This window comes from Saimiri boliviensis, chromosome 1 (assembly GCF_048565385.1).
Source record: "Saimiri boliviensis isolate mSaiBol1 chromosome 1, mSaiBol1.pri, whole genome shotgun sequence".
Lineage (NCBI taxonomy): Eukaryota > Metazoa > Chordata > Mammalia > Primates > Cebidae > Saimiri > Saimiri boliviensis.
The window spans coordinates 255,941,157-256,013,245 of record NC_133449.1 but is presented as its reverse complement, the minus strand read 5'-3'; the positions used below and the strand labels follow the sequence as shown (position 1 = coordinate 256,013,245).

At 39.8% G+C, this 72,089-nt stretch overlaps 1 protein-coding gene across 1 annotated transcript; it reads left to right on the top strand.

The window, feature by feature from the left end:
• Positions 1-51,569: 51,569 nt before the first annotated feature.
• ISL1 (ISL LIM homeobox 1) lies at positions 51,570-63,117 on the top strand. Its single transcript, XM_003925873.4, has 6 exons — positions 51,570-51,821; positions 52,680-52,869; positions 55,682-55,941; positions 57,995-58,281; positions 59,622-59,789; positions 61,870-63,117. The coding sequence occupies exons 1-6, from the start codon at positions 51,794-51,796 to the stop codon at positions 61,984-61,986; spliced, it is 1,050 nt and encodes a 349-aa protein (XP_003925922.1). The 5' UTR covers positions 51,570-51,793; the 3' UTR covers positions 61,987-63,117.
• Positions 63,118-72,089: the final 8,972 nt, after the last annotated feature.

Below are 72,089 nucleotides of genomic sequence, written 5' to 3'. Positions count from 1 at the left end.
TTGGGAGGCTGATAATGACCTATAGGCAGAAGAATTGCTTGAACCCAGGAGGTGGAGGTTGCAGTGAGCCAAGATCATGCCACCACATTCCACCCTGGGCAACAGAGCAAGACTCTGTCTTAAAAAAACAATGAAAATAGACAGTAGAAGGCCAGGATAGAAACTTCTATAATTGATATGTGGCTTCCATCAGGTCCAAGGGAATAATTCCACTTGTCATCTCCCAGTAAGTGGGAAGAGAAGGAAAATACATAGATGATTTGACTGTCATCCCACTGACCAGACATAGTCACATGGCAACACAAACTAATAAGGAGGCTGTGAAATATGCTTTCTAGCTAAGAAAACATATTACTAAATGAAAGTGTCATACTTTAAAATAATATGACCATTACATTACCAAAGAATAGGACAGTGGTTAGTATTATACAAAGTCACTGGCACACTAATTGGCAAAATGAATAGAGACTTTGGTCCAGAAGACAGTACCATAAGAGGCATTTTTGAAACAATATTACCTGTAAAGCTTTGATTCATATATTGACTGCAATGTTACATGATTATTTCTTGAGGTAAGCACAAGAAAGGCTTCACTTGGCTACTACCTCATGTACCACAAAAAGCATATAGAAAATATGTTCTCATCAATTTTGTAGATGACACAAATGTGAGCAGGGAAGTGACTTTACAAGAGAAGAGAAGTGAAATTCCGTAAAATCTGGGCAGACTAAAATCATGAGCTGAAATTAAAAAAACAGAAATTTAAAAATATTAATGGAAAGTGACTTTAAGCTGAAAAGTACTGTACAAGTATAAAATGACTTAGCAGTTCACATACTAAGGATATATATATTCCTTTAAGAATAAATCCAATAAGCATTAGCCCTGAGGCATAGCTCTCCCAAGAGCTAAATCCATTTAAATAAGGCAAGTCATCCTTCTACTAAAAGCTGCATCAGAATGAACACATCTGTGTGGTTGTCATTGGAATAAATGCCACATTTGAAGGGGGACTGCAACAATATGGAATACATAAATATAAGGGCAGTGATTTCGTACTTGGAATGATTGAAAGAACTATAAATATTTTTCTTGACAAAGACAAGTCTTATAAGGGACAATCAATGATGACAATCTTCACATATTTAAAGAATGGTCAACACAGTTTAAAGCCCTCTAGGGCCAAACTGGAACAATTGGGTTATACAGAGATCGATTTTAAACTTAGTATAGAAACGGCATTTCCAATAATTAGACTATTTTTTAAATGGTTTGTCTTTGAAAGGAGGACAGTTTCTAATATGTATTCTTTCATGATCTCTAAGGTTTCTTCCATCTCAGAGATTCTATAAAATCATTATGCATTTTTGAACAAAGTGTTTTTCCTTCAGTGTCACATATGCATAAACTCACAGGCACATATACCAATATGCATAAAAATAGTCCATTAGAAATAAGATAAATAGCACTGATATTGGTTGCCTAGTAGGGTATAGTGCCCAACTACTCCCACCACCAATCTTTCACCTTTGCCATGACTTTTTCTTCTCTAAGGGTGTGGTTAAAACATAATGACGGCTGTTCAAATGTATGCGTCTAACACAGCATAGAATATAAGAGGCCCTGGATAAAGGGAACTTTTCCTTTCATGAGGCTTTAGGTTTTTTTTTTTAACCATTTAGAACGCTTAAACAGTTGACATATTTATGTAGCATCAAGAAGAAGGTGGTATGCAGCTTTGAAAACTAAACTACCCACTGCAAGTCATTAGGAAGCCAGAATGCATTTTTTTCACTGCAATGTCAACATTATAGATATGATCACATGGTGCTTATTTCATCATTTGTGTGTTATGATATAAGCATGTCCTTGAAATCAGATGACTTGAGTTTAAGTAATTGTCCTTGGACACTTTTAGTTTTGTGAATTTTGATAAATCACTTAGTCCCTTTTATCCTTGATTTCTTCATTTTTAAATGAGAATAATGACTGTCTTACAGTATTATCCTAGATGTCAAATTATGTAACCATGCAAAACATTTTATAAATTATATATATTATTAATATTATTCCTGGAAATGGTTTCAAAGACTAAATTTTCTCTTATTTTAAAATTTCTTATTTATCCCTGTGGATTATCTGTATCCTCTTTTCAATCGCAGCCTGGCTTTTCTCTGCCACCTGTCATACATCTGGGCCAGTTTTTGCATTCCCACGTTTGTTCCTCCATCCATTTTCATCAATTGCTACTTTTTCAAATTAAAATTTGTTTTAAAAAGATGAAAGAAAAGTGGCTGTGAAATAGTATATAAGCAGAAGTCCAAATACAACTACTCTCTAAATTAATAGAAAGCATTGGACAAACCCAAATAGCACAAAGTTAGCTAGAGCTCAAAAATTCAGAAGGGTTTGGAGGATTCAGAAGATTATAACCCACTTAATATTTAGAAGAGCTGGCAATCCACCAGTAGGGAAGAAATGTCACTGCCATGCCCCACATATCTTTACTGTTGTCACCACTTCGTCTAACTTAGCTCCAGAAACTTTTGTGTTGGACATCAGATAATCACTCTCATCTTCTGGGGAGTACGTCTGTCCCAGGGACAGAAGCAGATGGAAAGGTGGAAATCTGAGGTAAAGAGAGTTGAGCAATTACTTCTTTTTTTTTTTTTTTTTGAGACGGAGTTTCGCTCTTGTTAGCCAGGCTGGAGTGCAATGGCACGATCTCGGCTCACTGCAACCTCCGCCTCCTGGGTTCAGGCAATTCTCCTGCCTCAGCCTCCCGAGTAGCTGGGATTACAGGCACGTGCCACCATGCCCAGCTAATTTTTTGTATCTTTAGTAAAGACGGGGTTTCACCATGTTGACCAGGATGGTCTCGATCTCTCGACCTCGTGATCCACCCGCCTCAGCCTCCCAAAGTGCTGGGATTACAGGCTTGAGCCACCGCGCCCGGCTTGAGCAATTACTTCTTACCAATGGTAGCAGTGACCACTGGAGTGACTAAGATGCCCATGTCCATTCCATTCCTGGCACAAAGAAAGATAACCAAGGAGAAAGATGCTCACCCTGTCCCACCTGAGGTTCAAGTTTAGTTAGCTGAAATGAAAGGTCCAAGCCACTTTAATGATAGTGAATAAACTTGCTGAGCTGCTATAAAGAAGAGGAGATTACTGAATGAACTAGTTAGCATTCTAGGCATCTTGTCTTTAAAATGAGAATTGTGATGAGTAAACTTTTGAACTTAAATTGTAGGCCCAGAAGAACAGCTATTTACAAAGAAGCTCTCTTTTCATATACCTGTTGGCCATTTGTATATCTTCTTTGGAAAAATGTCTATTCAGGTCCATTGTTCATTTTTTAATTGGACTATTTGTTTTTTGGTTGGTTTGAGGGTTTTTTGTTTGATTTTGTTATTGAATTGTATAAATTCTTTACATATTTTGGATAGCATATAATTTTTATTTTATAACTATACTTTAGTAAAACTGAAAAACATAGTAAAATAAAAATAAAAGCTACAAGAAGACTCTATTCTTCTCTAAGCATTTTTTTAATTCTCTCTGATTTAGAAAGGAAAACTGGAAACTGCCATCCACAGTTGCTTACATTAAAGTGTCGTCTCAGTATTCTTGAGGTCAAGTGAAGATTTGGTCCTTAGAGCTCATTACAAATGTAAATTGTGTACTGAAGTGGACAACCTTTTAAGTCAGCATATTCTGCATCTAAGGTGCAATGAGGGCCATAGTCCTTTAAATGCGAATGAAAATTTGCAAAATGAGAATGCATAAATTGAGATTGGCAAAGAAAGGTGACACTTCAAATATTGTTAAAACTGCAGATTTGGGTGGGTGTGGTGGCTTACACCTGTAATCCCAGCATTTGGGAATGTTGAGGCAGGCAGGTCATTTGAGGTCAGGAGTTCAAGACCAGCCTGGCCAACATGGTGAAACCACATCTCTACTAAGAATATAAAAAAATTAGCTGGCATGGTGGCACATGCTTGTAATCCCAGCTACTGGGAAGGCTGAAGCAGGAGAATCACTTGAACCCAGGAGAAAAAGGTTGCAGTGAGTCGAGACTGTGCCACTGCACTCCAGCCTGGACGACAGAGTGAGACTCCAGCTCAACAAATAGACAAACAAACAACAACAACAACAAAAAAAACCTGCGTATTTTTCTGATATTAGCCTCAAAAGCCATAGTTGACACATTAAGAAAATTTACCTTCCTTGAACTAGAAAGGAAATGCTGGGGTGATATTACATATCTCACTGGTATAGATAGCACTTATAATTTCTCAGAACAGAAATTCAGAAACATCTGAAGCGCCCCTCTATTGACTCCTCTAGACAAAGTTAATTAGTCCTACCTCCATGTTCCTAAATATCTTGCACATATGTTAATTATAGTTCTTATCACACTGAATTTAACAAAAAGTAAATGAGCATGTAGTTCGTCCATTATAGATGGCTTTTCATACTGAGTGTAAGGAAATTCCATTTCACTGAATGTGACCTACATTTAAATATCCCCTTTATCATTCAGTTCTTCCTTATTCAACAAATTGTGCCAAATACTGTTTGGGCTCACAGGAGATATCTGAAGGATAAACATCAAAATACATCTTTGCAATTCAAAGGGATACACACTATTTTAATAAATCAACTTTAAATTATTTGAGAATCAAAAGGATTACAGAGAGAAAGTACTAGTAGCATGCAAGATGAATCCGAGGGAAAGTCAGGGTTTTGCATGTACCGTGGAGGCATTATAGACACCCTGGACTGCAATTACATCGTTTCAGATTTACCCACTGGGTTTCACACTTCTCAGAGCCAAAAATAATGTCTTAATCTTGTGTTCATTTGCTAGGGCTACTGTAACAAGGTACTACAATTTCGGTGGCTGAAAACAATAGACATTAATTGTCTCAGAGTTCTCACAGCTAAGATTTCAAACTGAAGGTTTTGGCCAGGCCACACATTCTGTAAAAAAATCTAGAGGAGGATCATCACTGCTTCTTCCAGCTTCTGGCAGCCAAAGCTAGCTGCAGCATAACTCCAGTCTCTGACTCCAACTTCACATGCTGGCCTCCCTGTGGATGAGATGATGTCTCTTCATTTGCATCTCTGTGTCTGCACGTGGCATTCTCCTCTCTCTGTGCATCTGTGTCCACATTTCCCTTTTCTTATAAGGACACCATTCCTACTGGATAAGGGCTAACAATAATGATTTCATGTTAACTTGATGACATCCATAAAGACTCTGTTTGCAAATAAGGTCATATTCAAAGATACTCCAAATTAAGACTACAACATATCTTTTGGGGGGATAGAGTTTAACTCAAAAATTCATCATTATAACCCCAATATTTATCAGAGAATATACCAAATTCTAGGCATTCAATATATGTTAGCTAAACTTTAAAATGTTCATTTTTACATCCTACTATAACCCTCACATTGGTATTTAAAGTTGTATAATTTATTCTCGATTCAGGAAAATGGAGAAATAAATGATTACCATCATCTGAGAAATATTCAACCTACTTGAAAGTTGTTGTCATCTTTAACCATGCCTTTTTCCAATTAAATTATTCAAATACTTTTACCTTCTATATAAATCCTATTTTATGGTTTTTCAATCATCTTGTTACCACCCACTGTATCCTAAGGTGGAACTTGCAATTTATCCTTTCAGAAATACATTTTGGCTTACTTCAGACCTCTAAAATGTTTATATGCACAATATCACTTTTTCTAAACGCCTGTTTCCTTTGTAACTTATGTTTTCCATGTAGTTCTCATGGAGACAGTGAAGGCTTTATAATAAGTTTGGATTTGAATTTAACAATTTTTTCATGTGGAATTGTCAAAAACATGGCCAGAAAGTTTTTTTTTTTTTTATGAATTTGCCAACTTTTTCTCCTTTTTACTTTAAAATGAGAAAAGAGTCACACTGAAAACTGCAGAAGTTAAACTGGCATGTTTCACCTAGTCCCCCCAAGGTAACTTCAGCTGTGCTTTAGTAAATGCCGTGAGTCACAGTGCTCTCTCTCGGTTCAGAGCTCTTTGGTACCTATGGGTCTTATTTCACATCAGAAGCAGCTGGATTTCACACCTACATTTGTCACCCTTCTAGATCCTCCCTCCTGAGCTTATTAACACCATCCAGCAGCTACCTTGAAGATATACTGCCAGGAAAAATAAATGTTTTCTGCAAGGAGCAAAAAGGTTTTCTATTCCCATATGTCAGCACTTCAGTTCAGGCCCATTGCCAATAACTAATAGCATTTAAACAATAGTTCATTCAGGTGAGAGTTACGAAAATGCTCCTCTTCAGAGATGATTCACCAGATATTGTTATTCAAAAGTGAGAAGAAAATTCGTTGACTTTTTGCATCTAAAAACTACTGAAGCACATTGAAAATGAAGCTACAGATGCGGTTCCTATCCATGCTTCACACCAAACTTGCTATTTGACAATGAATTTTTCACATGACGTTTCAACATCTCCCTTTTCTCATATGTAAAATTAAGAGAATACCATCTTTTTACCTACTCACTGTGAGGCTAAGGAGATATTACATGGGAAATCACTCTAAAATTAGAAGGCACTGGGCATATTTCAGACGTTACTCATATTCCAACTTAGAAGTTTAAAGAAAATAAAATCTATAAATCAAGAAAGGTGACTAAAGAGAATCATTGCTGATTAATGATTACGTACCTGATTTCTTACTTTATTATTGCATTTTATGAAATCAGTTATTTATGTTCTACTTGAGTATTGTTGTATGTACAGAAAGACATAATCACCACCCAATCTTTAAGGCCAAACTTTGATGCTATCTTCAACATGAAGCCTTTACTAAGCCTTCAGTCAACAGGACTAGCATTCTCATTGAATCGTAATTGTGTTATATGTATCTTATTTCTCTTACAAACTCAGAAATTGCTTCCACAAATCAATTCAGTAAATATCAAGGTCTATATTGTGTTTATTTATATGCGTATACCCCAGTGTGCCCGCCACAGTGCCTTGTCACAAATAAATATTTATTGACTTTTTTTGATAGAGAAGTCATAATGAAAAAACAGTAAATCATTTATACTGACTACAACCATCTGGTATTATTTGACTGCAGAATAAGAAATCTAATATATTAGATGTGAGGTTTTTTTTTTTTTTAAAGCATTTGAAAATACATTTTGAAAGAGATGTTAAAAAGAGTGAACAGCCAGTGGAGTTTTTGAGTAGAGGACTGATGTTCTCTATGCATGAATTCAGTTTCAGATAAATACACATAATTGTCTGACGGAAAATGTCACCATAAAATATTACAACTCAGAGTGAATACAGACGTTCAAATTATTGAGAGATCAATGTGATGAGTACCCTTGCAAAGGTTAAGATTCTCAAAAAACTATTTGAAATTGTCATTAGTAATAGTATTCTGGAGGGAGAAATGTAATTGTGTGATATCTTGAGGTGATAAGTTGTCTTTTCAGGGGTCTGTTAGGGCAAAGGCAGAGTTCGTAAGAAAAACACACTTCTGATTGATGTCCCTTAACTTTGCAGGATTTGTTCCGGCATTTAAAAAAATATTAAAATACACGGCTATGGACAGGAGGCCTTTGTTCTCCAGTGATAACCTTGCTGCTTCTTCCACTTCTCCATGGGATATAAAGGTCATTTTCTAGAATAAAACTCACTCTCCTGTTCATGCTTCATCACACAGATTGCTGACAATTGGCAGTCTCTGCTCTCCAGCATGGGACATGGACCCCTGTATTCGACACTGTGAATTGGTTCTGGTAGGTAGAAGACACAAATCATGTTGTTGGGCTGTTAGCTAGCTTTGCTTTTTGGATATGTGACGTATAAGGGAATGCACTTCCTGGATCCTGGATAAAGTACCTGTCCCAGCTACTGAGAGTGCTGTCGGCCCACAGCCTGCATGTGTTTGCCCTTCAGAAGTCGCTTAAGCTTCAGAGAACCACCTTGGTCAAGTTCACACCCTTCAGACCAGGGGTCCATATTGACTGATAGATTGAAGCAAGATTATAAAGGTCAGGCCATTTCAGCCTAATTTAGGAAAATTGTGATGACTCATTTTAGCTCTAGAGTTCCCTGTGAGGTTAGGTGAAGCTGTTGTTGGGCCTGTTTTGCACCTTGACTTCTCCCTTGGCCCAATGCTGCTTCTTTAGCCTGCCTTCTACAAGTATTGATGACAGGAAATTCCATAATATACATCCTGCGCATTAAACTTCATGCTCAAATTGGCTTTGGAGAACCCTATGCGCAATAGGGTGAAACAGACAGACGCGTAGAGTGACTTTTCTCAAGTACACAACAAGGATTCAGAGCACATAATAATCCTGCTAGAGAGAATTCTGGGCAGTATAGTTTACAGCAGCGTCCTCAGCAGGACAGAGCATGGCATGGGTGAAGCTAGGAAAGGTACACTTGTCAAAGTGAGTAGGGCACAAAAGGAAGCAGGAGAAACAGGTGACTTTGAAGTTACAAAGACCACAGCTGACTGTAGCTGATCACTGGTGGTAGGAGGGTGTGACGACCACTAAGGACATTGAATGATAGCAAGAGAAAGGTGCATTTCATTTGGTCATCAAAGAAAAATTAGTGAAGCTAAAAAAAAAAAAAAAAAAGACATGAGAATTGTGTTTTAGGAAACTGAAGGAGTCCATATGTAAAGTGAATTTGAGAGAGAGGAAAGATGGAGAAGCCAAAGATGACATTAGAAAGCTGTTAAAATAATCCTGCCATGATGAAAGTCAGAATGTAAAATTTAAAAATTACATGTATGTGCGTGGATGTGTGTGTATAGAGACAGAAACAGAGAAAGTTCGAGAGAGGAGATCGTAGAAAGAACTGTATTACAAGAGGTGCTATATGGGAATAAAATTTAGCAACAATCCTAAAATCTAAATGCCAACAACCACTTAATGACTATCATTTACTGAACACCAAAATAAACCCAGAATTTTACCAAGAACGTTTAGGTGTGTTTCATTATTTTAGTACCTCCTTTGATGTAGCTATTTCTCTTTATAGTTTGTAAATAAAAAGACCAAATTTAGAATGTTTGAGATCCCAGTCTATTGTTATGCAGTTAATAAATATCAGAACTGGAATTTGAATGCAGGCCTATTTAAATTAATTTTCAGTACCCCTAACCAGTGTACTACCACAGTTCTAAAAATAAGCATTTTTTATTTTAAAAAAGTTTTCTTTTATTAATAAGTAATAAAAATTGCAGCTCATGCATGCATGGTTACCTATTGCTGCCAACATATTTTTGAACTAGTCTAACTCTAAGGCATGATACCACATGAATACAGGAGTCCAAGGAGAATGCATGATTTAAAACTAAACCTGCCAGGTAAATACAAGTTACCTCTTCTTCTACTGGCATCACCTGTTAACGTATCGTGTGTATTTGTTCATAAACGTATCTTTGTATTTAGGCAGGAGCAGAAGTTCTTCGTCCTCTACTTCAGCAGTTGCATTCTTCAAAGACTCATCGGTCTCTTCACTTTGAAGTTTCATGCCGCTGGAAGAAAACCCCTCATGTTCCCAAACTGCTTTGTATTATTTTCTCTGATATCCAGTCCCCAGTGGAAAAGCAACCTTGCAGCAGGTCAGTGATGAAAATGGACAAAACGTTTGCAGTCTGGAACCTGGAACTGACATTGGGCCAGCAACAGAGCTGCATAATCATTATAGTAAAGATTTACCAAAAAGGACATATAGAACATTATTCATATTACATTATCATTTGCATTATAAGTCCCCACTTATGTCTAGAAGAAGATATCAAGTCATACCTTTAAATATTACCTCATTCAGAATGACAGTGTATTTAGACAACAGAGAGATTTGTTGAATGACATAAAACCTACTTACACCTGTTGGGCAGCTGTGTCCCAACAAGCCTATTCAAATATCTTTATATATCCACGTTAATTTTATAATCTAGAATTAAGTTTATAAAAGGGACCTATTTACAAATTTCTTAAACTCAATTGTTGGTATATTGATGTATGCCACCTATTTTGCTTTTATAGAAGAGGTTAATGACAAATCCAGAACCTCTTTGTGACATCTGTAACAGGACGCGATCCAAACCCGGAAGAGAGCTATAAAGTCAGCATAGATTCATAGGAAGGCATCTTGGTCACCTTCCATGGACAAGCAGCTGCCCTGTCAGGTAATAAGGTGTGTTTTAGTACACCCTCTTTGTTTTCCATCTCTTAAGCCCCATAATCAACCTGGGGCCACAGACAGAACTGCTATTCAAGGCAACACCACATACAAATAATTCTTTAATACGCTGCAGGAAATCACAAATAGTGGGAGGGTGGTCCCACCAAGAACTATGGAACTGTATTCACTCCTGTGACTATCACCAGGACACTCTTCAGATAACGTGCTTCCAGTTGTTTAAAATAAAATATAAAATATATGCTAGTCAATAAGTCTCAACTGTCATTGTGGTGACAGGTCAATTGCATGGAATAATTATTTCCAGTAGAAAATCAAGCAGGTTAGAAACAATTGCATTTTATAATACATACATCCAGTATACCCTCACACACACAAGAAAAATGAGATTCCCCAAGGAAGCATTAGGCTTGTGTTTGAGTTTCTTGAGATCATGAGATGGATATACGTTGTCTGAGAAATAAGTATCTTGAAGTAGCATATAAATAACTAATATATGCTCATGAGGAACTTCCAGAAGTCTTTAAATTGTCCTTTGATGAACACACATGATTATAATGTAGCTAGCTCCTTCTTCTTACTCAGCTTTTGGCTTTACTATCACTCCTTTGGATATCATGCCTTCAGAAGGCCTTCCTTGACCACCCAGTCTAAAGTAACTTTCTTTCTCTTCAACACGTTATGTGCTTTAAAAATTGTCAGTAACCCATCACCTCTTGATATGTTCCGTCTGTGTGCTTATATAATTATTCTCCATACAATCTATCACTTGATTACACACTTGGTTTTGTTTCTAGCATTTGCTATATTTGGGGCTACATACCCAAGTGTACTTTAAGCTCCTTAATGATAGGGATAGTATCTTCTATTGGTTTTGTCTTCATTGTAGTGTCCATGACAGTTGTGAGCATGTAGATGTTGACAGATGGTTGAAGTGATTATGTAGGAAGATGGAAAATGCATCCCCATAACTGGGAGTGGAAGATGATCCTTCGTACAGGTCACAGAATCTCTCCTCATATCCTCCAGGGAATGGATCTCTAAGAACTGAGGATCAACTCACATATCTAGTCTGACTTAAAGAGAATCATGCAATTCTCTATTCCTTGATATTTCTTGAGGGGAGAAAAGCATGTATGGTTGCACTGTATCCCTACCTTTACATTTGCATATACTTCAAGAATTGTTCATATTTCATGCCTATCCTTGTCCCTACTCCCACTGATACCAAAATCTAAAATAAACATGCAGTTTCTCTCAAAAAGACTGGTGCAGGAGCTATCTCCTGGATGCAACATTTTGGTTATATTTCTTCGGGTTTTTTGTTTGTTTTGAGACAGAGTCTCACTCTGTTGCCCAGGCTGGAGTGCAGTGGCACAGACACAACTCACTGCAACCTCGACCTCCTGGGCTCAAGTGGTCTTCCCGCCACTTGTAGCTGCAACTATAGATGCATGCTGCCATGCCTGGCTAATTTTCCTTAGTTTTTGTTGAGATGGGGTCTTGCCATCCTGCCCAGGCTGGTTTCAAACTCTTGGGCTCAAGTTATCCTCATGCCTTGACCTCACAAAGTACTGGAATTACAGGCAGGAGCCACCATGCTAAGCCTTAAGCAAGGCTTACAAATACAGAAGTCTGGTCCTTCATCAGTAGAATGAAAAGTATTACTAATTTTAAGCCTGTGTTGACAATTCTGGCTTCCTTCCAGTAAACATGACAGAGAACAATGAAGGCTCCAGTCCCTTCTAAATCTAAGACAGTGTAGTGCACAAGGCTTGGGTGTAAATGTGATGCTAATAAAAAATAGTTATCATTTACTTAAGTATTGAGAATATATCAGACACTTTAGGGCACTGAGCTAATCACCCTCCCAAGTATTTTAATCTCTACATTTACAGTCTAGGAAACTGAGGAACAGAGAGGCTGAGTAACTTCTGTAATGTCATGTAGTCAGTTAATGGCTGATGCAAAATTTTGGCAGGAGATACTGTAATTGCAATGCCTAAAATCAAGATAGGAGCAAGTTCTACTGGGTGTATCTTCCATCTCCAAAATAAATTCAGAATAGGTAGATCATATGAATGCAATAAATTTCTTCACATTTAAACTTGGTCTACATGTGCTTTCTAGCAAATTATGATGAATTAAACATGCTATTACATGCACTTTGGGTAAGCTTCAAAAGGGAGGTAACTGAGGACAGTTATTACCAGTTGTATAATTCTAGCACATAGTAACATTTAAATACCATGACTGATAAATAAAATGGACATTACAGTTTGAATAATACTGTCCTTTAAGATTCCTAAATTAATAATATAGGCTCATTATTTTCGGTGATTCTATTGCCATACATAGCCATGATATATTCCTTTTCCGTTACATCTGTTATATGTATAAACTACTGAAAATATAGTTTATCTCCATGAAGTAGTTATATATTCAGTATAATTAATGCATTTTGACTAACTTATGATTCCTAACCAGTAGAAATTTCTTCCTTCCTGCTTTTCTAAAACATAGCTCTAGTTAGCCAGAGGAAATAAGCTGGAGGAAATACAGTCATTAAATTACCTAGTTCAGTGAGGATACTTTCCTCGAACTCCACGTTTTTAATCGACAATTTCTTCCTTACTTAGAATTCATTATTCATTCCTAGTATTTCCAGATTTTCTTTTTGTCCTTTAATAAGACAATTTTATCAATTCCAGAGCTGATTATTAAAAGATTACATTGTATTTTTTCCAAAGATTTCTGAATGTGTTACAAAAATGTGAAAGACTTAATTCAAAGAAGGAAATGGATTCTCCTGGCACAAAAACATGGCACTTGTATAGAAATTGTTCATTTGAATCACAAAACCCATAAATATAGGCTGGGTAACATATTTGCACACCAACCAAAATATAACCTGAAACTGTATTATCATACTTCAATTGCTTTATTTAGAACAGCATTTTAAAAATTAGCTATAAAATATCACACTTAAAATTTGTGTATGTAATAAACTGTATGTATTTGTCATCATGAGACCATATTTAATAGATGACTTACTTGGAAAAGCAAATTAAGCAAAATCCATTATTTATTTTTCTGGTGAAAGAATAGGAAAATCTGGCAAGGGAGCGAGCTGTCAAATATGTAACTCATTTTAAATTACTATTGGGTTTTCCTTTGTTTACATGACAATAGTAGTCCTCCTTTACAATAGTACAAAATGTTTTCCCATTTTCAGAATCCCTATTTGAGACTTAGCACTAGCTCCAAAACTACAGTGTGCCTCCCCATGCAACTAAATCTACATCTTCCAACAGACAAATACAGGGAATGAACACTGCTGTTAAAATCCACTTTCAGAGCAGATTCTTTTAGAATAATTTTCTGGTGTACGTTCATAAGTGTTCAGCTTGTGCTTAATATTTATATTTTATGAGTTGATTATTTTATTTATGCGTCAAGCATGGCACATTCATCAGGAGAGCAAAGCAATGTGGCAAATGGGTCATTTGTCATTTGCATCTGACGAATTAGTAAATCTTATCCATTTGTCCAGTTTCAACTTACCTAGGAATATACGAAAGCCTGATTTCAGAGACATGTTTTTAATGCATTCATTTCCATAAAGAAAATTGTATCATTTGGTGCTAAAGAAAAGATATTTTTATTTTAGAAAGGGATAATTTCCAGTGTAGAAATGACCAGAAGAGGTTTTGCACAGTTTGTGTTTATAAAGTCACATTACCAAGTGTTGATAGAAATAAACACATAAATCAATTGATTAATCTATGACTTGTAACATAAAGTGGATGATGCCAGATCAACTTAAAAGGATTTGATATTCTCTTAGAAAAATTTATACACAGCTTTCAATTAATGCTACATTATTTTGTATATCCTGACATATTCATTTGTATTGCTCCCCAGGAATTTAATGAGGGCAGGTTTTTTCTCTCTCCACAGACCTCAAGGCCTTCACAACTAAGGAATCCATCTCTTCACTCCCAAGGTATTTAATTTTGTGCTCTTAACACAGTAGGAAATAAATTCTTGTTAAGCAAGGTAAATCTGAATGAATAGACCTTTGACAACTGTTGAGATATTCTCTCATTCATGAAGAGTTCAAGCTTTTTCAAGAAATATTTTGCATTGAATATATTCAATATGTTTGCAAAAATCTGTCATTTAGGTTTTCAATGACTGTGCATATGAGAATTTGAGTATGGTCTTCAAATTGGTGTTAAGGTGACAATATTGGTGTAACTATTTTAGAAAAGATAAATTGTAAATGATGCTAATTCCAAAGACTGATGGAGTGCACCTATGTGCCAGGGACAGTACTAGACATGTAAGTAGCTTACAGTGTAATGGTGGGGACAAAATTCCAAAATCAATTTATTCCAATATATTACAGTGTCTCGGCCAAGTTTTCTCCAAAAATTATAGCCCTGGGTAAAGGTCTGAATATTAGCAAGTTGTATGGGAATATGATCCCCGGAAGAAGAAGTATAGAATGGGGAAAGTAAACATGCTGGGATTATCTGAGGGGCCTTACAAAGAGTATTTCAGAACTCAGCCCCAACAATGAAAAAAGGAGAAGTATTTATCTGTCAGCTCCAGTTACACATCAGGCAAGGGTGATTCTCTTGGCATTAATTTCAGAAAAATTCAGGTTGCATGTACATGAGTGTTGGCAGGTTCTCATAGTCATCCCACATGAAGGCAATGGAGAAGCCAGGGGCAGCAAATGGGCAGTGAATGAGAAGTAAGAATCGCTGGCCTAAAGTGAAGTACTGTCCAGCTGCACATGCACGACGTGAGACAAATATTTCTTGGGTTCTCTCATTCCTGTTGGGACATGGTCTTAATGACAAGGTGGAGTGAGAGGACATTGAACTGTCCAATACATTAGGTGAATGCTAAGATCAAAGGCAGTGTCAAAACAAAGAGGAGGAACCTTTTTTTTTTTTTTTTTTTGAGGCGGAGTTTCGCTCTTGTTACCCAGGCTGGAGTGCAATGACGCGGTCTTGGCTCACTGCAACCTCAGCCTCCTGGGTTCAGGCAATTCTGCCTCAGCCTCCTGAGTAGCTGGGATTACAGGCACGCGCCACCATGCCCAGCTAATTTTTTGTATTTTTAGTAGAGACGGGGTTTCGCCATGTTGACCAGGATGGTCTGGATCTCTTGACCTCCTGATCCACCCGCCTCGGCCTCTCAAAGTGCTGGGATTACAGGCTTGAGCCACCGCGCCCGGCGAGGAGGAACCTTTTTAGCCAAGCCTGAGCTTTAGGGAATACTTCTGAGATAATATTATGCCTCGGTTAAAAATAAAATAAAATGTAAGATGATATTAGATGCTAAGAATGGAATTGGACCCTAAGGATTGTGGTTGAAAATATAAGGCTTAAAGTACCTAAGCTACAAATTTAAAACCATCAGCTACCTCTCCATGGGACTTATTGAAATGAGAGCCATTTCACAGTGCCAAAGTCACTCCACCCTTTGTCCACATAAGAGGAATGTGTTACCTCTTGATAAAATATGATGCTCATGAAGAGACGTCATTGACTCCTTTAAAATCCCTGTGGAAGAGCAGCGCTTTCATCTTCCAAACAGAGAGGAAAGAGCCCAAAAGAGTCACTTGGCTGGGTATGTTTTGGGTCACTGTATCTGAAAAGACGATTAGGAGAGATTTCATGGTGGGCACTTCTAGACGTGAAGTCCCACAAGATGCTCTGGCTCTCAAATGGAACGGTCCTTTGAATTAAGCTTCCTCATTGTATCTGATTTTTGAGGACATTCCTTATTTTCCTACTGCCCTAGCAATGCTTTTCAAAAGGCTTAAAACACAAATCATGAAGAACAATAGCTATGTACATTAAAAACAACATCATTTATTTCAACTTCTTAAATACTTCTTTCAGTCCTGACAGAGACGGCAATTAATTTGGAGCTTCTCATTTATTATTTTTTTGGACATTTGTACAATACAATACAAAATAACAAAATTTAATATATTTTTAAAAGATTCCACTTGCTTGAAGTATAAATGCTGATTTTTCTATAGACTAGTTGACCTGTTTCTCCCAGAAATGATCACAATGCAACCACACTAATGTGACAAAACCTTCAGATTAAAGATTTATTGAACATTCCAGGTCATGTTCAGTGACTGATCGTGTTTATGGTTTTATGTGGATCTGACCTATTCTTTAGATATTATAAATTGTCAAACTAGATTTTTTTGTATATTTTATCGCACTTTAGGTTCTGGGGTACATGTGCAGATCATGCAGGATTGTTGCATAGGTACATACATGGCAATGTGGTTTGCTGCCTCCATCCCCTTGTTACCCATATCTGGCATTTCTCCCCTTGTTTTCCTTCCCTTACCTCCCTACCCCCTGCTGTTCCTCCTCTATTTCCCCCCAACAGACCTCAGTGTGTGATGTTCCCCTCCCTGTGTCCATGTGTTCTCATTGTTCAACACCTGCCTATGAATGAGAACATGCAGTGTTTGATTTTCTGTTCTTGTGTCAGTTGCTGAGAATTATGGTTTCCAGATTCATCCATGTCCCTACAAAAGACACGAACTCATCATTTTTTATGGCTGCATAGTATTCCGTGGTGTATATATGCCACATTTTCCTTGTCCAGTCTATCCTCGATGGGCATTTGCATGGGTTCCAGGTCTTTGCTATTGTAAACAGTGCTGCAATGAACATATGTGTGCATGTGTCTTTACAATAGAAAAATTTATAATCCTTTGGATATATACCCAGTAATGGGATTGCTGGGTCAAATGGAATTTCTATTTATAGGTCCTTGAGGAATCGCCACACTGTCTTCCACAATGGTTGAACTAATTTACACTCCCACCAACAGTGTAAAAGTGTTCCTATTTCTCCACACCCTCTCCAGCCTCTGTTGTCTCCATATTTTTTAATGATCACCTTTCTAACTGGCATAAGATGGTGTCTCAATGTGGTTTTGATTTGCATTTCTCTAGTGACCAGTGATGATGAGCATTTTTTCATATGTTTTTTGGCCTCATGTATGTCTTCTTTTGAAAAGTGTCTGTTCATGTCTTTTGCCCACTTTTGAATGGGTTTGTTTTTTCCTTGTAAGTCTGTTTTAGTTCTTTGTAGATTCTGGATATTAGCCCTTTGTCAGATGGGTAGATTGCAAAAATTTTTCCCATTCTGTTGGTTGCTGGTTCATGCTAATGATTGTTTCTTTTTCTGTAAAGAAGCTCTGGAGTTTAATTAGATCCCATTTGTCTATTCTGGCTTTTGTTGCCAATGATTTTGGTGTTTTAGTCGTGAAGTCCTTGCCTATGCATATGTCCTGAATGGTTTTGCCTATGTTTTCTTCTAGGGTTATTATGGTGTTTGGTCTTATGTCTAGATTTGTAATCCATCTGGAGTTAATTTTCTATGTAAGGTGTCAGGAAGGAGTCCAGTTTCTGCTTTCTGCACATGGCTAGTCAGTTTTCCCAACACTATTTATTAAACAGGGAATCCTTTCCCCATTGCTTGTTTTTGTCAGGTTTGTCAAAGATCAGATGGTTGTAGATGTGTGGCATTGCCTCTGAGGCCTCTGTTCTGTTCCATTTGTCTCTGTTTTGGTACCAGTATAACTCTGTTTTGATTACTGCAGCCTTGTAGTATAGTTTGAAGTCAGGTAGATATTTTTAAATAAAATTCTTGAGTAAGAATAATAGTAGATGAATTATAACTTAAAAACATTTTCTAATTCTGAGAACTGGAAGTAGAAAATGAGGAAAAGTACAGAGTAGGTAAAATTAACATACTTTATTGAATGTGAAGGTCAATTTGAAAACACTCAAGTTCTGAATACATCGGTATCCCTTCAATTATGGGGGTGGGATGTATACGCAAGCTGGAAACAAGATAGGTGGTCTTCCAAGTGATGTCTATTGATGAAACCTCTTCATGAATTTTCATACCCATAAGACTGGTCCTCAGAATAGAACCAGTGCCTGAGGAACAGAAAGTAGGAAGGATGATTAAGAAGGAATATCTAAATATATGTCTAACTTTCCTCTTTGGAGAATAGAAAGAAAAGTTCTTGAAGATCAATCTATAGGGTTTAAAATGAGTTTTCATGAAAAGAGTAAATAAAACTTAGTTCTAATTTCTAGAAAGGGGTAAATAGCAAATGGCAATGAGTGTTCTATTTGTTTCATCATATGTTTTACACAAACTAAAGTGAAACTACTGTGATGGAGGGTAGGAAAAAAAAACAACAAAATTTGCTTAAAGTTTCCAGACCCAATGCCAACATTAAAACAACAGTATTAACTATATATAAATGGAGGCAGTTTGGCCTAGGCAGGCTGGCAAATATAACATTTAAGTGAAAAAAGGCACCAAAAATGCTTCCTCTTCTATTAAAAACCCAACGAATTTTAATTTAAGCTTGATTACAGTTTTAAGTAAAACATTACACATTAATTATCCAGTCTCCAAGGACATGCAAAATAATGTCCTTTTGCAGGAAGCTGGTTGAGCATTGACTGGTTGCCAACTGTCAAACTAAAGAATTTTTAAAGGGACTTGTATGCAAAGGTCTAAAAAGTTAAATGAAATAAGAGAATATATACATGTATGAATAATTAGCATAACCTCCATAATAATTCTCTGTGGAACTATAACTCATAATGAAAGAGAATCACATTGCAAAGCAGGAAGTATTCATTCTTTTAAAGATGAAAAAATATATTATCATTTTATATAAATGTTCACATTTTTTTCTGTTGTAAGGGAAGTAACTTCAATCACAAAAATATTCAAGCTTAGAGATTCATGTCTTTATAATTCACAAATATTTTCTACTTTATTCTAAAATGTATATTTGTATGTTCAAAAGGGTAATGAATCTACATTTACTAATTAATTAAATACATAAATGATGAGTAATGAGATCTAAATTTAATTTGTAGGCTAAATGCAGGAATATCTGACATGCAAAATGTGTCATTTACATTCATTGCCTTCAAATATTACATGTACCTAATACAAGTAACTGAACTCAAAACACAGGAAATAATCACTCCTAAGGGTCTAATATTGATTATGAGCCTAGACCTTGGCCGGTCTTCAACAAATAAGAAACTTTAATCAAAGGCCATTTGCAAAATTTCCAGATCACCACTAGCTGTTTGAATAGAAACCAAAGTAAAGCTTCCATTGGGAGAGTTTCATGTTGCCTGATATTCTTGCCCTTAGCAAACTAATGGAGTTGTAGTCTACCTTTATTTTCCAATGGTAGTTTGCATATTATGATGTGAACATCATTTTAAAATATAAATGGTTATATGTAATTGGAAAACTACATTTGAATTAAACATTTGTTAAAACTAACAAAATATATTTTGTTTCTTAGATTGTCATTCCTATTTCTCATTATCATTCTGCTTCTCTTCCTATACCAGCCATTCTAAAATGTTTGATTCATAACCTTTTGTTTTATGTATTCTTATAAGATACATATTGTGGTTTTGTGTTTATGTACATATTTTACATTCATAAAAGTACTTTCTTCTGCTTGTTTTATTTTAACACAATATTTTCAAAATATATCCACTTTTCTGTGTTACATTTAGACTCAGGTAACTAGCGTCTATAATGGCTACCAATGATCTCCACTGCTTGGTAACCATGTCTGTATGTGATTGCCGCCCACAATGAGTCAGAGCTGGCCCTGTGTATGGCAAATAGGATGCAGTAGACATGATGTTGTGTGACTTCTGAGGCTAGGTCAAAACAGGTAACAAGGCTCCCATCTGACTCTTTCTCTCTTAGGACCTGGAGTCAAGGAAATAGATTGGGAAGAAATCCAGGCCATAGGGAGGAGCCACATGTAGGCATTCTAGTCAACAGCCGCAAAGTCTGTTTCAAATGTCAAAGATGGGAGTCAGTCTTCAGATAACTCTACCTAGTCTTTGAGTAGCCCCAGCTGAGGCCAAGTGCAATGAGATGTGCTATCCCCACCAAATTTCAGACCTGTGTGTCGCTTTGGAAGCTGTGATAAGAGATGTGTTGTGGGAAATGCTTGCAAAAAACAAAGGCTACGGGAGCATAGGAGGAGGGAGAAACCTTCAGACTGCAATCTAGGTATGACACTTTTGAAAAGAGACAAGGAAGAAATGAGGGTGGGGTAAGAGCTTCAGACTACATAGCACTGCAGAAAAAGTCTTGGCCAGGCTGACAGGGAGCACCTAAGCAAAGGGGCCTGTAGAGGAGTCCATCATTAGGCAAAAATGACCTGACACCAGTTCCCTTGCAGTGTTCAGTCATTGGCTGTGAGGAACTCTGGGAGGGCAGCCTTGGCTGGAACACCACAGTCAATGAGAGATATGACAGCTGGGGGCTATCAGTCATCTATGCTCCACACTAACTCTCTTCACAGCTGCCACAGTCTATTCTTTCAATGCACAAATCTGCTTCTCCATGTGTCTTTAGGATTCAGGAACCTCATACTTCCCATGGACTTCACCTCCTATGGACCTTCCTTCTTAAAATGTTCTCTTCTATGTGCCCTTTAAGAGGTGATTAGCCATGAGCAGCACTCTGCCTTTATCAATGGAATAATACAGTTATTGCAAGAGTGCATTCATTATTGCAGGAGTTCCACCCCCCTTTTCTCTCTGTCATATACTCTCGCCCTCTCTCAGCCTTCCTTGCCATGTGATGCCTTCTACCATGTTACAAAACAGCAAGATGGCCGTCACCAGATGTGTCCCGTTCATCCTGGACTTCCCAATCTCCAGAACTGTGAGCCAACTAAATCTCTTTTCTTTATAAATTACCCTATCCATGATATTCTTTTCTTTCCTTTTCTTGTTTGTTTGAGATGGAGTTTCACTCTTGTTGCCTAGGTTGGAGTGCAATGGCACGATTTTGGCTCACTGTAACCTTCGCCTCCTGGGTTCAAGTGATTCTCCTGCCTCAGCCTCCTGAGTAGCTGGAACTACAGGCAAGCCCCACCATACCTGGCTAATTTTATATTTTCGGTAGAGATGGGGTTTCACCATGTTGGTCAGGCTGGTCTCGAATTCATGATCTCAGGTGATCCACCCATCTTGGCCTCCCAAAGTGCTGGGATTTCAAGCGTGAGCCACCACACCAAGCCCTTTTTTCTTTGTAAATTACCCAGTCTGCCGTAATGCAGCAGAAATGAACCAAGACAAGGTGATTCCTATTAACTGAAATAAATCTACATGATGGCATTCATCTCCAAAGATACTCATTTCATCAATATTGAAATTCTGCTTTGCACATTAACCACATTCATCAATAATTTTCTGCAATTCACTAAGGGAGACCACTTCAGTTTCAGTATCAGTGGCAGCTGATTGGTATACAACCTTCAAACTACATGACCTTGCATGATTTTCAAATGTTCTGAAGCGGCCCAGACCTGCTCAACCTGAGGTCTTATCTTGAATCATCTCTCTCTTACATTGCTTTTTATTTAAATCTTTGAATATGTATGATGCCTTCTGCAGTATCAGCACGGTTCTCAATGTCATTTCACAATGAATGAGGTTTTCAATATACTTTGTGTTCAAATTGTTTGTAAAAGCATTATGGCACCAACAACACTTTTCATATATTTTTCTTTTTTAAAAAAGTTTCTCACTTGCAGAAAATCATTGTATGCCTGGTAAATGAACACAAGAACATAGTCAAAGTGATCTTATGAGTTCTCCTCTCAATTCAAATTGATACTTATACATTTTCTTCCAATGAATGGGTTTTTTTTTTCTGAACCTTTAGATAAGCCTAATTTCTTAAACCCACATTTTCACTTAACAATGTAAAAGAAGGCAATGACTAATGCACAATAATTTTAAACAATAATCCTAGAAGAGTTAAGATATGACTGAAACACAATTTACATTGTCTCACTCAGACTCTTAAGCAACTTATATGCTTTTACTGATAACATTAAACTATGTTTTCAAAGCAGATAATGAATGTGGGAGAAATATTACAAGCAGTTATAAAAATATGTGGTTAAGATTTTGGATAGTTATATTCAAATGTATATTTATAATATTAATTATTCACTGATGACTCATTCACGAGAAGAGTACATGTTTTTATTTAGATCTTTAAGCAAGTGTGCGTGGAGTATGGCTGTTGAGAGGATTTGGATTTCTAGAGTGTGGGTAGAACAATGCTTTCAAAACCAGTAAGAAAATACAATTTACGCTAAAAAATATGAGACAAGTGGAAAAAAGATTGATCTGAAAAATAAAAAGACCAAATGTGCATCCTGTCTTAAAAGCCAACAGAAGTGAGATTGTATAACAAATCATGCCAAAAATCTGAGAAAATGTCTACTTTTATTTTCCCATGAAAAGTTAGGACAGCCCTTAATTATCCTAAATTTTTATGAGCAGTGTAATGTTTACTCCAACTAAGCTTTTCATTCTTGATATCTCTTGAAAATAAGATAAATTATTCAGTTATACTTTGTTAGTAAATAATATTTTCATATAACACATCCAATAATGACTTCAGAAGAATGCAGAGAGGGAGCAAATAGTTGTCTTTAGATTACTGTTAATAATTTATTTTGAAACCTGAAGTCTATACTGCCTAATAAGAATGCGTCACCACCTTGTGGAAATTCCTTCAAACTACAGACACATGATCCCAAGATCCAGATGGGAAGAGACTAGCAGATCAACCTATTTCATTTCCATTTACTTTAGTTTGACTATTACGCCTTGTAACTCACAACCAAACCGTAGTCTCTGAAACTAGCCTATAAGTTTAACTCTAGACTTAAATTTTCAACTGCTTAGTTTACTTGCTCACCCGATGCTTTGTTGCCCTTAAAATGCCATAACTTCCAAACCAAATTTTTCCTAATAGTTCTATTTAAATTTATGGGCATTCATATAGTGATCAGTCACCTAGGCTAAAAGTTTTGATCTTCTTTGATTTATTTTCCCATGAAGATCCGCTTCACCTTAAAATTAATCACCAAATTCTGTTAGTTCTCTTTCCTTTCTTTCCCACTTAGCCTCTCCTTTTTATTGCTACTAACAAGCTAGATTATGCCTTTTGATTCCACACCTAGGCTGTTATAACAGTCTTAGAACCTGTACTTCCAGCACCTCCTCCTCCATCATTGCCACTGTTCTCTTCTGTGAATCTAACAAAATTTGTTTAGTTTAAATTTGCCTTAGGCTTTATGGTCTCCAGTGCCCTTATCAGTGTCTGTATGTTTCTTGCCTTTTCTTTCACCAATGCACTAATTATCTGATGTTCCAACCACACTCTACTGACTGTGCCCAAATATGTTCTGATACCTTTTCATCTCTGCTCTTAAGTTGATACCGCCTCTCTCTGATATGCTCTTCCATCATATCCGAATGCCAAAATTCTTGGGAAGAGTGTTTTGCAGTGAAATATCATGAACTTAAAGACCTTTGATTTAAAAAGTGGTTCTTAATATGAAAAGATATTTCAGTCTAGTTGTTACAGAGCAACACATGGAGTAATAGCTGTTCACCTGACAAAGTGGGGAGCTAAATCCATATTGATAATGAATGGCATTAAATAATTGTGCAATCATATGATTCTTAATGCAGAAATCATATCTTTCCCAAGAACCAGAGTAAGTTCTTTGTGAAGGTTTTCCTTATGTCCCCAACCAGATAAGATAGATCATTACTCTTTACTCTCATAGTAACTTTGAATTAAACTGATGTTGGTTATTCCCATATCTACTTCAAGAGTATAAGAATGGTGTAGAATATAGCCTTCTTTTACCTAAATTGCTATGATATAGAAACTATGAATTCTCTCCTCACAGATACTAACAAAACGTAACTCTGTATCCACACTTAATTCAACTCTCAACAAAACCCAAAGGGTAGGAAGGGGTGTCTGCTCATCATCACCCCTCCTTCCTGCAAGACTTCTCTCTATCCTATGAAACTGAAAGGAGGGCATGACGTGTGAAAGAAGAGAGTGTACCCTAACATATGTTAATTCTGACTCAGTTAGTTTGCTATTTACTTTTGTTCCTTCTGTGTAAAAGTCCTGAACAATTATTCTACTAGAGTTCAGCAGGGATTTTGATCTAGTTTTATTTACTAGCCCATATCTCCTTATTGATCCAACTTGTACTTTGATAAAATGAATCTTATCATTTTTCAAAGAATAACACATATAACTTTAGTTTCCAATAAAATGATTTATTTGTATTGCATAAGAGAGCATAGAGTGAGTTGGTCATTAGGTGGTGGTTCCAGGTGACAATTAGAACTGAGCATGTGTTTAGAATCACATCGGGTCACAATTGCAACAGGGCTTTTCCCAGAGATTTAGTGAGATTGGAATGAAGCAAGATACATAACCTTTTAAGCAAGATACACTAGAAACAGATCAGACAAGCATATTCACAAGATCAAACAGAGGAGTGAGTCTTTGGTCAAGTGTTTAAGCAGCATCAGGGAGAGTTCCCTGTGTACATTATTATCAACCTTTAGGAAATGAATGGTCAGCTCTTTTACAACTGTGGCCAGGAATTTTTTAAATGGATTTAATTCCCGAAAATAGTCTATCAGATAGCATAGATCTCAGGCCTGTTTAATCAGATCCCTATCCTCAATGCAAGTGATTCCATTCTCATCCATCTAAAACATACTGGGATACATAACAGGATATATAGCATGTTAATTGGGAGCTCAGTTAAATGAGCTAAAAAGAATCACTTTACTTATACTATGCTCCCCTTCCCAGAGCAGCCCAAACCCAGTTACTCATTGATTCTGTATTACAAAGGTCAAGAGCTCTCTTTTCTCAACTCTGGGAAATTCTGAAGGGCCATTAACCCATTTATGCCCAAGGTTGCAGATATTTTTGGGTTAAAAATCAGACCTTGGTGGTTACCTTGAGCAGTAGGATATAAATAACTGCCACAAGCTTAGCATTCCAATAGTGGGAAACTAGACATAAATGGGTTTAAAGCTTCAAGCCCCTCATGGGGTCATCTAAGACCCTACTGTGACTGTATCCAACTCAGCTCAATCCTGCTTCTCCCAGAAAGGTTGATCCAGAGAACATCCACCACCATAGAAAGGACACTGAACAACCAGATACACAGAATTATTCAGCCAGCTGATATGAGTCAACATCTGTCATCAACCACCACAGTGCTGGTACAATGACTGCATGAATGGAATAGCCAGAGAGGTAGGGATTGTTGCTAAGTATAGGTTAAGCAAGGTGGCTCCACACTCACCAATGCTAACACCATTGCTGCTGCAAAATTCCAACCTGCTGGCAACAAAGACCAATACTAAGCATCTAATATGGCACGGTTCCTTGAGGAAACAAGCTGGGCACTTGGTGACAACTCCGTTACATTTGATCCTTTCATCTCGGGAAGCGGTAGTGATTTATTTTGTTGCTAACTGACACATATTGTAATTGTGGTTTGACATTCTTATCCACAGAGACTCAACTAGCCACTGCTATCCAGGGACTTAGAAAATATTTGATATGCTGGAACATCATCCCCTATAACCTTTCATCAGACCTATGGGTCCACCTTCCAGCCAAGCTGGTGTGACAGTGAGCACATGACCATAAAATAAACTGATCCAATCACCACAGTAGCTGATGCTCCTATAGAGCATTTCATGGCCTATTAAAGGTACAGCTGAGGTGTTAGCTTAGGGATGATATCCTCCAAAGACAGATGTTATGTTTCAGGACACATATACACGATATTATATAGTGCAAAGATCCCAACAGACAGAATACACATCTGGAATGACATGCTGCAAGTGAAGTAGCCCTGCTTACCATCATTCTCAGTGAGTCACTTGAGAAATTTGCATTTCCTAGCTCTGCATCCTGTTGCTGGAGGACACAGAAAGAGTCTCATTGCACTTTCAGCTACAACTCTTGCTTGGACACTATGTATTCCTTGTACCGAGGAACCAAGAGGCAAAAGGAAAAATTTTCGGCCTGGAGGGAGCAATTCACCCAGACCATCAAGAGGAGGTAGGGCTGCTGTTACACAATGGGGACAAGAAGGAATATGTTTGGCACCCAGGTGGTCAAGTGGGATGCCATGTCAATGGCAAATGGACAAGTGCAGTATCCTCAGAAGAGCATGGTAACCAGCAGCGTGGACCCCCTCTGAGATGAGGATACTGGTCACCCCACTAAATAACCATCTAGACCAGCAGTGTTGCTAACTGAAGCACTCTAGAATAGACAATGGAGAAGGGAGATGCTGTTTCAGTGGCAGCCCTGAGACCAGCTGCAGAAGCAATGGCTGTGAATCCTCTCCTAAACTTTCTCTTACTGGTTTCCCTGAAGAAAAAAAAGGCCCACTTAGAGTCCACAAGGAACAAACCAATTCACCACATATATAAAGCAAGTAGAATCAAGTAGCTCAAGGGTTAGATTGTCAGAGATGCTCTGATGTCCTTCCCAAATTCTCCCTTCAGGACTGAGGAAATGATTCTCCAGCTCTTGAGAAGTTGGCTAAAGGCTTTTAGACCTGTGCTCCGCCCTTTTTAGAATTAACACTAGCTGAAGAGAACTACCTTAGCTCTCACAGAAGCCCACATCCAGTGCCTAGTAAACACAGGGCTGTAAAGGCTAGACCCCTTTTAGAAATTTTTAGTAAAACCTAGAAGGGCCATCTCAGCTTAGAGCTACCAAGAGGCTAGCTGAGTCCTTTGGTGCATTTGTATCACAGCACCAATTCTCTCCCTACCCAATTCTGCCTCCTTTCCTTTCCAAAGGAAACGCTAATGAAATGCCTTCATACTAATCTTCCACTTCAATGTCTACTTCAGAGGGGGCTCAAACTGTAACATCTTTGGTTTATTTTCAAATCGGTCCCCTGTCGAGTTCTGCTGTGGCTAGGGAGTAGGACCACCAGTGTGAGGTTCTGCAGGGACCTCGGAGAGCCTGCACCCCGGGATGCTGGGTGGCCCTGAAGCCTCCTCCACCTTACCTCCATGACACTGGTAAAAGTTTGTGACAGTTGGGAGCCTCTGGGGCTGTTGAAGTTACTTTGTGTATTCCAAGTTTCCAAACAACAGAAAGTCATTCCTTCTTTTTTAAATGGTGCTTAAGTTCCAGTAGATGCCACATAAGGGATTTGCTATTTGATAGCCCTGGGGAACATTTTTGTAAATACCATTGACACATCCACCTTTTGTATACATTCTGAGTAATGAGAGGTGGCTTTTGTGGCCAGTATTAAACTGGAAGTTCATACTTAAGTACTCTAATAATACCTCAATGTTTGAGGAACATGTTTTGTATACAAATACATTGTTAGTCTCTGTAATGTACTGTACTAATTCTTACACTGCCTGAGTATCCTAGTATGATGCTGATATTTAACTAAATTTGATATTTATATTTTCATATGAAAATGAGTTGTAGTTGTGAAAGTTTTGAGTAGATATTACTTTATCACTTTTTGAATTAAGAAACTTTTTGCAAAGAAATTTACTATACATATATATGCCTTTTTCTTATCCCATTTCTTCCTGTTAATGTATTTATCCATGTTTGGTGCATAGAACTGGATAAATGAAAAGTTCTGTGTTTAATTTCTTCAAAATGTATATATTTAGACCTGCATCTTTTAGCACTTTGAAATACCTCATGCGTATAAAAATAAATAGCAATTAAGTGATGCAACTCAAAAAAAAAAGCTGTAATGTCTACTAAGAGTGAATAAATCCAGTATTTCTGTGGATGATATAAGCTTTTATCTACAACTAAAAGAGACACAGTCTTCATGATCTGTGAAAGAATTTCATATGATATTATGTGTATTTAGTTATATCTTCAATATCTTCAACTGATAGAAAAGTATAAGCTCCCTGAATCTATTCTCATTTTTTTCCAATAGGAATGTAGATATCCTTCTTTTAATATTTTTATTTTAATTTTTTAACTATGGGTACATAATAGTTGTACACAGTTATGAGAAATATGTGAGTCTTTGATATAGGCATATGATGTGTGATGATGAAATCAGAGTAATTGTGGTATCCATCGCTGCAGGCCTTTTATCGTTTCTTGGTGTTAAGAACATTCCAATTTCACTCCTTGAGTTATTTTTAAATATGCAATAAATTATTGTTAACTACAGTCACCCTACTGTGTTACTGAACATTAGATCTTATTCATTCTATCTAACTGTATCTTTGTACCACTAACCATCACCACGCTCTCCCGTTCTGTGTGTCTCTCCCACCATGCATCCCAGCCTCTAGCAACTATCATTGCACTCTCTATCTTCATGGGTTCAATTTTGCATATGAATCCATGGAGCATATATTTCAAAAGGTATATGCTTTGGAGAACATCCTTAAATGTTGAGAAATCTCTTTAATATTAAAGAGAATTAAAATTATAAAGCTTTAATACACATATACCATAATTGTAGCCAAAGATTACATCATTTATATAATTTAATTTTTAACTAAAGCATCCCAGATGTTTCAGTTTCAGGAGGCTCATTACTCAAGTAGAGTACACTTTCTGTCATGATCAGGAAAACAGATGTGTTAGCTAATCATATTCTCCTTGATAGATATTCATACTCACCATGTTTGAATTAACAATTTTCAAATAATTAGAACACATCAATATACATTTAACATCCAATGACTTTGAAAACAATCTAATAGTTTTTTTATGATTCATAAGTAGTTTTAGGATCTTACTGCATCAGAGGTTTATCAATACAGACACTGTAATTTAGACTTGCAGGAACTGCTAAGCAAGATTGATCTGCTGTTATATCCCAGAATAATTATTATACTGTTACAATATTTTTTAACTACATGTTTTAGATACAAAGACCACTAGAGATGTTCAGGCTATACCTTAATTGTGTCCCACAGTCAAAAAGGAATAGATCAAGTTGTTTGTTTAACTTTCAAGTAGTAAATTAGTTGGTCAGTGTGTGTACTTAAGAAATAACTGGGGGAAAATAAATGAACAGTAGTAGTAAACAAATGTAAAAATGTAATAGGCCAATGTTGAGTGTCATGTGTATCTGGCTCCTGGCACCATGGAAACCACCTGCAATGTGAAGCTCCTTCATTAGCATCTTTTCTCACAAAAGAAGACAAGGTTGCTCTGATATATTTCTTCTGAACAACTCACTTTGTGAATACACCTGACGTGTACTTTGTATCATTTCAGTACTCACCCTACCTGTTGTCAAGGAAACAGAAATCAGCACCACTTAGAAAGTAGTAAGAAACCTGTAAAAGAAAAAAAGTATACTGTATATTGTGGTGGGTTGGAGTCCCTTTCTCTGAGGAACAACTTCATGAGATGTCAATGTTAATGAATAAAACCCAAGCTCACTGCAAAGCATGAGATCAGAGAATGACAGATAAGATGCTAAAAACGATGCTCACTGATGGCAGAACAACAAGAGTGAGCTGGCCTTTTGTTTACAGATAAGTTTATTAGCTAATATACCCATTATACACAACATATAGTATGCTAAGTTCATAGAGTGAAAACTGTAAAACTGGCTTAATTCAGTTAATTTTTTTAAAAAAATCAGTAACTAAAATCAAATAGGTAAGCAATTGACTAAATGCAATTCGTTTATTTCAAGTTATAAATTCATTTGCTTGGGGGATATGTTTGTGTTCAAGTCCCTATATTGAAGTGATTAAGGGCTTAAGTTCTAAAGTCAATTTTTCTTATAATCAACTTGCAACTAACTTCCAAAGGGAGAAAGAAAGATGGCACATTCAGAGTAGTTAAACTGGAAATAATTTAAGAAGAAATCATCTTCCAGAGGGAAAATTGACACAAACAACAAGGGATGGTGAAGAACGAAGGGGTTAGCAAAAATGGGAAGCTATTGACCAGGCACGGTGGCTCATGCATGTAACCCCAGTACTTTGGGAGGCCAAGGCAGGCAGATCACCTGAGGTCAGGGGTTTGAGACCAGCCTGACCAACATGGCAAAACCCTGCCTCTACCAAAAATACAAAAACTATCCAGGCATGGTGGTATATTCCTGTAATCCCAGCTACTCAGGAGGCTGAGGCAAGAGAACTATTTGAACCTGGCAGGCAGTTCAGTGAGCCAAGATCATGCCATTGCACTTCAACCTGGGTGACAAGAGCAAAACTCTATCTCAAAAAAAAAAAAAAAAGGAGGGCAAGGGAAGCAAGAGCTCAAAAAACAGTGTTACCAGAATGTGATCTAAGTGGAATGAGCACCAGTAAGACCTATGATTGTAGAGAGAAGCAGATACTCCCTGGCAAGGCAGGAAAAGAACAGGGAGGGGCCATAGGGAAGGGGAAAATCACTCCTTTTCTTTCATCTTTCACCATTAAGATCCTGTTACTATGTCCCATTGGTTGAAGCCAACCAGAAGCCAGGGAAAAAGAGAATGTGGTTGAGGCAGTGTAAATAGTTCAGCCTCTCACAGGAGGGCAAAGAAGCATGGAAAGCTGACATAGAAAAAACAAATAGAAAATGATAACATATCCATGCATTACACATTAGTTACACTACCTGAAGCATAGTACTTAACTTATGCTTCTGCCTCATCATCTTTTTAACAGGCATCCCCAAACTTTTTACACAGGGGGCCAGTTCACTGTCCCTCAGACCGTTGGAGGGCCGCCACATGCTGTGCTCCTCTCACTGACCACCAATGAAAGAGGTGCCCCTTCCTGAAGTGTGGCGGGGGGGCCGGATAAATGGCCTCAGGGGGCCTCATGCAGCCCGGGGGCTGGGCAATTGTTTGGGGACGCCTGATCTTTAAAATACTGCTGGTCAGGCACGGTGGCTCATTCCTGTAATCCCAGTGCTTTGGGAGGCCAAGACAGAAGGAACACTTGAGACCAGGAGATCGATACCAGCCTGCACAACATAGTGAGACCCCCATCTCTACAAAAAACAAAAAATAAAACAGCCAGGCACAATGATGCGAATCCAGCTATTCTGGAGGCTGAGGTGGGAGGATTACTTGAGCCCAGTAGTTCGAGGTTGCAGTGAGCTATGATCTCGTCACTACACTCCAGGCTGGATGACAGAGCAATACTTAGTCTCTAAATAATAATAATAATAATAATAGTAGTAGTAGTAATAAATAAAATAAAATGCTAATTATAGTATCTTATTTTTATGTATATTGCAGAAATGGCATGCAAAAATGGCTAGAAAATCATAACTCAATAAAACCTAGCTGTTATTATTTTTCCAAGTCAGTTTATGAAAAACGTCAAAGTATTCTTGCCGTGAGATGTGGAGAGGGCAACTTGGAAAGCAGAAACTTTAGGAGGCATTCAAACATAAAGGACTAAATATATACAACCATTAAAATTCAATAATTTTTGCATGCTTCAAAAAAGAAAATACTTTTGAAATTATAAAAAGCAGTTCCTTCTTCACTGTACAATGTGTAAACAGTCTTTAGTTTTTCTCTTCCTAAAGCAGAGACATCAGCTTCTTTCATATTCATAACTAGTTGGGATCGGTGTTCTGTACACAGAAAACTCGCTTCCTAAAGATGTTCACCTACCAATCCTCAAAACCTCTGAATATATTATCATGCATTTCCATGTATGGGATTAAGTTAAGACTCGTAACATGAAGAGATTACCCAGGTGGGCACAACGAATCACAAGGGTCCTTGTGACAATGGAAGCAGAGGTTGAAGTGACTGGAGGAAGGAGTCAAAAGTGAAGCAAAGTGTGTAGCCTCTAGAAGCTGGAAAGGGTAAAGAAATCGATTCTCCTGTAGAACTTCCACAAGGAAGGAAGCCCTGCCAGCCTCTTTTTTTTTTTTCATGTTTCTTATTTATTTTTATTTTTATTTTTTTTAGATGGAGTCTCCTCTGTCACCTAGTCTGGAGTGCAGTGATGCAATCTCGGCTCACCGCAACCTCTGCCTCCTGGGTTCCAGCGATTCTCCTCCTCAGCCTCCTGAGTAGCTGGGATTACAGGCATGCACCAACACGCCCAGCTAATATTTTGTATTTTTAGTTAAGATAGGGTTTTACCATCTTGGCCAGGCTGGTCTCGAATTCCTAACCTCATGTGAACCACCCGCCTTGGCCTCCCAAAGTGCTGGGCTATAGGCGTGAACCACTGTGCCCAGCCTCCTGTCAACCTCGTGAATGTAGGACTTCTGATCTCAAGGACTGTATAATGACAAACTTGTGTTGATATTAGCCTCTAAGCTTGTAATAATGTGTTACAACAAATAGAAAAAACTAACACTAATTGTTTTCCTCTGATTCAGCAGATCCACTTCCAACCTTGTCTGAGTTGGTCTGTGCCACAGGAGGCTGACCCCTGACTTCTAGCTGAGATTAATGAATAGAAGGTATTGGCAGGCAATGGGATGGCTGGAAGAAAGAGGCCAAAGTATTTACCCTTTAGTGACCTTTAGATCACTGCAGTTTTGCTGGTGATATTGTTTCCCTACAGCCACCACTGTTAACAGCATCTTCTCTTCCCCAGCTTTCCAGGACTCAGAACTCCCCACTGTGGCTAGTCTCATGTGCTTCCCGACCCCTGCTGGATCCCTTAGCCCCACCCACATTTCCATACATAATCCCTTCATTAATAGTCCTCTAGTTAAACCTTTGGAGTGTGTCGTCTCTTTGATGCCAGTTCACTGATTCATCATAAAATATCTTCATAACTATTCATTTAAGACTCAGTGAGTTAAGTCTGAAAATTCCCCCAAGATACTCTTAAAGAATACCAAGCTTAACGAGGTCTAAGACAGCACAATGGTTCATCAGTAATTCAATTTTAATGTTTTCATCTTTCAAACTGAGTTATAACATAACTGCTCTTTGGCTGGGTAAAGTGGTTTATGCCTGTAATCTCAGCACTTTGGGAGGCCGAGGTGGGCAGATCCCTGAAGTCCAGGAGTTCGAGACCAGCCTGGGCAACATGGAGAAACTGTACAAAAATTAGTCAGGCATGATGGTACCTGTCTGTAGGCCCAGCTGCTTGGGAGGCTGAGGAAAGGAGGATCATTTGAGCCTGGGATGCAGAGGTTGCAGTGAGCCAAGATTGTGCCATTGCCCTCCAGCCTGAGTGACAGAGCAAGACTGTCTCAAAAAATAAAAATAAAATAAAAAAAAACAAGCCATAGCTGCCTCCACTTCAGAAAAAGGGAAACTTCCCATTTTAAAAAATTATGGTTGTTCATATTTACATATAAAAATAACATTTATAAAAAAGTTACAAAAATGCTTTCAAAGAACAAAAAATGCTCACGCCTGTAATCCCAGCACTTTGGGAGGCCGAGGCGGGTGGATCAGAAGGTCAAGAGATCGAGACCATCCTGGTCAACATAGTGAAACCCCGTCTCTACTAAAAATACAAAAAATTAGCTGGGCGTGGTGGTGCGTGCCTGTAATCCCAGCTACTCAGGAGGCTGAGGCAGGAGAATTGCCTGAACCCAGGAGGCGGAGGTTGCAGTGAGCCGAGATCGTGCCATTGCACTCCAGCCTGGGTAACAAGAGCGAAACTCAGTCTCAAAAAAAAAAAAAAAAAAAAAAAAAAAAGAGCAAAAAAAGATGTATGCTCATATTGTCTACAGTAATCATTTGTTTGAACTACCCTGAGCTGCTTTCCTTAGACTTACTGGTGGTACCTGTAAGTAAAATGTTATATAGTGTGCTTGAAGTGCACAAGTAAACATGAATACTTGCCTTTCTAAGGTAAATTTAACATTTTTACACAATATTTGAATACGTAATTTGTACTTAGCAAGGGAACTAGAGATAAATCTCTAATGAAAATATATGATAATTGATATCTTTGATAAGAGGATTAACTCATATTTTAACTTGATGTGTATTTTATTATAATGTGCGTAGAGTCTACATTATAATTTTGTAATACAATATTACACATTACACCATAGATGATACTCATATATGTATAACATTAGTGAATATGTGCTTATATTTGTATTTATTTGCATACTATATATAATATAATACAATATTTTATATTATTTCCCTAGTATCACTGAGAAAATAGTAAATCCATATATTTCTACAGAGCTAGAATAAACCATCAGCAAGTCATTAACAATTAAATCCATAGTGTATTTCCCATTCCTAAGCCTTCTGCCATTTGAACTATTTTATCCTTCCTAATGCTGCTACGATCACTACCACCAGTAGTAGTAACAAGAGTAGCTGGGCGCAGAGGCTAACCCATGTAATTCTAGTACTTTGGGAGGTCAAGGTGGGTGGATCACCTGAAGTCGGGAGTTTGAGACCAGCCTGACCAACTGTAGAAACCCCCATCTCTACTAAAAATACAAAATTAGCTAGCCATGGTGGCACATGCCTATAACCCCTCCCAGCTACTCGGGAGGCTGATGCAGGAGAATAGCCTAACCATGGGCAGCAGAGGTTGCGGTGAGCCGAGATTGTGCCATTGCACTTCAGCCTGAGCAACAAGAGCAAAATTCTGTCTCAAAAAAAGAAGGAGGAACAAGAGTAAAACAATAACAATAAGTTATCACTACTATTGTAACTATACTGCCTACAGAACCAATCTGCTTTGCATTTACAGATTATTGTCACATCAATTATCTTATTTTTTCACATCAACCATGTATATTAAAATGTAATATTTAATGGTAGAGGAACTTATTGCCATAGTAGAAAAAGAAAATTTGCTTTGCTTATGTCTCATCTGTATTGCAACTGAGAATTTAACCTTCTTCAGGAGCAGACTTTCTGTTTCTGCCTTTGTGAAATCTGAAGCAATTACCTGCAAAATGCTTTTTCTGGTTTGGTGCTGGAAAACCAAGCAAACTTTAAATGATCCAAGGCTGCATCAACCCACCTGAGACATTACTTCAACAGCCAGATAGGTGTTGGTAAGAAGCCTTAGAAAGACAAATATGGGCTGGGAGAATTTGACCCACCTCCACATTTAGGACTTGAGTTCTATTGGAACCAGCATGGACATCCAAATTCTCCTCATAGAGTTTAGAGATTATCAAGATAGCTCAGCGGGGTCCTCGGGCATCCTGGCCACAGTACCTGACTGAGCAATAGAGGACATGATAAGAAGTGAAGGATGCTAAAAATCAAATTGCTTCATCACTCTGCCTTCTCAAGAGTCAGCAGGGCCCATTCTCTTTCCTTCTGATTTGCCATGTGAACTGAACATAAAGCAGAATTCCAGTTTACAGACTGTGAAAGGCAAGTGGACAGAACACCTAAGACCGTAAGAAGGAGCAGTGAATTGTGTCTCCTTTTGTCTGCTGAGCTGATCAGCCGTAATTTCTTACTAATGTCAAGCAAGGACTAGATGTAAACTGCATGTTCTGTGGCATCTTTCCAGGAATTACAGAAGGAAAGAAACGGCAGTATCATGCTTACATTACACCTTTTTGAACCATATTACATGGAAAATTTTGTGAGAGATTTTATCCTTTGAATACTGAAATTCCATACAGAGATAACTTTCATATTCTGAATTTTCTTCCCAAGAAATTACAAGGCATCCTAACTAATGTAGACAAGCAGCCCACATTCTCTTTCAGATAACTCTAATTACTTTGTAGACAAGATTTATAACACTTACTTGAAAGACTAGAAATGTGAGATACCTGCATTTTCCAGTGGGAACTTCAGAATAAGCTTGTAAGGGGCTTCTTTCTCCAACAGATGAGGAAAAAAAGGTTAGCTGCTGGAGTGGAATGTCTCTTGCTCCAATTTTAGAGAGAAAATCATTACAGACAATGTATTTTGGACCAAGAATACTAGATAATAAGAGAATCTCTCTGTAAATGCCAGAGGAGACTGGAATGGTTCTTCATTTTGTTTCTGTTGAAAGTATTTATTTGCCCACCCAAAAAGATTCCCAAAGTATAGCTTATTGAGATTATTTTAAAAAGATAAATATTTAGAAGAACACAACATACTCAACATATTTTTAGAAAATGTTGATATTAGCAGCATCAGCTAGTTGTTTATTTTATACAATTTTGAAACAAAGACTAATGAAGATAAATCCTACAAACTCTAACTTGATACTGATTCAGAACGTGAGAGTTGATGCTTTCTCTTTAAAAAGTATATACATAATGTATTTTATATACATTTTATAGACAGAGTTATGCTTTCTCTTTAAAAGTATATTTATATAATATACATAGAAAACATGTACATATGTACATGTGTACATATGTGTACATTTTCATATATATGAAACACATGTCCTCTGTTGGAAGGCAAATAGCTCCCACCAACAAAGGACATTTTTTGCACAACTCTGAAATGTAATTAATAAAGTCTGGAATTCTCAACCACAGTATGTCCCGACATAATATCAATTACATGTGTAATGGACATTTTATAGTTCTTCTATTCCCAATGCAATGCAACATATCATCTAATTTGTATCTTTCTTTTTTCTCATCAGAGATGTTCTTTGGGAAGAAAATAAAAGCAGGCCGTGACATATGGGAACTGGTCTGGTACTTACAGCTGGGTCTCAGTACTGGCAGGAGTTGGCCTGGCTCTCACAGCCAGGGCTTGATGTTCTCCTCTTGGACCAAAACATTCTCAGGAAATACCAGCATGAGACAAGGTAACTTTGTGACTGTGAAGAAGTGATACAAAAAATGAGACCATTCATAATTCTGTCTAAGCACAAGACAAAAACAAGGTCACTGTGGAAACCACAGAAATATCAAACATCTCACACTCCTCACTAATTTAAGTGATTGCTTCTCTTTTACCAATTGCAGTTTTATTTTCCTTCTAGTCTTTCCTCTTTCTGGAAAAGATTTATTAAGGTGTTCAATAATAGAATTTCTCCATTTCCTGATAGCATACAACCCAAAGTGAGCAAACCCTCATTTCCTTGAACTCTCCCCAAATCACCCAAACAAAGCACAAATTCTCTAAATCCTAATACCCTCTTACTAAAAGACTCCAGGGTACCCCGTGATGTGTAGTCTCCTTTGTGGCAATGAATAAGAAGCCCAACTTGTTCAAGAGCAGGTGAATTCCTGGTAGTCTTTGGTAGGAGGCATTAACACATGTTAAAACTTTACCAGAATATTATGTATTGTCAGATTTGATTTATAGTACAGAGATGAGTATAGGTTTATAAATATATAATTATGCATGTTACCATATATAATATATACCTATTTGTATTGTAAATGTACACTTTTTGTCCTTTTGGACTAGGTTAATTAAAAAGTGGCTAACAGTATCCACTCTTAAGGAGTGAAGACATATTGGTATATTTGAAGGAGGGCCTTCACTTTTGACTCTTTTTAAATTTTACTTTTATTTTTTGAGACAGGGTCTCAGTCTGTTACCCAGGCTAAAGTGCAGTGGCATGATCAGAGCTCACTGCAGACTCAATCTCCCAAGCTCAAGTGATCCTCCCACCTCAGCCTCTTGAGTATCTGGGACTACAGGTGTGTGCCACCATGCCCTGCTAATTTTTTTAAAAAACTTTTTTTAGAGATGGGGGTCTCACTATGTTGCCCTGGTTGGTCTCAAATTCCTGGGCTCAAGCAATCCTCCCACCTCAGCCTCCCAAAGTGCTGAGATTATAGGTGTGAGTGACCTCAACTTCTTTTTTTCCTTTCTTTCTTTTCTTTCTTTCTTTTTTTTTTTTTTTTGAAACAGAGCCTCACTTTGCTGCCCAGGCTAGAGTGCAGTGGTGTGATCTCGGCTCACTGCAGCCTATGCCTCCCAGGTTCAAGTGATTCTCCTGCTTCAGCTTCTTGAGTAACTGGAACCACAGGCACCCACCATCATGCCTGGCTAATGTTTGTATTTTTAGTAGACATGGGGTTTCACTATGTTGGCCAGGCTGGTCTCAAATTCCTGACTTCAAATGATCCACCCGCCTCCGCCTCCCAAATTGCTGGGATTACAGGGGTGAGCCACTGCACCAGGCCTGAAATCATTTTTTTTTCTCAGTTACTTTTTTGCATTCCCAGAGTAAAGGAAATAATTTGTAAAATTAAGGAAAATAATAGAGTAAAATATAATTTACATTTCCAGAGCTTGTAACAGGAATTATTTGGCTGCTAGTATTAGAGATATGCCTGTCTATCTTGGTGAAACAAATGAAGGGCTTATCATCTTAATGTGCAGGAAGCCCATAGGTAAGAGTTGAAATAGGCAGAATTCTAAGATGGCCTCCAACAGTCTCACTTCCTGTTATACATGCGTCATTTGAGTGTGGACAGGACCCGTGAATATGATAGACTGTCACTCTAATGATTAGGTTATGTTACATGGCAAAAGTGAAAGGATTTTGCAGATGTGATTAAGGTCCCAACTCAGTTAATGTTGAGTAAATAAAAAGGGAGATTATCCTAGGTTACCTGACTTCATCAGATAAAATCCCTTAAAAGAGGAGAGACATTCTTGAAGAGAGAAAGATTCTACTGTTGGCCCTAAAGATGCCATTAGCCATGTTACGAACTATGGAGATCAAGGTCCTAAACTAGTTGCTGACAAGCAGTCTCTGACCAACAGCCAACAAGAAAACGAAATGGAGACCTCAGTCATACAACTGCAAAGACGTGAATTATTCCAACAATCTGAGTGACTTCAGAAGCTGACTCTTTACCTAGTCTAGCCTCCAGAGGAGAATGCTGCCTGGCTGACGCCTTGATGACAGCCTTATTAAACCCTTAGGCAAAGGTACTGGTCAAGCCATGCTCAGACTTCTGACCTAAAGAAGCTGAGATAATAAATGGATGTTGTTTTAAGTACTAAAGTTGAGGTAACTTGTTATACAGCAACAGATCATTCCATAGTTCAGAGACAATATGACGGTTTTTGAAAATCATGATCCAGGCAACACCCATTGCATCTGACTTCCATCCTCAGTGTAACCCCAAACTGAAAAGACGGTGATGGAATTCCAGCCACAATTCCCAGGTTCTAATCAAGAAGAAGGGAAAGAAAAAGGTGTCAGAGAAGTTTGTGTCTGCCAGTTGTCTGTCCCCTTTGCAAGTAGTTTTCCCAGAAGACTCACATGGCAATCTCTGCTTATTGGCCACTCCTACCTACAAGAGAGGTTAGAAAACAGAGTATTTTAGCTGGGAATATAGCCAATGGGTAAACAAACATCAACATCAGGATTATATTAGAAAGGAAGAAGGAAGGCAAAAGGACAAGGACATCTTTTAAACAAATAGCAATCTCTTCCTCAGAGAGGAAAAAATAGGAAAAAATTTCCTCCTTTCAATCTTTTAATGTCATTTTTTGGTTTCAAAAATTTCTAATAAAAAATTTTCAAAGCAGAATGCTTCTAGCAAATATAGAGCTATGTTAAAAGACATGTCAGCTGTGTGCTTTTGATCAGATTATAAAGGATTCTTGTCAATACGAATGCTCTTAATCTAGCTCCATCTCTTCTCCCCTAAACCCTTCATGCCCATCCCTGTCCTTAATGAAGCTATTTGCTCCCTCACTGGGTACATGTCCTGCCCTGTGGAAAGACTCACAAATATGATCCACAAAGAAACTGACTGATCTTTGCCCTGATCAGTGATGTTTAAACCCAAAATCCAAAACAAGAAAAGAAATAAATATTGTATTTAAACATCACAATTAAATCATTTCTCTTCCCCCTTCCCTCTACCTCATGGAAAAGTCTGTCTGTGGCTGATTGACTTACAATAGAGCCAGGATGATGACTTGAAAATCAGAGAATGAAGTCAGCTCACAGCAAATTAAATTCATGAGGAAAAAGGAGTGGGATAGGGACATGCTGGAACCTCATCCACAAGGGTCAGAAAGAGGTGGTGGTGAACCTGTCTGGAAAGACTTGGGGACCAGCCAAGTGTCAGAGGGAGTGCCTAGTGGGTATGAAGAACTCAGATCTATGTATCAGGCTGACTCCAGGACCCTATGGGCAAAGAGAACAGGGTACCCAGGAAGTGGTGTTTGTTCAGGTGAGTATTTGGGTGAACCAGCCATTGATGTCTGAGGAAGTTTAGCCAAAGGCAGGAGCAGCCCAACTATTTGGCTAGGGGACCATTTAATAATTCACCAAAAATTTGTAGAGACAGTAATTTACAGTAATGGCCCAGACGTGGACTTTCTCCTCAAAAACTTTTTTTTTTTTTTTTTTTGAGTCTTGGAAGATGGTGGTAAATCCTATATATAAACATATTAGAAAGTGATGTGTTAAAAAAAATAATTACTTGAAGTGCTAGGAATTATAGAATTAATTTGACTTTGGGGAAAGTAGAATATTAGAGATGTCGTCTGGAAAGCCTATATTGGGATCCTAAATAGTAGTATTACAAGAAGAGAAAGTGGGTAAAATTGTAGTATTAGGCAATAGAAAATTCAGATTGGTGTTCCTGAGTAACCACCGACCAAACACCAATTAGGTTAAGCTAAACTCCTTTTAGTCTCCTGTCTAGTACCTTGTTTCACTAAATACAATGCTGCCTATTTGGCCGTTCCCCAACACTTTATTGTAAAAATTATGTAATAATACTACTAATTACAATAAAGAAGAGGACAACACATGCAGTTTCTTTTCTATTTTAATAGCTTTATTGACATTTAAATGATATACAATAAACTATTTAAAATATGTAATTTGGTAAGCTTTGCTATATGCATACTCCTGTTAAACTATCACCACAATCAAAATAAGGAATATAACTATCGCTTTAAAAAATTTCCTCCAGTCCATTTTTAATCTCTGCCTTTCACAGCCACCCTTTACCTACTCCGTCCCAAAGCCATCACTGATCTGCTGTCTGTCACTATCAGTTTGTCAGACATTAGTTTGCATATCCTAGAGTTTCGGGTAAGTGGAAGTATAGTGTGTCCACTTTTTGTTCTGGCTTCTTTTACTCAGCATATCATTTTGAAACTTACCCATGTTAAACTATGTATCTATAGTTCTTTCCTTTTAATTGTTGAGTAGTATTGCGTCTATCACTTATTTTTAGGTCTATCTTTTGTTTCCTTTTCAACTCCTTCTTTCTTATTGACATGCTTATTATAAAAATCTTCATAATGGTGCAAACGGGCAAAGAAACAGGAAAAATCACTTACAGAAAGCTTTGGCATTAGAGTAAAAAACCAACCAATGTAACCAAACAAAACCTCCTGAAAACCAGAGAGTCTTCATGATTGTTAAAGTAGTAAATCTTTCTTAGAGTTATTTCAGGTGCTTTGTCAGATATAGAGGGGCTACTATTTCAGTCTGGGTGGCCTTGCCTAGAGCCCTCTAAACTGTACAGTTCAGTGGCGCCTATTCAGTCTTCCAAAGACTGTCATTTAATATATTTTGCTTATACAAATGATCTCAATGAGGGGAGATAATGAAATGAGGCAAAATGTTAAATCTAGAAAGACAAGGGGGAATACATTAAAAGTAAGGCCCTGGAAAGCCACAGGCTAATAGCTACCAATAATATTTTTAAAACCGTATTACCCCAAAGTGAATGTCATGAGCACTGATAGGGGATGCAATTTTAATGACGTGTTTTCAGGAGTCTTTCTACTGTTGAAACACACATTTCTTTTTAAAACAGTGAAAAATCCTTAGGTGTTCTCCACCTGCCATGGGAAACACTCAGCAGCTGCTTCTTTTAGCCTAGCAAAGATCAACCTGACCTTGGCCAACCAGCTTGTACTTTGAAGAGTGTATTTTGTGAAACTTGTGAGTGGAGAAGAATTCATGCTTGGCAGAATTCGTTGTCTCTTTTGCTCAGTATCTTACCATGATTAATCCCCAATCCATCTTTCTCTGCTGCTGCCGTTGCTGCTGTCAGTCTCATATTTCTTCTCCATAACAGACGCTGTTCAAATGCTGCTGGATTCTGGCTGGGTGTGACCTTTTATGGGGCACTGCTGCCTCCTATCAGGCTTTTATGGGCATGTTGGTTTATGCACATGTGCAGGCATTCTGACCTTGTGACCTCCGGAATAGATTCTAAGAGAACAACTGTATCTGACTTTTCTGACATTTTGGGCACCCAAACTCTTCCCAAGTGCATAGATGCGAAGAATACTCCCTTGTGGTTTGGATTTACATTCTTCTCACATCAGAAGGACTCATCTAGGAGCATGTGAAGCCGGGTCAGAACTGCTAACATAACAACAGTGTTGCTGGCAGCCTTTCAAGTTGTTTTGCATAAATTTGAGCATGAGGCAGTGTTTTCACAACATCTTTCCCTTTTTATTGTGGTGTGAGCAATGCAAATATTTGAATTATACTTTTTGATATAACGAAGTCTGCAGAAAGGGCAATCGCTAACAAAACTCTGGAAAACTTTGAAGCCATTTTTAAAAATTCCTTCTCAGATCTGGTCTTTTTTCCTTTCTGAATCCTGAATCTTATTATTAGATAAACCTAACTAATTAAAAAGAGAAATCCATATTATGATATTTCTAGTACTTTTAGTTTGTATTTTCTGTACTGACAGTTTACTACTGATAGTGAGTAGTTTACAAAGGTGAACATTCTGACTAAAGACGCAACGAAAGTTTTTAAAATTATTGCCAAATAAGCTGCTTTTCTATCATAAATAAAACCCTAAAATCATATTTTAAAGTTTTAAATACCAAGTTAAAATAATTATGAATCTACTGTTCCCTACTTCCACCCATTTCCTGTTTCAGATCTGGGTTTTGCCCTTGACTGCCTATTCTATCAGGATGAAATGGGGCATGACACCCCATTTCTTTTTGTTCCTCTTGACATTTACCCGGTATTTTCTTTTCCTAAATAAGCTTTCTCTTTCTGTTTTCAAAACTGAATACTTCTCTCATCTTAGTCAAGCACCTACTTTCACTCTTTGTTCTGATGGCTGATAAAGTCACCCACACTCAATTCTTTCTCCAATACTATACTCAAAAGTGCGATTTTTTTTCTATCCCCTTATATTTTCCTGCTTTGAGAACTCTACTCATGTTTCTTCTCCATTGATGGCATAACCCAAAAGAAAATGTTTGCCCTCACATGGCATATCCAAAGTGACATCAGATCTGCCATGGCTCGGGGATAGGACAATGAGGAGATGCATCACGTGACATTATGGACAGCTATACTAACACTTCAGAATTGGAAGAAACACATCATCAAGACCTAAAAAATATGATTTATACTTTTTTATACATTTTATGAGACTCCAAAGTCAGTGAAACTATATAGAGTGGTTCTCATTATCACCAATAGTTTGTGCAGCTTATAAAATGGAGAATATAGAGTAAATCCAAAGACTGGGCCAAGAAGACAAACTAGCACATTGTGCCACATTCTGAAGTGAGATATACAATAATTTGGGTCCTGATATTTAAGCGAAAGTCAGAAAGATTCTATTTATGGATGATGACATAGTTTCTGATTTACTATTTCTATTCAAGAGGCAGGGATCTTCCTGAGCTAGTGTATGTATCTGGAAAGAAGAGGGAGATTCTTAAAATATAGCATAGCATTAATTTAGCAATATTCAAGTGATGGCACATATCACATGACAGCACAATGCATTTATAACTAGACTGAACTCTCCAATAACAGAGTGACAGCTACATATTTGCTACACATATATGAATCCCATTATTACTAATTTTGGTAATAGATCCTTAAATAGACATTATAGAAAGTAAAGCAGTTTGTTATACTTGTTTTTACTTTTTTTTAAATAAATTAGGTGATAAAATCATCTACTTAATTTCAGTATGTTAATAATCACATTTAAAGATTATCACAACATTGTTAAGCTACAAAAGTTAAATCATAGTTATTCCTTACACATTACCTAGGACTTATTCGGGTTTTATTTCCTGCTGAAATAGTGCAACTTAAGATTTCAGAATAACTGGTAAATGCACATTCAAATGCACAACTTTAAGATGTGTATTTTGTGCACACAAAGTTACAAAAACAAGAGTATTTTATGTTATCATTAACCCAAAGTAACCTACATATGCACTATCTTGGTTGATAGGATTTTAGTTCATGAAGTTTCAGATTTTATTCTTTTGATAAAAGAACCCTTGAATATCATTTTAAAGCCTGACAACTATTTTCTTGTAAAGAGGGTGTTACATGTATCAAAAATAGAACTTCAAGTTTTTTATAGAATTATCCTGTAATGTTAAATGGTGGCATCATTAGCATATAATCATAATATACATAATTATACATAAATGATATGCTATACACTTTTGACATCTTTTATGTATATGAGTGTCAGGTACAGACTACCTATTAACAAAGCCAGGTAAAATTAAAGTAGACCTATTACCATTATTACCTTTTTAACTTACGACTTATTCTTCATTTTTGGACCGAATTTTGTACAAGGGAAGCATACCAGAAATAAGTCAACAATAGACGGCTAAGAAGAGGCAACAAGATAATTGTTCCATCTTGCCTGGTGAACCCTTAAATCAACAAAGGAGCCCACCCCTCTGGCTAATCACCCAGTGTGTGTTCTGTACCTGACAAGAGAGCACAGAAGGGCATCTTTGCTGCGGGAGTTCTCTCGTTTTCTAATTCAAATATTTGCAACACAAAGTGAATAAACCTGAAAAATGCCGAATAAGAATCTGGGTATCTATGTTTTGGGGTGCCATTTAGAACTAAGCTAATCATGAAAATACTCTGCACCAACAACTGCAGCTATCGTCTCTGCACGCTGCCGGCAAGCAAGGCAGACAGATGCAAAGGAAACGTCCTTATAATTTTCTGGAACGTAGACACTAAGCGCAAACTGAACCTCTGGCAGATGACAGAAAAGGTGACTTGAGAATGAGTTTGAAACAACTCAAGTGATATTCAGATTCATTCATTTCCACAATTTTGTTTATTTCGCGGAAAGCCCAGAGGATTGGAACATGGACATAAAGGAGGACAGTCTAAGACTGCAAGTTGAGTCTTCCGAAAGGTTAGGAGCAGACTGCCTGAGGCTGTGCTCTCTCTCTCACTTTTTGCATCTAGGAGGCTGAAGGGTCTTGCAGCCTCCGCAACTCCCGTGAGGCAGGGACACGCCTGCCCCTTGTTTGGTAATCCCTGGTTTTCTGATCACTATCATCTAGCCAGCGTTTGGATTCGCCTTTTCTTTCGCGTCCCTTTGGGCAACGGAGGTCACTGGGGCCCTGGTCCTGAACCCAGAACGGAGGGTAACTAGCGATTCACAGTAAGGAACTAAGTGTGGCTCCGGGAGCTGCGCTCGCCATCCAGGAGCTGAGAGAGACCTGCGGGATGATTTTCTTCTTTCCTCTGGCAAGAGTCAGGACAAGGGGCGTAGATTTCGCTCAATTTTTCTGCTTCGGTCAATGGGATGATGAAATAGAAAAAAAAAAAAAAAAAGCCCTTTCACTCAGACCACTGAGATTTAGGGGACTGTCTAGCTAGAAGGTTGGGAATTGCAAAACGTCAGGGCAGGGGCCCAAGGGGTCGGTTGGGGTCTCTTTGTTTAGCGCTTCTCTCCATCCCTGAACTCAGGCTAGGCTAAATTTCTAGCAACGAGTGTGCTTGAACGCAGACAGGTGGGGTTATTGGAAAGAACACATAGGCAGAGCTTCTGAGCCCCCGAAGTATCTTAAGATAGGAGTTCCTGAGCCCTGAACAAGAGGCTACCTGGGGTAGAGCGATTGATCTCCGCGCCCTGCGGCTGGGAAGGGAAGGCGCTGTTGACCTTTCAGAGAGCAAGTTAATAACTCAGTCGAGTTGATCAAGTGACGTTCTTTCTGAAAGAGATCGTCTCCTGGGCCCCTTTTCTCTCCTCAGTCGGCATTTAGCAGATAGAGAGGCAGGGCAAATTCTTCTCTCAACGTGAAGTCACAAAGAATTGATGAGTTTAAATAGCATGGATTTGAAGTCGTGGATAATTCTAAACACACCCGCGCCGGAGTTCACACGCTGGTTCACCTAAGTGGAGTAGGAACAGACAGCGACCTTCAAAATTGTCCTTAAAATCACTCTCAAATGTACTGGGCATTTAGTGGGATTTGAGGGGTTTTCTTCAGCTTTCAAACTACTATTACACGCAGAATATACTGTTAAATGCCGCCAATGACTCCCCACCTCCCTTTAAAAGTAGCCCCCATCCATGCACCATTCAGCTTACAGTAAACTGTTACGATGTGCCTTAGCCGTCAGTTTAATTCATAAAGTAGCTGTAACTGTTGACATCACCTCCGCAGCCCACCCGAGGACTCCTTTCCAGGACACCTTAGGAGGCTGTTACTCAAGCGCTGAATTTTGAGACTTAAAGGAAGGTTACTTGAGGCACCTTGGTAGATTTCCGGGCTTCCAACTCCCTCCCCTGCTTGGCTGGTAATTTTCTGCTGCTCCTCCTCCTCCCCCACTTGACCTCCTCCAAGGTACCTTCGCCTCCCCTCCCCCGCTCGTCCTCAGTAAACCTCCAGCGGGTGGGGGAAATCAACCCTTTGGTGCTAAAGCTAAATTCAGAGTTGCCCGTTGGAGAGGACTGCAGTGGGGGAAAGGCTGTCCATCCTTTCAGAATGATCAACTAGACGGAGGTAACTTGTTATGGGTTTCCCCAAGATATTGGGCGGACCCGTGGGTGTTTTGCTAGATTCAACGCGAATGTAGATTTCAGCTGAACCGCTCAGGACTTGGGAGACAGTGGTTTCACCTCTCGGGACTGCAACCACTTCCGCGAGAATCTGATACATTTAATGAGGCTTTGCCAAATGTACGGGTCAGCGCATCCTTGGGCCAGAACCACTTGGGTTAGCACGCTGCGCTCACTAGCACCAACCTGGGCTCCACGCCCCAGAACTCGGGTTAAAAATCGTCTGTTCCTGGTCATTTAGGAGTTCTAGGGCGCAGCGAGAAGCAAGAAAAAGGTTTCACTCGACACTGCCAGCCGCTTTTGATAAGTCATAGTAAATACTTTCAGAAGCACGATTTTAAAGGGAGGATGCACATTTCTGTTCTCGCTTGGCCGAACTCCTCCCTGCAATCAGCTGCGGACCTTCGCACGTTGTTCAGGACTGAACTGAGGTTTGTGGCTTCACAGCTGCCCGGCTGCCGGGGGCATGAAATTCTATCTCGGCTGAGAACGGAGCAACAGACCGCACAAGAACGGTGCCTTCTGGGCTTTCGTCTGCCAAGAAATACCAGAAACGCTTTTCGTCTGCCAAGAAATACCAAGAAATACCAGTAGTCTGAAACAACTACCTGAACTAAGAAAGTAAGGCTAGGAAGCTCTGCGTGCAGAGAAAATTCTTGCTAATTCACCCAGGCTGTTTAACTAGTTAATAAAGCAATTGACACTCAACAAAACCACAATCGCAGCAGGAGTCCTAGGCATCAGAATAAGAACCACAACTAAATGTTTGTTGTTGTTGTTAACAACTGCCTTTCTGATCATTGCTTAGTATTTTAAGTTAAAGAAGGAAAGAGAAAATCATTTCATACCCAGTGGTATCTCCTCTTTTTCTCTGAAATTAGAGCACAGATTCTCTTAATTGTTCCTCAGTAAGCCACCACCATCAATGGGAAGAGAGGCAAATTGGTTCTAAACACCCACACCCCCTTCCCGGTGGAATATAAATGTTTAATCTTAACTCCCTTTAAACGCACATAATTTTATCTGACCCTTGGACATGATTAAAGATACTGAGGGTTTGTATAGCCGTATTCTACATGTAGAGACTACACAGAAAAGATAAAAACAGGAGAAAGGGGATACATACACATCTACTCAATGTCAATTTTTAGAGGTAAATAAAATGTTCCTGTTTCATTTTAGCCCTCAAATTATACGATTGTGGACATAACATAAATCCTTTAGTTATATATGTTTTTTCATCTGAGCACCTTACTCAGTGAAACTGGCAGTGTAACTGTTACTCTACTCTTTCGAATCTGATTCTGATGGGAGCTAAACACACAGCAGCATCTCCCTGGGAATAAATTCCCAAATCTATATCTACATTGGAAAGTTGATCAAAGCCTCTCTTCCCTTCCCAGTCTTGGTTAGATGAGAAGGAATAGCTGTCCTATTACTGTTTGTGACTCCCCAAATAACCATTTATATCTGCCAGAGGTTATTGAGAGATAAATAAATGCTAATGTTTAATTTTACCTTTCAATTGCAATTAAAACCTATTTAGATTTTTGACATGTAGCTTGAGAGCATGATGCTTGTTCAGGAATCTCTATTCAACATTAAGTTTGATGTGGAATGTTTAAATTATAATTAAAGTAGAGAAAGCAACAGTACACAAAAAGACAGGTTTAAATAGGTTTAAAGCCCACCAGGAGGTTGGGTATAACAGCCACGTTTTGGAAAGTGTATACAAGTGCACCTGGGCAGATGCCACAGACTCCAGAGGAACTTAAATTTCAGTATCCCTTTTATATGGAAAGACACTGTCAGATATACTGAGGCAGTCTGGAGGTGATGGGGACTATACCTAATAACTCATATTCCTCTTTTTCTCAGGACAGGAGCTCAAACCAGGGATTCACACTATTGCTGTTTTCAAGGATATATTTTTGACCTAACAATATACAAAGGTCAAAACAAGTCAATTTTTTAAAGAGGGTCTGATCCCCCCTCTGAACACAAGAGGTCGCTCCTGTGATCAAGTACTCTGGAAACATTGCTAATTGCAGTTTTACATATTCTCTGAGAAACAAAATTTTACAGATATATTTGATGTAACTAAATCCACAGATAGCAGTCAGCTCTGAGGAAATGAGAATAATCCATGATCAATTTAGAACTTCAAGGTGAAGTAAAACTACAAACCCTGCTATTCTAACTTGGATTTTAATGCAAAATGTGTCATTGGTACATGCATACAACTTCAGAACAGGTCCATCCTGGTGGGGTCCCTAAAACATCTCCTCTTAATGCGGGTATCTTCTCCATGGATCTTGCTTCTATCAGTTTAGGAACTTATTAAGAAAACACTTGTTTACCACAGTGGTGCAGAATGAAAAGAGGAAAAAGTTGTCTACCATTAAGGTGAAATTTCTCATTACTAAAGGTTTTCCCCAAGCTACCTGCCAGCTTTTCTACTTGGAATTGCTATCATCTGCAATAATTCTTTGTAATCGCTTATTGGTTTAGGGAGTTAAAATACCACACTGTGTGTGGGAGGTGGGGGCTGGTTTGAAGGAGGATGGATAGTGAGGGTGCTTTGTGGCTCTGAAATAAAAGTCATCAGGCTTCTGGTAGCTTCTGGTGTTTAATTCTATCTTATAAACGTGGCATGATGGAATATGACTGGGTAAAACTCTATTTTCTGGCACTGTGGTGGTATCTTTTTTTTACTAGGGTCAATATGTTTATCTATATGGGAAACACGCCCAAATACTGGGAAGATTTGCTTCCTGTTGAGATTATCAGCATCAGCTTTGCAAAAGCAGCTTGACAAAAGGCTCTATACATATAATACCAAAGACTTTAGAAACAGATCAAAAAAAAAAAAAAAAAAAAAAAAGAAAGAAAGAAAGAAAAGAAAAAGAAAAACCTTCACAACTGGGAAACTCATTAACCTAGTTATCCAACTTTCACTTTCATACACGCGTTCCAAAATAATTTATAATGAAATGGAAGGGAAGAGATCCAATCTGAAATCTTCCTTGACAAAACCAAACAAAACAAAACGGGTTCCTGGGAAAAAAAGCCTCAGCTAGGTCATGGGGAAACTCAGGCATCTTAGATTCCCTTTCCGCTTTGGAGAGGCTTTACCCATTCAAGCCCAGCCACTGCAGCAGGCCAGGGCTTACAGCTCTTATCAAGGGCTAGATCTTGCGAAAGATACAAAGAAAGGAGTTTCCTAACACACCGGGTATTCTCACAGAAAAAAAAAAAAAAAAAAAACAAAACACCGAAATTAAAGCCTTCTATGGTTTGTGTCTGTAGGCCTTTTAAGATAAAACTGGCAGTCCCATTAGATAAGAAATAGCTATTTAGAAGCTTCGGGAGAAGCGCAGCGGTTCTTCGTAGGCTTCCTGTGACTTTGTCTTTGGGAGACTGTCAGAGATGATGAGAACATGTAAGAATTATTGAAAAAGGTTACCGGCGAGTTGCACCCAACAGTCTTCTCTCTGCAAGTAGTTTTCCGAGAGAAAATTATTAGATATCAATGCCTGGTGATGTGAAATAGGTCTTTCACTGTTCTGTAATAAATGCCTTCCTACTCGCGCCCTTACATTAATGCATTTTTTAAAAAACCTCCAGAGAGACACGGAGACTTGTCCTTGCAGTTATCAAAACACCACAGCCTGTTGCACAAGGGTGCTTAAAAACAAAGGGCAGGAGACCAGCAATGAGAGGAACTGTAGAGTATACAAAAACCTGACAAACTTCAGACTACTGGAACATCATTTCACGCTTTGGCTTTGGGTTAGTGAGCTTCAATTCTACAGTTAACCTGAAAAGCAGACCTCGCGTGTCTGAAAGCGAAAAAGCCCGTCAGTCCGCGGAGTCAACTTTGTTTTTACCTGTACGTTCCAACCAGACTGTCCTCAACAGCACCAAGCGCCCCTTTCCTCCCACCCCACGTTTTTAGGTATCTTAGGTCGGGGGAGACAGAGCAGTGGTGTAGCAGTCAGGGAACAATTCCTCTGCGTTTAATCATCCCATTCCCGATTCTGTTTCCCCTAGCGCACCGAGCGCAGCCAGTTCTGGAGGGAACTCACCCTCCCGAGCAGCCAAAGCGGGCCAGGCCCCGGGGATGTGCGCCCCGGCGTGAGACCAAACCAAGCTAAGCGGCCTGTTCCAAGTTCCCCCTTCTCCTAGAGCCCGGGAGGGACCTCGTCAACAGGTAGACCTACCCACCAGCCACTCGCCACCGGCGGCAGAAAGTGGGCCTCGCGCGCAACGCGGCCAGCCAGACTGCGGGGACCCCAGGAGCTCAGGGCGGAGGAGCAGCGCTGCGGGAGGCGAGGGCGCAAGCGACGCGGCCGGGAAGGAACGCGGGAGGGGGCAGAAGGAAGAAGAGGAGGAGGAGGAGAGGGAGGCCAGAGCCAGAACAGCCCGGCAGCCCGAGCATCGGGGGAGAACGGCCTGAGCCCGGAGTAAGTTGCCTCGGGATCCCTAATCCTCTCCCGCGGGCTCGCCGAGCGGTCAGTGGCGCACGGCTGCGGCGAGGCTGAAATATGATAATCAGAACAGCTGCGCCCCGCGCCCCGCAGCCAATGGGCGCGGCGCTCGCCTGACGTCCCCGCGCGTAGCGTCAGACCAATGGCGATGGAGCTGAGTTGGAGCAGAGAAGTTTGAGTAAGAGATAAGGAAGAGAGGTGCCCGAGCCGCGCCGAGTCCGCCGCCGCCGCAGCGCCTCCGCTCCGCCAACTCCGCCGGCTTAAATTGGACTCCCGGATCTGCGAGGGCGCGGCGCAGCCCGGCAGCGGCCCTTTCAGCTTTGGCAACCCCAAGGGCCACTGTTTCCCACTTAGCCACAGCTCCAGCATCCTCTCTGTGGGTTGTTGACCAACTGTACAACCACCATTTCACTGTGGACATTACTCCCTCTTACAGATATGGGAGACATGGGAGATCCACCAAAAAGTAAGAGGCTGTTTTACCTTGTGGGGCTCGATGTGCTGTTCTTGTGCGGGGGTCTCTCTCAGGCACTGGCTGAGGTGCCAAGGGCTCTTTAGAGTTGGAGTCATTGCCTGGAGAAAGAGAAAAGGTGGCTTTTTCTTGTTGCCGCCACGCCTGCATGCTTACTGTCGGTTCGGATCTTCGGGAAACTGATCGTACCTTGTGTTTGAATTCGCCTGTGTAGCCTCTAAACCTCTAGCTTTCTGGTGCTGAGCGGTGGTGATTTCCTCGTGGGGAATCCTGAGCTCTCTGAGGTTATATTATGTTGCAAAGGTCTGCCTGCACAGTCAATACCCAGAGATGTGAATTAGCATTAGACTTGCAAAAGAGAACGGGTGACAACTGTATTGATGTCTGCTCTTGCTAACAATATCCAGTCCTATGTGCTATTTAAGAGCCTGCTTCATGGAAAATATAGACATCCCTGCGTTCACTTAACGCTTCTAGTCAAAACCTTTTCTTTGACTTGACTTATCCATAATCTTTCCCGATGATTATAGCAAAAAGGAAGGAGGGGGAAAGAAGAAACACAAAATGAGCGGGTTTGATTGCGTGCTAGGCGTACAAATGCAGACTATTCAAATCTGCATTTTACATATATTCCACCTCCTTTTAAAAATGAGTCAAGGTTTTGATGGCACACTTCAATTACCATCCCAAAGTGCAATACTCTTAAAAAAAAAAAAAAAAAAAAAAAAGGAAAGGAAAAAAAAAAAAAAAGAAACCTCCCAGAGTATGCCCTATAAGAGAACGACACTAAAAGTGTGTTTATCTCTGTAGGAAGTAAACGGTTAGTCAATCATGTATTTATTTTCATTTCAGAAAAACGTCTGATTTCCCTATGTGTTGGTTGCGGCAATCAAATTCACGATCAGTATATTCTGAGGGTTTCTCCGGATTTGGAATGGCATGCGGCATGTTTGAAATGTGCGGAGTGTAATCAGTATTTGGACGAGAGCTGTACATGCTTTGTTAGGGATGGGAAAACCTACTGTAAAAGAGACTATATCAGGTATGGCATTTATACTTCTTCCCTAATTTTGTGAGATTTCCCTGACTCTCCCAACTCCTTATGTATTACTCGGTGTGGCTTTGTCTTTTTGTGAAGTTTGCCTCAGTGGAGTCTAGCAAGCCAGAGTTACCCTGTAAGTGTGTTACGAAAATCAAGCTATGCTGTTCATTTCATTTTTTTTTTTTATTTGAGAAAAGCAAAAACCCTAAGCAGTGGTATTCATAATTCTGGGGTATTGAGACTTGTTTAATTACTCCTGGAATTTTTGAAGAGCACAATTATTTTCCTCTCTCACCCTCCCTTTTGCAAAACAAAATTTTAAAAAGATGGAGAAGTTTGGATTTTAACTTTACAATACAGTCGATTTTTATTGTATAGTGCAGTGTTCTGTTTATTTGTTTCAGTCCTTTTTAAAACTAGTAACTTACAAATCCTTGGGTGGCATCAATGTAGGTGAAATAAAAGTTTGACTGAAGCATGTTTAGAGATGTACTTTGAAAGAGCAAGTACAAGTATTGCTCCTTTTATTTCTTGGGTAAAAACTCCTTCTGAGAAAACTTTAAAACCAGCCTACGTATTCCTTGCAAAAAACACCGGAAACTTAATCTTTTTAAATATTAACCCTTTGGTGACATCTAACTGTCTTTTCTTTCTTATCTTATCTGAGCTGATGAATTAGACACAGCAGATCAAATTGCCCATCATCTGTCTACGAACAATTGGTATATTTAGATAATTGAACAGCTTCCTTTCTCACATTAAAATCTGGTAACTGATAAAATGAGTGAATTGTCCATATTGTCAAGACAGAAACCACATAGGAACTTTCTGAGTTTGGTTTTGTTGTTTTGGAGGGTTTTTTTCCCCCCTCCAATTTATTCTGCATCAGGCTTTGCTAATCTGAAGTTTTCTCTGACTTATGTGTATATATCAGAAATTTTGTTTTCTGCCTTAGAAAGTGAGTAGTCTCTAAAGAAAATTGTATTCATTTTATTAACAAACAGAAGAGATATCACCATCCTTATTATGTTAAATAACAGCAAAATGTCATGTTAAAAATATCCAATGGCTACTAACAAGTAGTTAATTAGCTTTTGTAAGGCCCTTGGTTTCTGGGGCTTGAGAACTTTTATTAAAGTTTAGTAAAGACTTAATATACAGTCACAGTTTGCTCCTGCTCACTTAGTATTTCGCATATTTTTTCCTGTTTTTAAAAAATCATGACACAGAGGATATAATCTTGGTAGATAAAATTAACCTGGTGGGGGGAGGTTAATACTTTGGGGAGGGAGTGAAAGGAAGTAAGGGAAGTGGGGGTACAGGAAGGGGGAGGGATTTTCTAAATTGTTTGGTCACCAGCAAAGTCAAGTCTTCACCCTATGAAATGGAAGATCTCACATTGAGTAGGCGGAGGAAGGAAAAACTTTTGAATCCACCTTCTAACCTCTGATAAATGAGCATTTTCATTGTTTACTAGCTTGGTGTGTAAATGCAAGGTTCTAGAGAAGGAGAGCCCGCTTCAGGAGTATCTTTACTTCTGTGGAAATAGTATTTTGCTCAATTGCATACAGGCTTGCATGTGCCTAATTCAGGACCTAATCGTTTTTACTTTCTCTCCACTCTCTCTCAACCCTCTCTGTTTCTCTCTCTCTCTCTCTCTCTCTCTCTCTCTCTCTCTCTCTCTGTGTGTGTGTGTGTGTGTGTGTGTGTGTGTGTGTGTGTGTGTAAAATCTTGTAGTTGTAAAAGCAGAACAGACTGAATAATTAGATTTCCAAATCTCTCCTTGGGGAAGGATGATGCATCCTCCCATTATGTGGATCTTTTCCTCGCTCTTGCATTATTTCTGTTTGTAGGAATGCCCTAGCTTCTGTTACTCCTGAAAGATGGAGAAGGGGCCAGGGCAGTGCAGCCTGGATGGAATCTGTAAAGACTGTCCCTTGGTAAGGAAAGGCCAGCAGTGAGAAAGACCTTAGAAGTCGGTCTTTGCATTTTTCAGGCTGGTCATGGTTTTCAAGCAAATTGAAATAGAGGTAGATGATTCAGCAACTTGAAAAAGATTGAGGGAACAGATGCAGATTTAAAAAAATAATACAATAATACAAGGAAGAATGGAGAGGAAATTTTCTGTTCACATTGCTGCCTGAAGAATATCTCTAGTTGGAGAAAGACTGGAAAGTACTAGTGCAAAAGGGAGATGTGGAAACCCTCAGGGGTTTCCTTTTGTTATTCTGCTTGTTTATTTGTGAGTGTTTGCAAATCGAGTGGGGTGACAATCCCATTCCCTTACCTCCCTTTTTCTTGGAAGAAGGACTTTTTGTTGCAGTTTTAGACATTTCTAGAAGCAGAAATTGGGGGCTAGAGAAGTGAAAGTGTAGGTGTCGGTGGCCAACAGAGTTTTTCTGGATTCCTTTCTGCTAAAATTTGCAAGATAACACTGGGACTGATTGCTAGGGCAGCAGCCTGAGTTTGGAATCCATCAATACATTTTCTGTGGTACAAGCTAGGTGTTCTGAACTAAGAGTTATCGACTGAGACACAGAGGTTCATCGGGAAAGAAACTGGAGTAAAAGAAAGGGAGGAGGGCGGACGGGGGCGGGGGTGGGGGAAGAGAGATGGGGGAAGGCAGAGAGGCAGGGAGGAAGAGAGCTGGGTTTCATTTCTGTCCTGTTCCCAGCTTCTGTTTGGAAATGCTGTTTTCTCGGGGCGCCTTGCCCGGGATCTTGGGTCAGGGAAGTGATCGCCTGAAGTGACCCCCTCTTTCTGTGCTTCTCTCCCACTCTGGGCCGCCTCCCCCGCCCCTCCCCCGCACAGGTTGTATGGGATCAAATGCGCCAAGTGCAGCATCGGCTTCAGCAAGAACGACTTCGTGATGCGTGCCCGCTCCAAGGTGTATCACATCGAGTGTTTCCGCTGTGTGGCCTGCAGCCGCCAGCTCATCCCTGGGGACGAATTTGCGCTTCGGGAGGACGGTCTCTTCTGCCGAGCGGACCACGATGTGGTGGAGAGGGCCAGCCTGGGGGCTGGCGACCCGCTCAGTCCCCTGCACCCGGCGCGGCCTCTGCAAATGGCAGGTACTCCTCTGCCCGGCCCGGGTAGGTAGGCACCAGGTTAAACCAGCCGATGTGCCGGCGGCCACAATAACCCTGGTTAGCTGCAGGGGTGGTCATAGCGGTGGCTTGAAGTTAAATGAAGAAGTTCTGTACGCAATTTGCTCTGTGCTCTGCTCCTTTGCAGCAAGATTCAATGTACTCACTGTCTCCCTTGATTCTCCGAGCACACCTACACGTCTGTGTGTCTCTATAAGGGTACACATAAATGTACACCACTTGTATACACGTGTATACACACGCCCAAACATTACTTCCAGTTCGCTTTGGCCTCCAAATCTTGGCTTACTGAAAACGGGCTTCAGCTCCCAGCCAGGTATTCCCTTGCTGCCTAATTAAAGGGGAGGAGCCCCGGGTCCCTGAAGCTTCATCCTTTAACCCAATGAAGGAAGCTTAGGTGGCCTGAAGTATTTCGCCTCCCAGATCCGTTTTTCTTGTAAGTTGCTTCACACTCGAAATTTTTTTAAAATTTTTTTATCTTTTTGCGAGAGAACAAGACTGAAAAGATACAGTTTTAAAAACTACTGGCTGTTGCACAGAGCTGTAATTTAAAACTATCAGCAAGCTAATCTGCAGTAATTGCCTTTTAAAGGGAGCCTGCTTCTTTAAACCATTCGTTCTATGTGATTTGGTGAGAATTTCATCTTCAGGCCTGTAGTTGTTGCTCGAAATTGACCCCATAGGTGTTGGCTTGACCCTAGAGGGTTGCAGAAGTTGCAGGATTTGTATCATATAGATAAGAGGACCCTTTCCCAAGGAAGAGGAGTGGAAACACAGCAGGGTTTGCCAGAACCAAAGCCGTGGGTTACAAAGTGGACAGTGTTTCCAAACCTGACTTCCTGTCATGACTTCCCCTTTGCAGTTTTAAAGTATCAATTCCCAGTAAACACTGAAGGTGAGGAGACTAGCTCCCCCTTACCCCTCGGCCTTCTGGCAGCTCTAAGAATTCTGTTCAAGGGGATTTGTGACTAGCTTGCACCGGGGCAAAGCTCCTGTTCGGTGCTCCTGTTCGGTGGAGCCTGCACTCTGCTTGTGGGGAAGCACAGAGGAAGCTGAAATACCGGGAGGGAGGCGCGGTACATCTCCCAGCCACCGTTTATCTGGAGTCTAGGCAGCTCAGCAGACTTTTCTTTTCCATTGCTTGGGGTCAGTCCATCTCAGGAACATCCATGTATTACCTTAGATTTAATACTAAGAAAGAGCAGGGACTGGAAATACGGTAGAAAGAGCGAATTTCTTCAGCACCTTGACATGATTGTCCTCTCCGACTGAAGTTCAAGGCGTTCTGGCAGAGTTCTCGGCCTTGCCCTTGCAGAAGTCCCTGCTGGTGTAGTATTTATGGCTGTCACTAAAGTGCTCTGCGTTTCCTTCCCTGGTACCCTCTGTGGCCTTGGCCCGGGAGAAAATTCTGAGCCTGGAGAGGGTGGTAATCAATGTAACTGAGGCCCAGTCTGGGTACAAGGAAAGGTGAGAAGGGAGGAAAAACAGTGCTGAAAAATGCCACCCCTGCTGCGAACGGGTGGAGAGGGGGACAGACTTTGAGACCCGTTCGCCTTGGCTAACACTTTGTTGACACGAGGAGGGGCGGTGCTGCGTTCTGGGCCGGGATTATTCAGCATTGACCTCTGCAGATTAGAGAGGGAGATTTTATTCTCCCTTTCACCCTCTTCGCCTCTACCGCTGCTGCCCCCTGCTTTGTGTGCCGAGGCTGCAAACACTAGCCATTGTCCTGAAGTGTCTCGGGCCAGCGAGCCAGCAAGTGAGCGGGCGGGCGGGCAGCCGGCGGGCGGGTGAGCGAGCGGGCAAGTGACCCGGCGGGCGTGCGGGCGAGCAAGGGAAAGAGCGAGGAGGCGTGCGACTGAGTGAGTGGGCGACCGGGCGGGTGGGTGGCCATCGGATGCACGGGCGGGCAGGCGGGCGAGCGAGCGAGCGCGCTGGTGCTGAGCGGACCGGCGGGCTGGCGGGCGGAGAGCGACGGGGCGGCCCCCCAGCGCTCACGGCGCTCCTTGCCCCACAGCGGAGCCCATCTCCGCCAGGCAGCCAGCCCTGCGACCCCACGTCCACAAGCAGCCGGAGAAGACCACCCGCGTGCGGACTGTGCTGAACGAGAAGCAGCTGCACACCTTGCGGACCTGCTACGCCGCCAACCCGCGGCCCGACGCGCTCATGAAGGAGCAACTAGTAGAGATGACGGGCCTCAGTCCCCGTGTGATCCGGGTCTGGTTTCAGAACAAGCGGTGCAAGGACAAGAAGCGAAGCATCATGATGAAACAACTCCAGCAGCAGCAGCCCAATGACAAAACTGTGAGTGGCTCTGGGGCTGGGCAGGGAACAGTGAGGGGGAAAGGGACGTGGCATGCGAGGTGCGTTCCTGGTACCCAGTCTGACCGGTGCTCGGTGCTCGCGGTTTTCGATCCTGCTCCTGGGCTAGAGTTTGGCCAGGGCTGCCACTCATCCCCACCCCCACCCCTGTCCCCGGGGAGAGGCTGCCCAGCGGCGCCTGCCGCCAGCCGAGGGAGGGCGGGGCAGCTCGGAGGCTTCTTGCGCCAGGGTAGCGGCAGCCTGGTCCCAACCTCGTGGATGGGCTTGTGCACCAACACCTCGCCTGCACCCCTGAACCCGAGAAACGCCGTCCCTCCCTCTGAGGGCAGGCGGCAACAAGGGTTAGGCCGGGTTTTGCCAACATTCAGATCGTCGGTTCCTCACTTACAGAAGAGGGAGGGATAACACCCTGGGTTCCTGCCTAGATCCAGGGGTTCCGTGGTCAGATCACCCTGTAAGCCCCAGGGCACACCACACGTCTGAGAGAGGTCGGCCGCTGCCCTGCGTCTTCAGGCCGGCCAGAGAGGTCCCCCAAGGTGACCTGCATGCCCAGGGCACCCTCTGCTCCAGGCGAAGCACAGGCCTCCACAGAAGCCTCAGGCCCCTCGCAGCACTATCCACTGTTATCATGGTCCCACGGAAGCACCCACTCTTCAGGCCTCCTGGTGACGTTAAGCTAGAGTTTCTTTTCTTTCTTATTTTTTTCTTTTCCTTTTTACTGCTTCTGCCCTATTTTTAAATGCCATAAAACCTGCTGTCATTAAACTGGGCCAAGGCTGGCCAAGACTGGGCCAGGGCACTTTCTGAGTTGGTTAGTACATAATAGCACAATAGGAGCCAGACCTAAATGCTTTTGGGGGATGGAGTAGGGGGGGCTGGCTCCTCCTTGAGAAGAACTGCTTGGAAAAAAATCTGCAGCTAACTGAAACTGCCTAGAAAACTACCATGTCTAGAGGCTGAAGGGAAGCCCAGCCTACCTCAGCTTTCTAGTTCTGGGAAGCTATGGCCTGGGAAGGCAGATGGGAGGAATTGGGCTGAGCTGTGAAGGTAAGGGGGAAGAAGAAAATCATAGTAGAATTTGGTTTAATCAGGTCCATGCAGACCTAATAGTCCAGCCCACAGAGGCAGAAAAACAAAACACAATAAAACAAAACTGAATTATAGCTAATATTCATAGGTACAGCAGATTAACTGAATCAATAAAGGCCCCTATATAGATAAGATAATACCAGGGTATATTTGCTTAGCCTGTGCAGACAATGGAGGGAGGGAATTTGCTCATTAACATGTTGGGATTGGTGTGGGGGGGCACCTATCCACAGAATATCCAGGGGATGACAGGAACTCCCATGGTGGCTGCCAGTCCAGAGAGGCACGACGGTGGCTTACAGGCGAACCCAGTGGAGGTACAAAGTTACCAGCCTCCTTGGAAAGTACTGAGTGACTTCGCCTTGCAGAGTGACATAGATCAGCCCGCTTTTCAGCAACTGGTAAGTGTCAGCTCCCAGTTGGAAGAGGCTGAATTCCCATCAGGGGATTCTGGTTTAACTGTCACACACTGAAAGATTCTGTGGGGAGGGTGTCTTCTTCCCCTCAGGGTTGGGGAGAAACCAAGGAGGCGGGCAGCGAAGAGAAGGGAGACAATGCACGAAAACGAACCTCTCGTGCATCTTTTTTTCTTTTTTTAATGAAACTGCAAAATTTGACCATATAGGTTAAATTTTCCATTAATCAGACCTTTGAAGGATTAATTTCAAGGTACCTAACTAGGTAGCATGTGCTAGAAGATGTACAGTGTTGGAGAATCATACATCTCAGATTTTTAGAGTTGTCAAGGACTTTGGGAGATCATCTTGGCATTTCAATCAGCAATTAGTAAGTTGACTCCTTCCTGAGCATCTAGAGAATAGGATGTATAAGGAGCCTGATCAAGGTGATTGTAGTACATCATCAGTGCTATAATACATAATCAGTGTTGTTGCCAATAAACAGTAGGCACATGTCTGGGTGCAGTTTTCAAACATATCAGTAAAGATTATTCAAATAAATACATTTGTTACTGTATCCCTTGCTTGGGACGTCTTCATTCAGAATGTAGGACGGCTCAAATGTTTTCAAGTGTATGAGTTCAAGTGTCACAGGGTCACACACTGTGTTCCATGTTTAGCAAAAGGGACACAAGCTCTACCAATCAGAGGTAAAGTGTTTAGTCTGTGAAAATGTGTTATAGCATTAACATGTTTTCCACATCCAGTGAAGAGAAAATGAATTCACATTTTGTCTAGAAAAGGCTTAAGGGGTCAAGATAAATAAGAACAATAAATATCTGTCCTTTGTCATAAGCTGTATTTATACGTATGATTTTTTTTTCTTAAAGAGTAATCAGCCCTATAGAATCCTGTTTTATAAAATGTAAAGATCTATCCTGAAACCTTGTTCTTTTTTCTTTTTCTTTTTCTTTTTTTTTTTTTTTTGGAAATGAAGCTTTAGTTAGAGGTGAGCTCTTTACCCATATTTACCTGGAGGGCATTTGCTTTCTCAGTGTCAACATTAGGTAATTGGCCAGAGGCAAGTAGTTAAAGGGGCTTGGCCCCAGGCTGGTGTTTGCAAATGCTAACTAGGTGCAGAGGCTAGAAGTGCCTTAATCTCATATTGGAAAAATTTACTGTAGAAAGAAATGTGGGCTCTGGAACTAGAAAAAATAATGACTTATTTTAAGGTCATTAATCTGTTGAGTTCCTTGAGCAAAACCTAAATCACAGAAAGAAGGTATTATGGGGAGGGTTCAGGGCAGCTGAGTGTTTGCACTTTCTGAAACTTTAGTGTCTGATAAGAGCAGTGGAGGGGAAGCTGAGGCAGGAGTGGGCATGGTTAGAGAAGGTTTCCAACAACAGTACAGTGCTTTTAGGGTTAAAAGAAGGAGCCAGATATTTAAGAAGGAGTCAGATATTAGGATGAAAAGGAGTCAGAATGGGATGATGTCATAATATATGGGTCTCATTTTGTAAGGAAGAGCCTGATTTAAAGAGAGAGAGAAAAAAAGGCCAAGAGGCAGCAGGACCAACAAGGAAGAATGCCCAAGCAAGGAGCCTGCTGAGGAGTTAATCGTTGTTCTGTGGAGTCTCCTCTCACTCTCCCATGGAAGGATCTGAGCATGTTACGGATTTTCCAACTGAAGAAAAGAGTCTTTGATGCCTAGAGACTGACAGCTCGCCTACTCCCGGGGCAACTTGTAGCCAACAGGATAATTTTATTTTGAGCATGCATAGTAGAGTTGTGATGCCATTTTACGGTGGGAAACACATTTGTTCTTAAATAATTTAATGCAACATAATGTTGGGAATTCAGTTTCGGTTAAAACAGATCTTTTGGAAGATGGGAACGTGAGGATGTCTTCTCAAGTCATTCTCCTCCAGGCTTTCTCTAAGCCTGTTAAAATTAAGTTATCTATGTGGATATCTTTACCTACCTATATATCTACACAGACATTTCCACCTACACATATGATGAGTTTATAATCCTTTTATGAATACTATTACAGTGTCCTTTATTTCTCAACCTTCTATGCAGGTCAATTTTTCAGAAGGAGGACCGGGCTCTAATTCCACTGGCAGTGAAGTAGCATCAATGTCCTCTCAACTTCCAGATACACCTAACAGCATGGTAGCCAGTCCTATTGAGGCATGAGGAACATTCATTCTGTATTTTTTTTCCCTGTTGGAAAAAGTGGGAAATTATAATCTTGAACTCCGAAACAAAAGTATTTAACGACCCAGTCATTGAAAACTGAATCAAGAAATGAATGCTCCATGAAATGCACGAAGTCTGTTTTAATGACAAGGTGATATGGTAGCAACACTGTGAAGACAATCATGGGATTTTACTAGAATTAAACAGCAAACAAAGCGCAAAACCCAATATATGCTATTCAATGATCTTAGAAGTGCTGAAAAAAAAAAGACGTTTTTAAAACGTAGAGGATTTATATTCAAGGATCTCAAAAAAAGCATTTTCATTTCACTGCACATCTAGAGAAACACAAAAATAGAAAATTTTCTAGTCCATCCTAATCTGAATGGTGCTGTTTCTATATTGGTCATTGCCTTGCCAAACAGGAGCTCCAGCAAAAGAGCAGGAAGAGAGACTGGCCTCCTTGGCTGAGAGTCCTTTCAGGAAGGTGGAGCTGCATTGGTTTTCGATGTTTTAAGTTGACTTTACCAAGGGGTAAATTGAAATCCTGGGTCTCTTGGCCTGTCCTGTAGCTGGTTTATTTTTTACTTTGCCTCCTCTCCCCTTTTTTTGAGATCCATCCTCTATCAAGAAGTCTGAAATGACTTTAAAGGTTTTTGAATTGAGATTTAAAAACCAACTTATACCGCATTGCAACAAGGTTACCTCTATTTTGCCACAAGCGTCTCGGGATTGTGTTTGACTTGTGTCTGTCCAAGAACTTTTCCCCCAAAGATGTGTATAGTTATTGGTTAACATGACTGTTTTCTCTCTTTCTGGAAATAAAAAGGAAAAAAAAAAAGGAAACTTTTTTTGTTTGCTCTTGCATTGCAAAAATTATAAAGTAATTTATTATTTAATTACTATTATTTAATCAGAAGACTTGCCACTTTTCATGTCATTTGACATTTTTTTGTTTGCTGAAGTAAAAAAAAGCTAAAGGTTGTACGGTGATCTTTGAATTATATGTCTAATTCTATGTGTTTTGTCTTTTTTCTTAAATATTATGTGAAATCAAAGCGCCATATGTAGAATTATATCTTCAGGACTATTTCACTAATAAACATTTGGCATAGATAAATAAATAAACACAGTGATCCAGGTCCCTCTTTTGTGTTTACAAACAAGCTATTCAAATGTCTGCAACTACTATGGATTGCATGTGAATTGGGCTAAGCTGACAAACAGTAGGAGTGATATTGTAATTGCAAGTAGTTAAGGTTGAGTTTGCAAGTTTGGGTTTCAATAGTTGGATCAAAGTTGGTTGGAAGCCCTTAGCTCTCAGCTAGGATAATGCTACTGGTTTTGTGAAAATGAGATGCTGTTCTCTGCCCTGCCCCCTCTCTTTCCTTCCCTCATCTCTTTCTTGCGGTACACCATCCATTCACCTACCCCAAATAGGAAGAAGGTTTTGCTTAAAATGGCTTTTGATTCAGAATCAGTATTTTATTTTCTTAGAATAAGTGATTTACACCAAAGTCTCCTGCTTGGGATTGTTGGAATGACCCGTATGTCAAATATATAAGCTCTTGGTAAAAGAGAGGCTTTCTGCCTAGCCAGTGAGGTATGACCATTATTTACCAGTGGCGGCTGTCAGCCGATTGAGAAATGCTGCTCTATTTGTGCAGAAGGAACAGGCCTAGAGAAAGAGCATGCTCTGCATTTCCCAGAACAGTCAGTGTTTGCATTTTCTTGCCTCTTCTCCCCTCTCCCATCTCCTCTTCATCCTTTCCCCAAGTCCAATTTCAAACATCTCAGGAAGGATGACTGGCTATGGGGAGAAACACGCCATATGTTCTGTTGGGAAACCGCCTTTTATGGGATGGGGTAGCGAGTCGTGCGCTTTGCTGGACCCATCGGCGATCAGAGGAGCATGCTCTCTGGGACAGACTATTCCCCCTCTGGCATTTAGCAGTAGTTAAAGTGCGAGAGCCAGAACCCCAGAAAAGATAAATGGCACTGCTCGAAATCGGAAGTCTCGGGGCTTCCTCGTTTGCTGGCGTAGAGTTAGGATTTGGGGCTCCACCCTGTTCCCTCTCCTCCCTTCATCCCCACCCCAGGATGATGCTTTCACTCTGGAAACTGGATTCATTTGTATGCGCGAGTGTAATACCGTTTTCAATATCTGATGATTCTTAATAAATATGAAAGCTAAATTACCCTAACCGTGTGTCTTGTGGCGTACCCACTTTGGGCTCGATAGGGTGAGGTGGGGGCCGAGCCCCTCAGCTCTCAAGTCGCTTTCACCCTCTCCAAACCTGCGCAAGTCTGGAAGCCAGCCTCAATTAGGCTTTTGTTTGGCTTGGTTCTACATAACGGGTTAATTACAGGCTCTAACGTGGGGGCAGAGAGAAAACAAACTTTGCATTGAAAATATTACAGTGCGTTAGACATGCCCGTTGATTACTTTGATTGTTGTGTCTAATTCTTGACAGAGGGGTAATAATTTGGCCGGGATAATAATGGCTTGCAGTCTTCTGCTGAGAAAAACAGGAGTTACGTCTTATCTCACACGGATCTTCTCTGGGAAAGGTTCTTTTTTTCTTTCTTTTTACTCAGGTCTCCGTCCTGTAATCTCTTGCCAAAAGACTTTACTCTTTTAGCTTCCCATTCACTATTTCTATTGGTCTCTTTTTTCCGTTTTCCTCACCATCACAGCTGAAATGGCAACTAATATGCATGTGTAAGGGTGGCAGGTTCAACGTGAATATTGGTGTCCTGCCTGCAAAGTTACTCAGAGTCTAAGCCTTCCTTACTTGGAAAACACTGGACCCCTTTCCCCAGCCATAGCCTCTGGTGGACTCGAAAATGTTAGGAACTGGAGCTGGAAAACACTTTATTTAGGGTTTGAATGCAATAGAGAGACTTAAGTGAGGCACGCATCTTTGTGAAGCTTTTTCCTCCTGGAATTGATTTGTAAGATTAAGAACATGTTTGCATATTTGGGTGTGGGGCGGTGATGTTTTGCATATATCGATGTCAGCCTGTTCTGAAGTCCACCGCTTGAATTTAAGCACAATAATTTAGGGAGGGGCAGATGAATGATTTAGTTTCACTTGCTAGATTCAAGATATTTGTTTCCTGATGGCTGAGAATGGATTGATGGGTCAATAGATTCTAGTTCTTTCATTATTTATATGAAGATGTGTCTTCCCCTCTGGACTCCTCAGCCTGGGCTCTAAAATGTGTAGCTGAAATGTCTTTTTGTTTGCAGCTCATCTCTTGCATACTCTCCTCTTCTCTGTACACCTCTGGAGACTGAGTTTTGAGCTCTGCTCTTATAATGAAATTCTTCCTGTTGGTTATTATCTTTGATCGTCCCTCCCTTATTACTCTGAATTCCTCCTTCTGGACATTATGACTCATTTCCTCCAGCTTCTGCAAGTTAAAATGTAATGCAACTAAAACCATCTAGTATGCTCCCCTTAAATCAGAAAATTCTTATCAATGTCTGTAGTCTTAAAGACAGGATTTTTTTCCCCCTATAATTTCAGCACAATACTATCTTCCATTTCAGCCTATTTTCCCTCTATCCCATTCATCAAATGAACTTGGGTTTTCTTACAATCAAAAAAGTTCTTTTCTAAGTTAGAATCATGTTTGGACATCATTTTTTTTCTCCATTGAAACAAGGTTTCTGGTTATTTGCAATTCTGTGTGGGTATGTGTACCCACTTGCCTAGTAACAACCCTCTTAGAGTTCAAGATTAAATAGATGACTTTGTGATGCTTGGCTGCTATTCACCCTGATCAACTTGTTAAACTCATAATGTTGACCTTTTTTCTGGTATATCTTATCTTTTTGATACTAGCTAAAGAGACATTGTGCTTTCAGGTTACCTTGGAAGGACTTTGCATTTCCCTAGCACCTTGAATTTTAAGCCACAAGATCGATCTCGTGAAATATAACTGTTGTAAATCCCATGTGGCTTTACTTAGCATTTTATTTTTTCTTTAAAAAAGAAGAAGAAGTTAAAAAGGTTAAAATCAATCTCAGTTCAAACCCTCAGAAGAGCTAAGCTTGGGTGGCACCCAGCCGCTTTGGGTTTCTAATCTCATTCCTAATATGAGTGAACTGTCTAAGCAGAAAGTACTTATTTTCTTATTTGTAAAGTTCAGTTCAGTCAACTTTTGTAAATGAGATTTATCATCCAAATGATGCCTGAGTTCTGTTCCTCTGGGAATATTTACTTCCTTTTTGCTAATCAACAATTAAAGATTTACATTGCAACAGGGCAAATTGTTTTTCTTGGGGGGTGGGAGAACAAATAGGAGGGGCAATTTTTGTGTATTTATTTTAAGTGTTCTCTTAAAAATGGCCCCACATCTTGAATTCTCAAAAACTGTTTAAAATGAAAAGTAACTTGTACAGTGTGAGTTGGTATTTTTAAACTAAAATGCAAGTAGTTAATTCAAGGCTCTGGCAGCCGATTTTGTTTACTGATCTTTTCTGATTGTTGTTTTCTTGATAATGGAGCAAGCCACCGAATGGCTGTTTGAGCCTAGGCGCCACAAACATAAACTTCACAGCTTACAATGTCCCAAGCCGTGATGGAGGATCTCTCCACACCTCCCAGAGACTTCTGAAGTGTAGACAGAGAAGTTGGTTCACAGGGAGCAAAGGAGGGGGAGGGGCGGTAGGGAAGGCTGCTGAGTGTTTGCTGTGAGCATTGTTACTATCACGTCCTTTAATTTTTATGGTGCTTAAGCTGTTGCCTCCAAGAAGCCAGTTTCTGTGTCTTGAGGAAGCCAGTCTCTTCTCGGAACGGTGCTTAAGACTCCTTGGTTCTAATTTGTAAAAATTTATTTTGCAAATCTTTCTGCTTAATTATCTCTCTGCAATAGTGCTCAGCATTGATAAGCAAAACGTTCTAAAAACAAAATTATATATACGTATGTGTGTGTACATTCATACAAATATACATATATATAATATACACATATATATATAATTTTCTTTATATCATTTATATATGTATGAATACACACAGGCACACACACACACACACACACACACACACACACACACACACACATACACGGCCCCCAAAGAAAACCACCTGGATTTGGAAGAAAGATGTGGGATAAGACTGCTTTTCTCCAGATGGGAAGGAAAGACACGTTGACCCTCCCTCTCCGAAGCCATGTGCAAGATTCTGCTTAGCCTTAGAACTGCTTATTCCTTGCCTGGGATCCTCTTTCCATTCCACTGATCAAAAGTTAGTGTTCATTTTGAAGTGATGCTATTTGAGGATTTGATCGAGTTAGCTACTTAATTTTGCGGATCGTCTCAGTGGTTCTACCCCCGGATTCATCGCCCACGTGCAGCGGGCAGGGCAGCGCCTGTGTGGACTCAGGTTAGGGGTGGGACGTGCCGGGAATGGGGGACCCGGACACTGGTCTAACCAGCCCCGCCACTCCCGCGGGCAAGTCAGCCCTTGATCCCTTAAGGAAGCGACAATCGTCGTGGTCAGAGAGAGGAAAATAAGGGTTTTTCTGGGCCCTTCTCTTTCAGGAGTCGATCAGGTTGGCAGATCTGGAGGACTAATCCAAACAAGGCGCTTGACTTGTGAGGTCGCGAGTCTAGACAGAGCTGGTGGCTCGGCGGCTCCTTATCTTTCCCTGGAATCAGCCGAAGAGGCGCTCCCCGGCCCACTCCGCTCGGCTCGCCCGGGTCCGGAGCCACCGCTCGACGCAGACTGCACAACAAACACAGCACCTGAGGCTTTACAGCTCGCTTTATTGTTTAATGGAGAATGCTGCATAACATTTATTTGTCTTCTTGGTTTGGCGACCTGGCGGCTTTGCAGCCACGGACGCTGGGTGTGGGTGTGCGCCAGCGCCCGGCTGTTTGGGTCCAGACGTTGAGCAGCGCCGGGCGCTCCACTCCCGCACCGCGCGTGTAAGCGCGCCCGGCTCCTCTGTCCCTGCGCCCTCGGGTCCCTGGAGAGGGCCTTAGGGATACCCAACTGCAGCCCCTTTCATGCTTCCCAAGCCCGGAGGCGGAAAGGTGGAGGGACAGTGGGAGAAAGCGTAGGCTAGGGGTCTTTGGCTAATCCGGTATCTCCTCTTGCTTCCTGGAAATGACAGTTTTGCGCCAATGCCATTTACGGTTGGCAGGGTCAGCGGACTCTGACGCAAGGGCAATCAATAAAAACATTTAGTTCAGTAATAAGCTGAGTTTTTTTCCCGAATGTACTGAGAAGGGTGTGTCACCGTCTTGGACAAGGTGTCCCTGCGTAGCCGATCACCCTTTTCCCCATGAGTACAAACACATAGCGTGACTTTCCAGTGTTTTTGTGACCACTTCACAGGGCACATCATGGAAGCCTTGGTCTTTCCTAACCGCCTGCCACCACAAACAGACTGAGAGTGTTAGCCACTTGGGAGCAAGGGAACTACTGGGACAGATTTTGCAAAACCTTTTTTTTTTTTTTTTTTTTTTTTGGAGGAGCAAATAGCTGGGCTTGGAGATTTATAGTCAAGGATTTTGTGGCTCGAATTCCAAATTAATTGAGATTAAGTTGTTTATCATTTTGGGCCTTCCCAATGGGATTTGTTTTTTCTTGTTTCAAGAAAAAGGGGTTTCTAGTTACATCTTAGAACTTACCCTTCTAGTCTGCAAGTGTGTGTGTGTGTGTGTGTGTGTGTGTGTGAGAGAGAGAGAGAGAGAGAGAGAGAGAGAGAGAGAGAGAGAGAGAGATTGGCATAGAATGGGTAATACTGCCTCTGTCTGAAAACTAACCTAGATGTAGATTAGAGTGATTTCGTTATGTGCTTAACGTGGTGTTAATAGAAACGCCACATCTCCCAGCTTTGGTGACACGGAAAATCCATACCTTCATGCTTTTCCCTGCCTCTTTTCTGTGTCACAGCTGTGTGTCACCAAGAAAAGAAAAAAAAGAAAAGAAAAGAAAGAAAGAAAGAAAGAAAGAAAGAAAGAAAGAAAGAAAGAAAAAGACAAGGCAAAATACAAGTTTTGTGAAATTGAAGAATTTCTGTAGGGAGATTATTTTTTATTATTATTTCTTTCTCCAGGAAACAATCCTTAACAATAACTCAGGCACAGACTTTTTTTTTCTCATGGGTAAAGGTTACTGTTTATTTTGAGCTGTCACAAATACAATGTGTTGTTTGAAACTTGTTAAAGTTAGCAGGTATGTAGAGATAATACTAGACAGGCCACTGAATATGATTAAGTAAAATATGGTGGGAATTAGCTTTAAGGGCAATAAAAGATTTTACTTTTATCTAATAGTTTTTTAATTAATATTTTCTCAAAAAGTATTATCTATTTTCTCAGAGTTCTGTAATAACAAACAGTAAGCTTGTTCAGTGCACAGTAAAGATAAGATTTGCAAAATCTTACTTGTGCACGTTCTATTCTGTGGTTATTTTGCTAATTTTAATTACTCATATTTTCAATAAGTTTTAAATAAGTTTTCTTTCCCTCCATAAAAAAAAATTGCCTCCACCTAGGTAAAGACATATTTTGTCTTAAAATTTTCAATTGTTATTTATTAGAACAACTATTAATTTGGTTTTTAAATTATAAACAGGAGGTTTACTTTACAAATAATTGTAACCAAAAATTCTGTATCTGATTGTTGGATTAGGAGGAAATAGAAAAAAAAAGAATTAGATTTTTAAAAAGAATATATAATTTGAAACAGTGTATTTTAAGTATGGAAAGTAGTAAAAATCTAATAGTAAATCCTAAAAGTATAACTGCTGGTTATTTAAATTTTTATTTCAGTAGTCCTAGAATTTTTGTTACGGGAGATCAGTTCTCAAAAAGAAATAGTTGAAATAAGAATAGACTGGCAACCTAAAAAACAGTGTTCCATTTACAAAACAAAATGAGTGATTTTGTTTTTAAAATACAGTAATTTACTTTCACAAACATGGAATGCTTGATATTTAAAATGATTACATGTGGAAAATATGGATTAGCAGTTTCCAAAGAATAACACTTTTTGGTAAATTATGAAATAATTCTTTTACTTTCCTCAGTAACATATGGAGATATTTTGGAGATTGCTACTTAGAATTCTGTTTTTATATCAAAGCACATTTCATATTTTAAGACTATGATATATCCTTAAAATCTTTGTGACTTCAAAGGCAGTAGGCACATTAACAGTTTATACATGGGCAAATTTCTTTCTACTTACTAGAAGTTGAACACTTGGGTGAAGGATGGTTTACTGCCAATAAAAACTTACCTTTTAGTTCTGTTATCCCATCAGGATGGACTCATAAGTCTCATTAATGTTAATGGAAAATGTCCTTGTCTGTCATGTGCAAAAAAGGGCTTGGAGGTATTTCAGCCAGCAATTTCTTTATAGCAAATATGCTAGGGCTAAAACCACCTAAGAAGTAATTTTGATCCCATCTAGGTCCTGAGAATATGTTAGTCTAATAAATGAAAATAAGCATATGAAATGGTAGGGTTGGAGTTGACTTTAAAGGCAAATGCTTTATAGAAAGGGGGAAAAAGGCATGAAAATATTTTTCACACATTTTAGAGTTTTAGGAGTAACCCCTTAGTTAACTGGTATTTCAGAAATACTGCTGCTAGGTAGATGGTATAATTTCTCTACTACTGAGATCTAGAACTATAGTTGTTCTATACTGCTTACGGACCACATAGGAAGTTGTTTGTATTGAATTATTTACTGGAGTTTGAGTGATGCTTTGTTTATATTTTCATTTTGTAGTAATGATAAATTATATGAAATCAGTCTTGTGGATAAATATATGCATTCCTAACGTATATGGTGGCAGCCTTTGCTGTGGCCTAGAGTTTTCTCTAGGGCAAAGCTAAGTGACAGGTATTAGACTAGAATTTCTAACATTATAGAACTGAGTGATAGTCCAAGAGTATAAATGATGAGTATTGTTCACGTGCAATGTTGTTTCGGTTAGTCAAGCTAAAATCTTCTAGAATCGCCACATAGACTATTTTAAGTCTTCTTAACAGGGAACATCAAGAAAGGAGCCAGTTTCTTCTAGAGTAAGAGGTGTATAGTGGTTTTCTGCTATGGCATAACACTTTTCTGTCTGTAAAGTACTTCACAGTCATCAGTTATGCATGAGAGCCACCAGAGCCCATTCTCCTAATGACCTCTGTACCTGTTGCTCAGAACAGCTCTCAGTTCCCTTGTCTTCTTCATATGTGACATAGCAGAACATCAAAGAAGTCCTTGGTGACTCAAGGGAAGACTGTGTTAGATCAGATAATGAAAATTATTTTACCAACATTTTCAGTGAGTTCCAGTCTTCATAATTCCAAATGAGGAAAGAAGCTAAAGGAGAAAGGGATGGGTGCCAAAAAACTGTAGCAAAACTATAATTTATCACCTTAAAGCAGTGGCTCTCAGACCTGCTTTATGCTCTTAGAAATTATTGAGGACCTCAAGGATTTCATTTATGGGAGTTCTATGAGTAGTTACAATATGATATATTAAAAGTAATTTACAAATATTCATTAAAAATCATACTACATGTTAATGTAAACAACTTTTTAATAAAAAAACTATAGCAAAACAAAAAATTTAATGTGAAGAGTGGAATTGTATCTGTTTTTGCAAATCTTTTAAATATCTGGCTCAAATGAAGACAGCTGAATTCTTATATCTGCTTCCTTATTCAATCTACAGTGATTTCATGTAGACTGAAACTCCATGTTCACTTGTGAAAGAATGAAAGTAAAAAGACAAATGAGATAATGAGGTCTTAGCTTTTTTTTTTTTTTTTTTTTTTTTTCTTTGAGACAGTGTCTCACTCTGTTTCCCAGGCTGGAGTGCAGTGACATGGTGTCAGCTCACTGACCCCTCCCACGTTCAAGCTGTTCTCCTGCTTCAGCCTCCTGAGTAGCTGGGATTACAGGCACCCACCACCGTGCTTGACAAAGTTTTGTATTTTTAGTAGAGACAGGATTTTGCCATGTTGGCTAAGGCTGATCTTGTACTCCTGGCCTCAAGCGATCCATTCACCTTGGCCTCCAAAGTGTTGGGATTGCAGGCGTGAACCACCACGCCTGGCCCAACATAATTCTG

Coding starts and splice junctions, on each gene's coding strand:
- ISL1 (XM_003925873.4), top strand. CDS start 51,794: ATGGGAGACATGGGAGATCCACCAAAAA. Junction 58,282..59,621: donor AGCAGCCCAATGACAAAACT/GTGAGTGGCTCT, acceptor ACCTATCCACAG/AATATCCAGGGGATGACAGG. Junction 59,790..61,869: donor AGCCCGCTTTTCAGCAACTG/GTAAGTGTCAGC, acceptor CCTTCTATGCAG/GTCAATTTTTCAGAAGGAGG.